The sequence below is a fragment of the Papio anubis genome, chromosome 4, assembly GCF_008728515.1.
Source record: "Papio anubis isolate 15944 chromosome 4, Panubis1.0, whole genome shotgun sequence".
Classification (NCBI taxonomy): Eukaryota; Metazoa; Chordata; class Mammalia; order Primates; family Cercopithecidae; genus Papio; species Papio anubis.
This window is the reverse complement of record NC_044979.1, coordinates 65040598-65112686: the sequence shown is the minus strand read 5'-3', so window position 1 is coordinate 65112686 and position 72089 is coordinate 65040598. Positions and strand designations below refer to the sequence as shown.

Sequence of the window (72089 nt, the reverse complement as noted above, 5' to 3'; positions counted from 1 at the left end):
GGAATTTATCCATTTCTTCTAGATTTTCCAGTTCATTTGCATGGAGGTGTTTATAGTATTCTATGATGGTAGTTTGTATTTCTGTGGAGTCAGTGGTGATATCCCCTTTATCACTGTTTATTGTGTCTGTTTGATGCTTCTTTCTTTTCTTCTTTATTAGTCTAGCTAGCGGCCTATGTATTTCATTAACTGTTTCAAAAAACCAGCTCTTCGATTTGTTGATTTTTATTTATTTATTTATTTATTTTTTATTATTATTATACTTTAAGTTCTAGGGTACATGTCCTTTTTCATGTCTCTATCTCCTTCAGTTCCACTCTGTTCTTAGTTATTGCTTGTTTTCTGCTTGTTTTTGGATTAATTTGTTCTTGCTTCTCTGCCCCTTTTAATTGAGATGTTATGGTGTCTATTTGAGATCTTTCTAGCTTTTTGATGTGGACATTTAGTGCTATACATTTCCCACTTAACACTGCTTTAGCTGTGGCCCAGAGATTATGGTACATTGTCTCTTTGTTCTCATTGGTTTCAAATAACTTCTTTCATTATTTACCCATGAGTCATTCAGGAGCAAGTTGTTCAATTTCCATGTAATTCTGTGATTTTGAGTGAGTTTCTTAATCCTGAGTTCTAATTTGATTGCACTGTGGTCTGAGAGACTGTTATGATTTCAGTTTGTTTTGCATTTTTGGATATGTGCATTTCTGTAGATATCTATTAGGTCCACTTGATCCAGAGCTGAGTTCAAGTCCTGAATATCATTGTTAATTTTCTGTCTTGTTGCTATGTCTAATATTGACAGTGGGGTATTAAAGTCTCCCACTATTATTGTGTGGGAAGCTAAGTCTGCTTGAAAGTCTCTAAGAACTTGTTTTATGAATCAAGGTGCTCCCATATTGGGTGTATATATATTTAGGATAGTTCTTTTTTTTTAATTGATCCCTTTACCATTAGGAAATACCCTTCTTTTCTTTTTTGATCTTTGCTGGTTTAAAGTCTGTTTTGTCAGAGACTAGGATTGCAAACCCTGATTTTTTTTTTTTCTTTTTCTTTCCATTTGCTTGGTCCCTTTCTTTTTAGCCTAGGGGTGTCTTTGCACATGAGGTGGGTCTCCTGAATGCAGCACACCAATGGATCTTGATTCTTTATGTAATTTGCCAGTCTGTGTCTTTTAATTGGGGCATTTAGGTCATTTATATTTAAGGTTAGTATTGTTATGTGTGAATTTGATCCCTCCATCATGATGCTATCTGGTTATTTCGTACACTAGTTGATGCAGTTTCTTCATGGTTTCATTGGTCTTTATATTTTGGTGTGTTTATGCAGTGGCTGATACTGGTTTTTCATTTCTATCTGCAGTGCTTCCTTCAGGAGCTCTTGCAAGGCATGTCTGTTGGTGACAAAATCCCTCAGCATTTGCTTGTTTGGAAAAGATTTTATTTCTCCTTCATTTATGAAGCTTGGTTTGGCTGGATGTGAAATTCTGGACTGAAAATTATTTTCTTTAAGAATGTTGAATATTGGCCCCCAATCTTTTCTGGCTTGTAGGGTTTCTGCTGAGACATCCACTGATGGACTTCCCTTTGTAGGTGAATTGACCTTTCTCTCTGGCTGCCCTTAGTATTTTTTCTTCATTTTGACCTTGGAGAATCTGATGATTATGTTTCTTGGTGTTGATCTTCTCATTGAGTGTCTTAGTGGTGTTCTCGTTCCCTGTATTTCCTGAATTTGCATGTTGACCTGTCTTGGTAGGTTAGGGAAGTTCTGGATAATATCCAAAAATGTGTTTTCCAGCTTGTTTCCATTTTCCCTATCTCTTTCAGGTAGTCTAATCATAATCATAGGTTTGGTCTTTTTACATAGTCCCATATTTCTCAAAGGCTTTGTTGGTTCCATTGCATTCTTTCTCTCTCTCTCTCTCTCTCTCTCTCTCTCTCTCTCTCTAATCTTGTCTGCATGACTTATTTCAGCCTTGTGGTCTTCAGACTCTGATATCATTTATTCCACTTGGCTATTGATACTTCTGTATGCCTCACAAAGTTCTCGTGCTATGGTTTTTAGCTCCATCAGGCCATTTATGTTCCTCTCCAAACTATTTATTCCAGTTATCAGCTCTTCTAACCTTTTATTGAGGTTCTTAGCTTCTTTGCATTGGATTAGAACATGCTCCTTTAGCTCAGCAGAGTTTTTTATTACCCATCTTCTAAAGCTTACTTCTGTCAATTCGTTCATCTCATCCTTCATCCAGTTCTGCTCCCTTGCTTGAGAGGCGTCATGGTCATTTCTAGGAGAAGAGGCACTCTGGACTTTTGGGTTTTCAGAGGTTTTGTTTGTTCATTCTCATCTTTGTGAGTTTGTCTCGTTTCGGTCTTTGAGACTTCCGACACTTGGAAGGGATTTTTGTTGGGATGTTTTTTATTGTTGATGCTGTTGTTGTTTTCTGTTTGTTTGTTTTTCTTTCAATGGTCAGGTCTCTCTCCTGTAGGGCTGCTGCAGTTTGCTGGGGATTCAGTTGAGACCTTATTCATCTGGTTCACTCCTGTGCCTGAAGATGTCTTTCAAGGAGCCTGGAGAACAGCAAAGATGGGGACTGCTCCTTCTTCTGGGATCTCTGAACTTGAGGGGCACCAACCTCATGCCAATAGGATTACTTCTGTATAGGGTGTCTGACAACCCCAGTTGGAGGGTCTCACCCAGTTGAGGGTCATGGGGAACAGAGCCCATTTAACAAAGCACTTTGACTCTCCCTTGGTGGAGGGAGTGTGCTTTGCTGGGAGGATACCCACTTGTCTGGGCTGCCTGAATTCCTCAGAACTACCAGGAGAAAAAGCTAAGTCTGCTGGTCTACAGAAGCTCTGGCCACCCCTTCCTGTATGAACTCAGGCCCAGGGTTCGGTCCCTGAGCCTCTGGATGGAGTTGTTGGGGTTCCTGTGGGGGGACCCATCCAGTGAATAAGGATGGGTCAGAGTTAGGCCTGAAGACGTGCTCTGGCCTCAGTCTTCCACAGCCGGTATGTTGGGTTGTGGGGGTCACCCCTGGGACTAAGCCGTTCAACCTCCCTGGCTCCAGTGGGAGAAAAATGTGTCCTGGAGCTGTAACAATGGATGCCATCCTTCCCCCACCCAGGGAGTTTAGCATGTTAGGCATTTATGAGTCCCAGTGCTGGCTGCTGCTTCTCACCCTCCCCACCGCCCCAAGGAGCTCAAAAGGCTTAGACAGCAGGCAGCCACAGCTGTGGTACTGGTTGCCCCTCCCCCTAGGAACTCACAGGCTTAAGCAGATTCTAGCTGAGGTGATTTTGAGAATCTGTGCAGCTCCAGGGTTGGGACCCTAGGCCCTGGTGGCATGAGTTCCGAGTGGGGTCTTCCGACCTGTGGGCTGCATAATTCTGTGGAAAAAGCATGGTTTTCCTAGCTGGGTAACATGCTCACTCACTACCTCACCTCCCTTGACTGGGGTTGGGGGCTCCCCTGCCCCATGTAGGTCTCAGGTGGGCTGCCGCACCACATTCTAGCCAGCGTCTTAATATGTTATACATAACTTTTTACTGTAATTCAGTTTTACCCTGGTGCAATGAAAATATATATCCACAAAAAGCTTTGTATAATAGTAATCATAGCAGGTTTATTTATAATGGCCAATTTAGAAACAGTCCAGGTGTCTATCAACAGGGTGATGGATGGCCAGGCATGGTGGCTTACACCTGTAATCCCAGAACTTTCAAAGGCTGAGGTGAAAGAACCACTTGATTTCAGGAATTTGAGACCAGCTTGGGCAACATAGCAAGATCTTGCTTCTACAAAACATTTAGAAAAAAAATTAGGCTAATTGTGAAGCTGATTTGGGAGATGGCTTAAGTCCATGAGTTCGAGGTTACAGTGAGTTGTGATTGCATCACTGGACTTGAGCCTAGGTGACAGTGTAGGACCCTGTCTCTAACTGAAAATAAAGAAAAAATGGCAATGGAAAAATTAGGTGATATTCACGTAATTCATACAATTAAAAAATTCTCAGCAATAAAAAAATCCCAATGATATATGCAAATGCATAGATAAGTATAATAATACAATTTTCATTAAAAATAACACATAAAAATAAGCTAAGAAAAAAGTTGTCGCATAAGAATACGTATTCTTATTATTTCCTTTTACAAATTCTACAGTAGATTAAAAAATTAAAAATGTTAATCAATTAACAAATAGTGATTCAAATCAGGTTAGATTACTCCTTGGAGTAAGCAGGAATTAACTGGGAAAGGATATGAGGAAACTTTCTTGGGTAAAGACAATGTTCTGTTTTGAAAGTTATATGGGTTGCGTTGAATGAATCCATTGTTAAAGTGGATCAAACTATACACCTAAGACCTGTGCGATTCACTACATGCATATTAGAACTCATTAATAAGACTTTAAGTAGCTTTAACAAACAAAGAAGAACCAAACTTACATTTAAAAGATGAGATATTAAGAAGATTGGGTAACAATAACCAATGATGTAAGAAAAATAATTTAAGATTCTTATCCTCATTTTTTCCTGCTCATATATATATATATATATATAATATTTGGCAGTATTTTCTTAAATTTTCCAAAATTAAATGTGCTAGCTGATCTCAGATTTCAGTGTGCCTCCTTTAGTAACAGGAAACTATGGTGGAAATGCGATGGTTTCAAATTCATCTATAACTATTTATTCCTCAGAACTTTCAAAATAGTTGAAGATAGATAATTTCAGATTCCTGGCTTGAAACAAAGATAACTATAGAAATAGTTTCTAATGCACTTATAAAACAATGTATGATGTACTCTTCTTAATAGAATGGTTTAAGAAATCAAATGTTATAGCTAAAAGTGTATAATGTTTGAAGAGAGAAAATAAAACAATTTAACTTGAAATATAGTCAATGTTTGAACATATTATATAGATAGATTTATATATTACAGCTTTATATTGGCCAATCAGATGGTTATGGGCAACACACAAATACGAAGGTTTTCTTATGTGAAATTAGTAGCATCTTCTTTTATGCATATAAAGCAAATGATTTCTGAACTCTGTTATATCATTACTACCATTAATACAATGAATAATTAATCTTTTGTTTCCCTGCCTCTTCCCCTTGTTATTATTTTCTCTAATCTCAACAGCAATTCTTATAAAGCACTGCTGGCCTACTCATCATCATAGCTGAGCACAATTCCTAGCTCAATATACGGATTTTTAATATAATAAAATTGAACGGAAACATAAAGTTAGTCATTTTTAAATTCTAACTACAGTAGAACAAGATTTTTTAGGATCAAATAAACATGGATTCTTTTAGGATCAAAACAAACATAGAAAAACTCAATATGAAAGGAAGATTTGGAGATCTGAGTGGTTTAGATAAATTTGGAGAACTTTGTAGGTGCCAAGGAAAAGGAATTTTTTCAGCAGAATTGAGTATAATTTTTATTGTTAAACAGTAATGTTGAACTTGAAGATAAAAACCTGTTTTATACACACAATTCCATTATACATTTTAGAGAAAATTTCAGAATAAAATCATTACCTTGAATATCTATACTGATATCTAATCCTGCTGTTGAAAGCATGAGCATTTACAGAACTTCATTAAGTAAACTGTCAGAGGACCCAATAATCTTCACGTGAATTATCAAATTGTAGAATACAGAGAATCGTGACAGATTGACTGCTCCTAGAGTGATGCCATAGTACAGTAATCTGTAAATGCACTTAACTAGCCATGAGGCAACATTGAAAATTTTATGCACATATTTCACTAAAGATAAACACTTCATGAGAAAAATAGATAATAACACTGCCTCTTCAATTTTACCAAGTCTTACGATCTTGTTATTCTTAGCTGAAAATATCAGTTTTCACGGCATAGACCGCACATTTTCAAAATTTGACATTAATTAGGCTGAAGACATTTCTTCATTGATGATTTTGAACTTTTTGGTTAACCATGAAATTCAATTTCATGAATATGAAGCAGAGTAAAAATTGTTTTCTTTTTCTAGAGTTAATGAATTTTAACATTCCTTTTAATCATTTTATAAATAGTAACTATCCATACATCAGTCTTTTGAAATTTCAGTCTATAATAAGAACTCTGAGGTAAGGAAACATTTTTATATTGCTTCAGCAACTGTTGATATTTAACAGATTATACACATATATCTAAAATAATAATAAATAAAAATCATAAATAATTCATATATTATTTAATCCTTGAAAAAGTCACTATGGAACACAAGAACTATTTATTTACATTTTCTTAATTAGAGGAAAATATGCATTAATAAAGTTAAATATAATTGAAGATTAGCTTTTATGTAGATTAATACCATTCTACAAACAAAAATTGATTTTGACAACAAAGGTGAAAATTATGTTCATGTGTTTATTGATTAAATAAAAACAATTAAATACCTAACAATTGTTCTTACAGCCCTGATGGACTTAGTAATAGTAAAAAAATCGAGTTTTTGTCCTCAAGGAGATGTTAATCTATATAAGGACACCAGATGAAATGTACATCTTGGAGATTTTGGAGATGAAAACTAATGAAAATAAAATCAGGTGTTAGATTGTGTGGTACAGAGCAGATGGAAATGCTATTACTTTCTTTCTATCTAAAATATCACTTATGACACAAATCAGGAAGTCAGATGCAGCCAATATTTTATTAGAATCAATATGATAGATGTGATTTTTACGACCACAGGTAGTTTGGTTCCTGAATGATTTAGTGCCTTCTCAAACCAAGAAAGAATATGCTAATAATGCCTATATCTCTTTGAAGAGTTTCTTTTCAAAAACATTTATTGCTTTGCCATTTAAATTACTAGTATAAATATAAACCAGAGATCATTAACATAGTACATGCTTAATACATCTTCAAACAAGTTAGTACAATATAAAATACCAGCACTGGAATTGAAACACCTAGGTCCTCACTTTATCTTTCTCAAGACTAGAAAATTATTTAACCTATAAAAATCTCAGTTTTCTAGACTGTAAAAACCTATAGCACAGAGACTATGTATTTGGTCTAACTATCAGCATTGATAAAGGACCTGATGCCACAAATATTAAAGCATTTTTGTGTGTGTGTGTTAAGAGCTACGTACTATAAACTATTGGGAGATTAAAACATTTGTATAAAAATAATAGATTTAATAATTCATTTCCCATCCTGTACTATGCAACATTTTTTTTCTGCAGCAAAACTACAAAATTTTAGACATTAAAAACATATGCTTAATTCATCCTATGTGAAGCCAGCTGGATTGTAGTAACTTATATAGTTGGTTTCAGTTCTTTTGGGTTCTTCTGGGTTTGACTGGTGCCTGTTGTCATGCTGCTATAAGAACATACCAGAGACTGGGTAATTTATAAAGGAAAAATGTTTAAGTGACTCACAGTTCCCCTGGATGGAGAGGCCTCAGGAAACTTACAATCATGGCAGAAGGGAAAACAAACTCATCCTTCACAAGGCAACAAAATAGAGAATGAGAGCCAAGCAAAGGGGGAACCCCTTATAAAACCATCAGATTCTGTGAGAACTTACTTTCACAAGAATAGCATTGAGGAAACTACCCCCATGATTCAGTTACCTCCCACCTGATCCCTTCCACCACATACGGGGATTATGAGAATTACAATTCAAGATGAGTCTTGCATGTGGACACCACCAAACCATATCATTTTGCCCATGCCCCCTCCCAAATCTCATGGCCTCACATTTCAAAACACAATTATTCCTTTCAAATAGTCTCCCAAATTAGCTCATTCCAGCATTAATCCAGAATTCCAAGTCCAAAGTCTTGTCTGAGACAATGCCTTTCTGCCTATGAGCCTGTAAAATCAAAAGCAAGTTAATTACTTCCTATATACAATGGAGGTTTAGGCATTGGGTAAATATACCCAATCCAAATGGGAGAAATTGACCCAAACAAAGGGGCTACAGGCGTATACAAGTCCAAAATCCAATAAGGCAGTCATTAAACTTTTAAATTTCAAAATAATCTTCTTTGCATATCTCATATCTGGGTTATGCTGATACAAGAGGTGGTCTCCCACAGCCTTGGGAAGCTCTGCCTCTGTGGCTTTGCAGGATACAGGCCCCCTCCCAGTTGCTTTCATGGGTTGTCACTGAATACCTGTGACTATTCCAGGTGCACAATGTAAGGTCTTGGTGGATCTGTCATTCTGGGGTCTGGAGGACAGTGGTCTGCTTCTCATAGCTCCACTAGGCAGTACCCCATGGAGACTCTGTGTGGGGGCTCCCACTCCACATTTCCCTCCTGCACTGCCCTAGAAGAGGTTCTCCATGAGGGCTCTGCCCCCTTAGCAGACTTCTGCCTAGACATCCAGGCATTACCATACATCCAGTGAAATCTAGGTAGAGGTTCCCAAACCTTAATTCTTCTGTGCACCTGCAGGAAAACACCACATGGAAGCTGCCAAGGCTTGGGACTTGCACTTTCTGAAGCCATGGCCTGAGCTGTACCTTGGCCCCTTTTAGCCATGGTTGGAGCCACTGGGATGCAGGGCACCAAGTCCCTAGTCTGCACACAGCAGGAGGGCCCTAGACCCAGACCACAAAACAAATTTTCCCTACTAGGCCCTGGGCCTGTGATGAGAGGAGCTGCTGTGAAGTTCTCTGACATACCCTGGAGACATTTTCCTCATTGTCTTGATGGTTAACATTTTGCTCCTCATTATTTATGCATATTTCTTCAGCCAGCTAGAATCTCTTACCAGAAAATGGATTTTTCTTTTCTTTTGCATCATCAGGCTACAAACTTGCCAAAATTTTATGCTCTGTTTCCTCTTGAATGCTTTGCTGCTTAGAAATTTCTCCCACAAGATACCTTAAATCATCTCTTTCAGGTTCAACTTTCCACAGATCTCCAGAGAGGGGCAAAACGCAGCCAATTTCTTTGCTGAAGCGTAGCAAGAGTCATGTTTATTCCAGTTCCCAACAAGTTCCTCATCTCCCTCTGAGACCACCTTAGTCTGGACCTTATTGTCAATAGCACTATCAGCATTTTGGTCAAAACCATTCAACACATCTCTAAGAAGTTCCAAACTTTTCCACATCTTCCTGTCCTCTCATCCGTCCAAATCTCTAGGAAGTCCCAAACTTTCCCACATTTTCCCATCTTCTTCTGAGCCCTTCAAACTTTTCCAACCTCTGCCTCTTACCCAGTTCCAAAGTTGCTTTCACATTTTCAGGTGTTTTTACAGTAGCACCCCATTCCCAGTACCAATTTAAAGTATTAGTTTGTTATCATGCTGCTATAAGGACATCCCCAAGACTGGATAATTTATAAAGGAAAGAGATTTAATTGGTTCATATAGTTCTGCACGACTGCAGAGGTCTCAGGAGACTTACAATCATGGAAGAAGGGGAAGCAAACTTGTCCTTCACATGGTGGCGGGAGAGAGAAGAACGAGAGCTGAGCGAAGGGGGGAAGCCCCTTATAAAACCATCAGATCTTGTGAGAACTTACTATTATGAGAATAGCATGTGAAAAACCACCTTCAGGATTCAATTAGCTCCCACTGTGTCCCTCTCACCACACATGGGAATATTGGGAACTACAATTCAAGATGAGATTTGGGTGGGAACACAGTCAAACCGTATCAACTGGTTTACAGGAAATTTTTATTGAAATGTCAAATTGAAAATATTCCCTGTGAGCAACATTAATTTATTCAGATTTCTTTTTCAGTAATTTTTAGCAGGCTTCCTGCAATTTTTTTGCCTTCAAAGAGTATCTTAATTAATCACATGTTTCTCATGCCACTTCTCAAACTTATCTATTATGGTTTCATAAAAGAGGTAGCATCAAGTAACCACCTAGAAAGTTCTAGACTGTCTATTTTATTGTATTTTATTGAATATGTATTTTATTTCTTCCAATGCATTCCTGATTGTAAAGTTCAACGCTTTTTTTGTTTGTTTTTTGAGATAGTGACCCACTCTGTCACCCAAACTGGAGTACAATGGTGATATCTTGGCTCACTGCAACATCCACCTCCTATATCCAAGAAATCCTCCTGCCTCAGCCTCCTAAGTAGCTGGGACTACAGGCATGTGCCACTACACCTGGCTAATTTTTGTATTTTTAATAGAGATGGGATTTCATTATATCTCCCAGGCTGGTCTCAAACTGCTGGCCTCAAGCAGCATGTCTGCCTTGGCCTCCAGAAGTTCTGGGATTTCAGGCATAAGCCACCACATCTGGCTTCAACTATTTTTTTTGAGTTTAATTTCGTATAATCATTAGTGATATGAAGGTAATAACGAACACCGTGCAGTAGTAACATTTTGCCTCAAAACCTCTTCTCCAAAACAAAGTGTGTTCGGTATTTTTTTCTATCTTTCACGTTAACTCAGGTGACAGTTTTATTTTGCCAAAGAAAAATATGGGTCACCAGGCTTTTAGCCTCTATAATATTAAAATTGGTAAGCCCCAGCCAGAATCACACAGAAAAAATTACAACAGAAGCATTACAAATATCAGAAGTTAAAAAATGGCCATCACTTTTGACCCAATGCACATTAAAAGGTCAATAAAAGAATATAATAAACAGCTGCAAGCCAAAAATTAGATAACTTTGATGAAAAAGAGCATTCCGTAGAAGACACAATCTACAGAAAAGCTTGCAAGAAGATACAGATAATCCAAATATGACTTTACACACTAAAATAATTGAATCAATAATTAATAACCTTCCAAAACAAAGAGAAGACCCAGTCTCAGTTTCACTGGTGAACTTTACCAAATATTTCAAGAGAAATAATACCAATTCTCTACAAATTGTTTCAAAAATTAGAAGCACACAGAAGAATTCTGTGTCATGTTACAAGGTCAACATTACCCTAATAACAAAAGTAGATAATAACATTACCAAAAAAGGAAAACTACACACCATTTTCGCTCATGAAAGTGGATGCAAAAACTCTCAACAAAATATTAGCAAATCAAGTCGAACCATGCATACAAAGATGTATAGACAATGAACAAGAAAAGTTGTTTTTTTGTTAAATATAAATTCTTTCTAATTTGGCCTTGAGGTCTCCCTCTTGAGAGTAGCTATAAATTATAGCCCTGATCAGGAAAGAATTTAGGTTCAGGTGTGTCAGTCAGTGAGAAACAGAAGAGGCAGCACAAACACTTGAAATGACAGAAGCAATTTTATTACTTACAGATCCAGAAGGAAGAGGGCAGCACACTTTGCACAGCCAATGGGAAGAGGGGAGCTGTCCAGGACAAAAGTGTTCAAGCAGCGGGTGAAGAACAAGAGAAAAAGACAGTGAGGAACCCCTTAGGCCAAAACTTTTATTAAGGTCTAGAGCATTACCCAAGCATGCTTTCCTCAGGCACTTCTAACTATTGGGTTTAAGGCAACCAGGCATGAGGTTTGTGGGGTTACTCTGTGACTGAGAGATGGTTACTGGAACATATTTGTGCAGTCCTTGTGGGGTGTGGGGAATGAGAAACTGATGAGTCAAATAGACTGAATTTAGCTGTCCTATAGAGAGGCGGTCACTAGGATAGAGTTGTATAAGATAGACTCTGGATCAGCCACACTGAAGAACTAAAAGGAGGTAAAGAACGGGATACTGTGTCAAGGGTGACTGAGAAAGTTAAACTTACATTCAGAATAGATGCACAGACAACATAAATTATAAGAATTTGCCATAAGGATCTATTTTAAGTATGCAAGGCTGTTTCAACATGCAAAAATAAATTAATGTAATTCATCACATCTACTGGCTAAACAAGAAAATAATGTTTTCATAGCAATAGATGCAGAAAAGTTATTTGACAAAATACAGTACCATTTAATGATAAAAACAAACAAGCAAACAAAACTTTCATTGGACGAGGAATACAGGGGAACCCCCTCAACTTGACAAAAAACAACAAATCTAAAAATAATAATCCAGTAGCTAATCTAAAATTCAATGGTGAGAAAATAGGTGATTTTCCTGTGAGGTCAGGAACAAGGCAAGGATGTCCCCTTCTGCCACTCCTGTTGTACATTATACTGGAAGTCCTCTCTCATGCAGAAAGACAAGTACATAAAATGACAAACATGACTGTTAAAAACATATGAGAAGCTGCCCAACATCATATATTGTCATGGAATTAAAATAAGATGCCACTACACATCTAGAATGACTAAAGTTTAATACACAAACACCACCAAATCCTGAAGAGAATATGGACCAACAGGAACTTTCGTACAATGCTTACAGGAATGCAAAATGAAAGATGGTTTGGCAGTTTATTACATGCAAAGCTAAGCCTAGTCTTACCATACCATCCATCAATCATATTTTTAGTATTTACCAAAGTGAGTTGCAAACTTGTCTATACAAAAACTTGCATATGAATGTTTTATAGCTATATTCATAGTTGTTTAAAATTGGAAGAAATCAAGATGTCCTTCAATTAATTAGTTGATAAATTATGGTACCTCCATACAAAACAATATTATTTAGCAGTTAAAATGAATGAGCCATCAAGTCATTAAAAGACATGAAGGAATCTAAAATAAATATTGCTAAGTGAAGTAAACATAACTGGTAAGTGGGAGTAGTCTGGGCAACATAGGAAGATGTCATCTTAACAAGAACGAAAACAAAAAATTGTGGGGAATGACAGTGCATGCCTGTAGTTCAAGCTACTTAGGAGGCTGGGGTGTGAAGATTGCTTGCACCCAGAAGGTCAAGGCTGCAGTGAGCCATGACTATGCCACTGCACTCAAGTCCAGGCCACAGAGTAAGACCTTGCCTCAAAAAAAAAAAAAAAAAAAAGTCTATGGAAGTACTGAACTCAAAGAGTGAATCCTACTATAAACTATGTACTTCAGTTAATAATAATGTATTAATAACGGTTTGACAATATATGGCAATTAAAACGCTTTTATTAATATACCACATCAATGCTTTCTTCTTCCAGTCTCTTTCAGCATCATTGGATTTAAGTTTATTTAACTTAGGATAAATGGAGAAGGATTTTTAAAACCTTTGAAGTGAGATAGCTACCAAAGCTAGGATACATCTAATGTAATATCATCCTTGATCTGGTGATATTGGATGAATAGGTATTTTGTAACAGTATCATTAACTTCCTCATTTTGATTTTCATTTTGCTCTTTATCACCCACACGCAGATTTCGACTCAACTAAACCATTATTTTTTCCCAATTTATCTTATTTTTATTTTGCCTATCTTCCTTCTTATGAATGGTTAAAACCTTTTTCATTATTAAATCAAATAAATGCATGGCAGATATGATAGCAGGGGGGTTATTTCCTATATGGTCTATAACCCTTTGAATATAGGGTTGAAATAAAGGGGCCCAGTCAAAAGGCACTGCCCATATCAGAATTGTTTACATCACAGTCACATACTATTTTGGTTGAGTTGTTGCTTGTCATCATAAACCCAATCAATTTGCTTGTATGTGAAATATTTCAAGAGTTTCAGGGGATAGTCCATTGTTTTAGAAAAGTGAGAAAGCCAAACAGAAACCTTTTCCGGCACAAACTTGCTGTATTTATGTTCTGTTTATGTCTTTATTCCAAATGAATCAATTCAATTACATTTAAATTCTAGAAAATTGTTTGTATGCTGAACGCTGCTGGAACTCAACTTATATAGTCCATTTTGTTCACATATGTCTGCCATAGAATTGTTAGTCTCCTGTTCATTAGTCAAAGAATCTGAGAGAGCAAAGATTCATCAGGTGGTTCCTAGTATTATCAAGCAAAGAGTCACATGCCTTTGAACTGTATTCTATACATAAATTTCCGTGGTCACCTCTCCACTACATTATGTACCTAGGAGTGTGTCTAGTGAACAGTAGTCATACCTAGAGAATAATAACTGAACTGTATTTCCCAAATCCCCAATGGAATCATTGGTGTATAACAAGACCTTGTTTGATGGTCTCTCTTACCAAGTATGATTGACTCTTTTCTTTCCTTCAGTTTCTAACAATTTTACTAACACTAAAATTAGCTAAGCAACAACCACATCGGAGTACTACTCACTAATTTTTTTGTCTGTCTGCTTTATCTTATGAATGCATTTTGCCAAATCTTCAGAATTCAAACCTTTTTACTTATAAACAAATAAACAAGCAAACAAAAATAAATAAAATACATGAAATTTATGCCTGATATTCTGACACAGAATTTTTGTGACTTCATACTGATAGTGAGCCAGCAACTAGTTGGATGTCAAAATCTTCACTCTTTTGTCTTTCTTTCCTCTTCTTTCCTTTTATTCTTATGTCTGTCTTTCCTCTTATTTGCTTCACCATAAAGCACCCTTGCCATATAGAGTTGTAGGTCTAAAAATCAGCTCCGTTAATGATACCAATCTGCAATAGCTGGAAATGGTTAAGTAGTAGCACTGCTCCTGAGTTCTGATTGATAATCAAAATTAGAAGGCACAATAGGCTTAACACAGCAACACATTTAGTAGATTTAATAGAAGACAAAGAACAGAGAACACAACAAACACAGTGACAGCAGAGAACTATTTCTTGACTCCCAGGAATGGCTTTCAAATACTCCAGAGCCTCCACATTAATTAGAATAATGACTGAAAATTAATATTGTACTTAGTAAGAATGAGGTGATTGGTTACTTTGGCAAAAGAGTTATACTGGCATGTTAGGGTGAAAGTCTGAGTATGCAGGGTTGAAGGGAAATAGAAGAGGCATCATAGAAACTACAAATAACACATTCTCTCAATGAGTTTTTCTGTGAAGGAGAATAAAAAAAATAGGCAAAACATTGAGGTGAAGGTCAAGTCAGAAACAGTTTTTGAAATGGGAATATTTTTAGATGGTAATGAACAAGTTTAAAAAGAAAAATTAAGTATGCAGAAAAAAGCGAGAAGCATTGCTAGAGTGATATATTTGTGCAGGCAAGAAAGAATGGGTCCTGAACCCCGCTGATATACTTGGAACATTTCCAAATTGTTTTTATGTATTATTAAGTGGCTTATCATTATCTCTGGCTTAAGAATTAAATATATGCTATCAACTCTTTGTTTACTTGCTTGTATTTTGGTTCCTTTTGAATTTTGGGGATTATAATTTCTTGCTGAATTGCTTCAGAGTGAATTTAACTCGGAGAAATAGGGAAACCGACTAATTGTTTCCCTGTTCCACTATTATTATGAAGAAATATTATCCAGGATTTTAATGTCTCAGAGAAAACTGATCAAATCAAAACAAGTAAAGAATTTGTATATAGCTGATATTTTCCAGACTTTTATCCAGGAAATAAAATCAATTGTAGCTCACACAACAATGAAAATATAATCAATATTCTTTAGCTAAACTCTTAGCAGAGTAATCACTGAAATTCCAAATGCATTTATTATGCAATAGATAGAAGCAATAATGTGAAGAAAGGGTTGGGTTTAACAAATTGGAAGAGTGCCATTCCATGTCATGGTTTATTGTCCTTACTGTACTAATTCTTTTGATAGAGTTTTATCTAACTCATTTGTTCTTGTGCTTGCTCTTGATGCAATTAATGTTTTCAGGAATCATGTATCCAGAGCTAACCAAAAGATATAGCCCTGTCACTAATCACTAGGATGCCAGTAGAGGTAGTATTAGCTGAAAATATGTTTTCTCAGTATAGGGACAAGTAAACCTCAGGGAGAACAATATGGAAGCCTGCTTCTCCATTTCTATTACCTACCCTCCAGGAGTCTTGGTCTTCCCCCAGTCATATTCCTAAAATCTAAAGCTATTTAAAACATAGCAGTTTTCTTTTGCCGTGTTCTCAAATTTAGCTTGTTTTAATGTCCTTATAATAATATTTGAATAAATAAATTACTAAGAATTATGTTAATAGATTAAAGCAAGAACAATCTGGCCAAAATTATCAGCATCTATTATTTAAGGGAAGCTTTTCACTCCAGCATTATTTTATTTTGGTTTCCCATCACATAGCACAGATTTGATTGCAGATGGCTGCATCAGAGTGCATTTGATCCAATTTGAAATATGACTTTCAAGCAACTTTAACTTTTGCACATTGTCATATGGTAATCTTACTAGTAATTTAAGAATAATATTTTCCAACATATTATGTTTCTCTCATATTATTAGCAAAATCTCTAATCTAATTTCAGTATATAGTTACCTTCTTAATATTAAATTCTTGTTTTACTAAATAAAAAATAAGTAAATGATGGTTTGAAATTTATCTGTCAGAATAAAATTTTCTCAAAATAGAATGTTCTGTAATTTACATTATCAGCATGGTTTTGTCATTTCTTTTCTACTTGGTTCATTTTACAGATGATACCATGAGGACCAGGGAAGCTAATTAAACTAGGTCACACAAGGTTAGATAGCTTGCTGTCATATTAGTGTTGCTACACAGCTACAGGGAAAAGGCAGAATGACAAAAATGCCATGGAGCATGAGGTCTTCTAAATAACCCCACTGTCATTTTAAAAATTGCTGCCAAATGCCTTCCTCAGAGCAGCAGCAAATGCCAATGAAATCTGAGGTATTTGAAAGGGACACGTTTCAATAGCAAGAGGAAAATAGATGGCATGGTGTTTCGTGTTGAAGAGAGAGAAGTGCCACTGGTTATAACTATTATGTAGATACAAGATAAAATAATGTGGCATTGGCTGTGCCCAAATGAAGCTATTAGTGTGATGACAGAGTTAAACAGTATGCAAGATTCTTAGCTTATTATCAGTAAAGTACCAACCATCACTATCTTGCTACCATATGAGCCAAACACCCGGAGCATCAGCTTTTACTGTTGATGACAGTCACTTTACCCTAGCAATATTGTAACACTTCATGAAAATCAAAATGTAAGAACAGAAATTGGATGTCTGCCTGTCTTATTTACATATTTGCCTATGAAATATTTTATAGAAATAGTCAAACCTACATCTTGGAGAATCCATTGTTTCTGAGGTAGGCACTCAGAACATATTTATTACAAGAATTAATCAAAAGCTTAAATAAATTCTGCTCTAATTGTTGTATAATTTACAGAAAAGAGTGCATGATGTTGGTGAAAGGTTGTTTTGGGGCATGTGTAGGCAGAAGACACGGTACTAATCCAGAGAAGAAGATTCTTTTGTTTAACTTCTTCAAACGCTTCCCCTACTAAACAATGATGGAGATGTATTTTGTAATTAATGCAAACAAACATTAGTATCTCTTTGTAAGTTTTGTTAAAACTTCTGGAGACTAGGGTGAAAATTGTTTTTCTTGAAACTGTGGTTTAATCAGGAAGAGAGACAAGAAAGCAATAAAGCTATACCTCTCTATCAACTCCCGGAACCTTTTCCCACTTACCCAGAATGGCGATTATCATCTGACACTTTGCATAGTGATATGGTTTGGCTGTGTCCCCTCCCAAATCTCATCTTGAATTGTAGCTCCCATAATTCCCACATGTTATGGTAGGGACCTGGTGGGAGGTAATCAAATCATGGGACGGGTCTTTCTGGGCTGTTCATGTGATAGTGATTAAGTCTCTTGAGATCTGATGGTTTTATAAAGGGGAGTTGCCCTGCACATGTTTTCTTTGCCTACCACCATGAACTATGCGATTTTGCTTCTCCTTTGCCTTCTGCCATGATGGTGAGGCCTCCCCAGTCATGTGGAACTGTGAATCTATTAAACCCATTTCCTTTATAAATTACCCAGACTCAGGTATGTCTTCATTAGCAGCATGAGAACAGACTAATACACATGCTAATTTCTCTCTTGTCTCTCTTTCTTTTAGAGAATGTGTGTGCGAAGAGGAGAGGAACATTGCTTTGTTCACTGTCATATCTCCAGTAAAACTAGCATACAATAAACCCTTAATAAATATCAGATGGGTTAATGAATAAAGACAAAAGAGGTTATTGGATGCCTAAGCTAGGACTCATATAGAAAACAGGGAAAATAATATAACAATGAGAAAGAAGGCTACTTTCTTTTGGATTAAATTTCTACCCAACTATTTTGCTTTTATAGACACTATGTTCTATTAATTATCTCCTTAACTCCTGTTGGTCAAGATCCTTACCTTTCTTTCTGAATCCTGGTCACTATAATCATTGTGGTCCCCTGGCTTCCAGCAATTTAAAACTCCCACCTCTCCTTTACTGCTTTGGGGTCTATTTAGGGAATATTGAGGTCCCATCTTTTCTAATGCTATCAAATATATTTCTGTGACCACCTGCCTACCATCACCTTGGCTTACAGAAGAAGGCCGTGACTGAAGTTACTGGGGCCAATGCTCCTTTTACCAGTGTATTGCTGATGACTTTTGTAAATGAGTATAATGTCCTTTGCACATTCGTACAGAATGTAATCCCCTGGTGGTTGTTGGGTCACACATTGGATATTCTTTACTGCAAGGGCACTTTTCTGAGCCATTTTTACTCCTTCTTGTACTGTGTGCCAGAAAAACTCAGGCATTTCTACTTTGCTCAGTGTGGACAACTGTTTTCTCCAGGCTTCTAAGAGCCATTTTGCAGTGAGCCAGTATGTTAAATTTCATGTGTGAGAGTCTATGACCTCTTGTTTAAACCCTGTTTGTTTCCTTGTTCAAGCGCCATCAAAATTCAATCCCAGGAATGCCACATTGGTTCCTGCTGGGACATGTTAGGCAATTCTGTGCCTCTTTTGCAGTACACATGCCCAGCTGACAAAGTTGTTAGTTTCAAACCCTTCTCATTCTTGTATTTACAATCTCTGTTTTCTGCTTATCTTTACACTCTTCCCACTCCATTCTGGACTTGGTCTGATTGTAGCAGCTTCGTAAAGCAAAACAGAAGGGTGGAAGAAATCAATATAAATGCTCTATTTTTAATAACTAGGTGATATATAAGACTGAGATACCTTCAGGCTTTCAAACAGAAACATATTGCATGCATTAATTTAGGGAGATGACTTGCTTAAAGTTAATACAGTTACTATTTGTTTTATCTTAAAAGGCAGACTGCCTTAAATTAAAATATAGAGAGCTGATAAGACTTTTTGTTTTTGAGTGTTCAGTTCAACTATATTCATTTATCTAAAAAATTAAGTCTAAACTTTTAAATGTAAGGTAGAAATGAAGTGTCATCTTTAAGAAGAAACAAACAGAGGTGAAGTAGCTATGAAAAAGAAATGCCTAGTAAATGGGAATTGTCGTTGGTAGTATTTCAATAGAAATACAGGTGACTATATAACATAAATGTGCATGTGTGTGTGTCTGTGTGTGTAATACAATAATAAAGCAGTTTTCCACCTAAGAAAGTGATATTTTCAGAAATTTATTTAAGGTATATATTACAGGTAGTTTATTTAAAGACAAATTCAGGCACTGACCTCTAAATTTATCTTTAGTATTGTTTTGAATTTGAGTTGCAAACACCCATTACAATTAATTAGAATTTCATTAGAAACCTACATAGATTTTGAAAAATTAAAAGGGAAATCTGGGCCTACTAAAACTGTAGTGATTTATTTTCTCATTTAGAAACATTAGCAATATTACATTGTAAAACGCATTGAAGCAGCTAGTTTTCTTCAGAGTATAAAATCAGCAACCGTTTTTGTTTGTTTTTGCTTTGCTAAGGAGCAACTTTAAATCTGTCCCCTAATAATAATGGTTTGATTTTTTCTGTTCTGACAGATGCTCTCATTAACATCACTCATACCCTTATGTAGCAAACACAAGACCATTGCCCAAAAGACAAAATGAAGATTAGAAAGAAGATAAGCATCATGAGGTTTATGAAATACATGTGTAATATATAAGCATCTTATCAGCCAGCCCTGATAGCATCAATTACCCAACACAAATAAAATGCATTCATGCTTCCTTAATTTTTTAGAGTGATCTTGTCAAAATTAATTTGTCATTCTATGAAAATTATGTTTTTTATATATATGTGTGCTGCTTTTTAATGTTAGTCATCTACTGGTCTTATATATATAGGTTTAACATATATTAAATATTTATAGGCTTCTATAGAACTATCGAAAAAAATTGATGGGTTGAATTTTTAAAAACAATTTATTGTAATCACCATGTTACATAAATGATAGGAATTTATTATAATATTTAAATCACGCTCCATGAAATTATTCTCTGAAGGTTTTCTAAGTTTTGTAAATGGGGAGAAAGAGTTGGAAGGGTTTTTTAGATTTGTTTTTCAGATTATTTATTGTTGTTTTAATAAGTTGTAAGCCTGTTATAATAGGTTGTGAACCTATTATTTTAAGATAATAGGTTTATAGCAATTGTGATTCATTTATATAATGCCATACTTTTTTCTTTCAAAAATGATAATCAAAGTTTTCTATGTCACACCTTAAAGAAAAGGTCATACCATAAGCTTTGGAAATCTTGGGAATATTGATGACACATTTAAAAATATTTTTAATTAATATAATTAATGGTTCCTCCAAAAAACTTGGAAGCCCTGTCCATTTTTCTAGATTCTTATATATTCCAGAATTTATTAAATATGAGGTAACATGGAAAACCATGATTTTATCCATTACTAAGTATAAAAGAAGCTAAGTCCATGATTGTTTTTCTATTATGTAAAATATGTGGAAGAAATAGCATGAACCAATTTAATCAACAGTATGTGTGAATAATCTACTTGTATGTGCACAGAAATATTTTATATATCTAATTTATTATACTTTGATGACATGTTAAGTACAATAGCTGACTCTCCTCCAAAGAATAAGAAAAAGAAGGTCTTCAATAGCCTTCATTTCAACATTTACAATTCTGTTTTTTGATACTCTAAAATAGAAATCTGTATTCTAAAATCACATATACATTTTTTCATCAAATGATTTTGTCATTTATTTTTGAAAGCAGGACGTTTCAAGAATAAAAGGGTCACTATTCATTATAATAATAGGGCATGAGGAATAACCCAGAATTGTCTCAGGCAAAGATGGATTTGTAGTCACTCTAGTAATTAAGTATTGTATGATAGTTTATTAGTATAACTTTTTCTAAATTAGGCAGCCAGCATTGGTGTTCTATTTGCGTTTAGGGTCCCTACTCCAGGGTCTAATTTATGCTGTGTAGAATGGTGTTGAAGAAAACAGACAAGGTGGTCAGACTGCATACGTTCAAATCTCAATTCTGCCACTTTCTAGCTGTGTTGCCATAGGCCATTTGTTTAAACTTGCCGTGATTTATTTCTCTTATATGTAAAATGGAACAAAAAAATTTCAGTATTTCATTATTTGTGAAGTTTGGGTTATTATGTATAAAATATTTAGAACAGTAGCTAGCATAGAGTAAATGAATAGTAAGTATTGCATATAGTAAATGATTCATGAGCATTAACTACCATTATTTTCTGAAATATTTTTATTGTAAATTTTGAATATAAAGAAGGAAGGAATTTAAAAATCCACTACAGAATCTCTTTTTCTTATTAGTTTATCTTATTTGTTCTTGACAAAAATAATAGTGAGTTGCATAGATACAATGAAGAATGAAGCTTGACTGACTTGATGTGAGATAGAGTATTAATTTTCTTTAAGCTCGCATCCCTAAAGATGTGTCTAACAACATCTGACTCACTCGCAACTCTCTCTCCCCAAAGACCTTAGATGCTACATTCTAACTTGCCTACAGCTTGCAGATTGTAAAGCTGTGTGACTCATTAACTTGCATAATTTGAATTTATTCTAATTTAAAGTGGAGACATCACCAAATCGCCTGCTGGTGCTAGTGGAGTAAGTGTTATGCCTTTGAACATGCTATTATGACCCCCATACTTTGAAGCCAGATGATTTGGTATACCGTGGACACAGTTATGTTACCTACCATCTGGAAACCACATTCACTAAACTGAATCAGAAATTAGTGACAAAAGTTCAGACCCAATGTCAAATCCATGCCAGTGACATGCAGCTTCCAAAAGCAGACACTGAAGAAGTGAGGATGCTGGCATCCACTGCCCCTTATCTGTAGATTCTGAGCCCATTGAGAGGAGCAGCAGTGTTTCCTCCAACCAACTCTACCCTATGTCATGGCGCATGGTCCCCAATTGTGTGGCCTTCAAGCCTTGTTTCTGGCCCACCTAGAGATTATGTAAACTGTGCTATTTGCAACCAAATATGCTATTTGTAACTAAGATCCCTGATTAATACTGTAAATTTTAATTGTATGTTTTTGTTTTCCTCAAAGAACCTCATGAGGAAGCAGACAAGAAAAAGCAAGTGACTAATATATTTTCAAACTCAACCATTGATTTTTATGAGTAGAGATTATTTGAACCTTTATTAAAAATATGATTTTTGCTTCTGAGAAAAAGTACACAATTATTTTTACATTCATTATTTCATACAATCAATCACGAATAGTCCTCAGGAAATGCATATAAACTCAAATTATAGGTTCCAATGAATAGCTGTTTCCTAGGATGTATTTTAGGTTTTAACCTACATGCATTTATAAAATCAAGAACATACATATTTTTCAGAAATTCTCTGAAAGTTAGTCTGTTCTTTAACCTTTGTTGAAGCCAATTTTTGATGACTTTAGATTTAAAAGTCTCTGTGATTTAACAATAAAAAACAATTATTTAAATTTTGTGCCATTGATTGTACCATGTCTAGAGCAGTAAGATTTATAGTAAAAATCTTTATGGAAATGAAAAGTAAAGACAACTGAGGGAGTTTATTTAAAATTACCCAAAAAGAAATATATTTGATCCCTTTAATTTCTCTCAATTTTCAGTCTCAGTTACCAGTCTATAGACTTGTCTCTTTCATACATACCAGTGTGTTCTGGTGAATTGTTCAGCCTTAAGTATCAGTTTCTATGTTAAATATTTTATATGTTAAAGTAAGCTTCTGTTGTGCATCTTCTTCTTCTCAAATGAGGCTGAAGTCACAGTTATAGGTAATTCATTCTACAATATCCTTTCATTTTTTTCCCCCTGATTTCTGGCATAGATATATTCCACATTCAGGGCTGCTGTGTTCATCCTTTACTTCTGAAAAAAAAGCTTCTGGAAGAAAGTGACTTGAGTTAGTAAATGCCTTATGAACTAAACATGAGTTAAATTTGAACTGGACCTCTGATTTCCTGGATTCAGATTCTTTTTAGTAGCTCAAGAAAATTCAATTAACCCAACACTCGGAATTTAATTATATTCATTGTTTCAAATAGGCAGTCACTTTTATCCTTTCATTCATTAAACATTTGTTAAGTTCCTATAATTGAATGTCTTCAGAAATTCAAAGAAAAATATTATAGGAAATGCTTTGTCTTCCTTATAACTTTCAAATTCATACAGCTCAATGTTTTTCTAATCTCCTTTTATTGGCTTATTGTCTCTCCTTAAGTTCATTACAATTGATGAAAGCAGATATCATTCTGGATCACATTTAAAGCTGTTATATATCCCAACTTCCCTATCAAAGTTTGTTAGCCCTCAGTTTGTAAGGAATTGAATTTGACAACACCTTCACTCTAAATCTCAATGTCCAGATAGTAGATTCAGCATATTAGAGTTGGAAAGAGATGGAGGGGTCAAGCCAATCATCTCATTTAAAAAAGGCATAAAAGGGTGTTTTTTTTTTTTTTTTTTTTTTTTAAAAAAAGAACTTGACCAAGAGTACATTACTAAATACTGACAGCAGAATAGACTAGAATATAGGCTTTGTGGTGTTTGTTCAATGTTCTCTCTATCTAAACTACTACTATGCTATTATGTGGTCACTCATGCTAATTCTGCTACACTTATTATTGCTACTTTTGCCAACATTATAATTTGTAACTGTACTTTAAATATAAAAGAAATATTTTGTTATATTTTTGGTTTCTTCTAAGTACTACAAGTAATCATTTTTTAATCAGAAAAAATATTTCTTGTTATGGTAAGATATTTCATGGAGAAAAACAGACAATTAAAATTAGAAGCCAGATATCAGGAAAACATTTAATCTCAGTTGGAAAATATTCTGATTGGAGGCTTAAGAAATGCTGAAAGTCAGCACATCATCAAACAGGCTCAAAAAGATAGATAATTCTTATTTTTTGATATCTGATTCTAATTTTTCTAAAAAATAAGGAAAATGCTAAACAACTTCTTATGTGAATAATATTTATCATTTTTGATATTCCAAATATTCTACTTTTACTTTCAGTTTTTTTTTTTCTGTTATAGCACTGAACTCTAGGGGTGTGATCATTTCTTTTTCAGGTTATCAATGTGGTGGGCATTTCCAAAATGAAAGAGAAGAAATCAAATATTATTATTATGGTAACATATGTTTCAGGAGAAAATGTTTGATTTTTTGAAATCATAGGCCTGAATTTTGGGTCTGTTTCAACAAAGATCTGCGGATCACGAGGTCAGGAGATCGAGACCATCCTGGCTGACACGGTGAAACCCCGTCTCTACTAAAAAATACGAAAACTTAGCCGGGCGAGGTGGCGGGCGCCTGTAGTCCCAGCTACTCGGGAGGCTGAGGCAGGAGAATGGCGTAAACCCGGGAGGTGGAGCTTGCAGTGAGCTGAGATCCGGCCACTGCATTCCAGCCTGGGCGACAGAGCGAGACTCCGAAAAAAAAAAAAAAAAAAAAAAAAAAAAGTGCTAATGTGTAAATTTTGAAAAATATAGCATCTCTGCCTAAATCACAACGTTGTCTGAAGGGTAAATTGAAGTAATAACAGCACCCATAACCACAACAGATATTTACTAGCCATTATTTGTCAGACTTAAATATTATACTTGCAAGCAAAGGCAGTAAATACATCCTCTCACCTCCCCAGAATGTTTAATCAATTAAACAAACCAGGATTTAATGAAATGGAGAATAATGCACTGATATGAGATAAAAAAGAAGAAATTTGAATTAAACCGTGGCTCTGCCATAATAGCTGGATAATTTCTAAAAATATATTTTATGTCTTCAAATTTTAGTCTATTTACAAAACAGCAGTATTTACTGAGATTATAGTTTGGGCCACACTTCTGTCAGAGCTAAAACATGAATCAATGCTAAGTGCTATATGAAAGAAAGAAGAGGTGTTCAAACATTTTGTGAAGTCTTTGACAACTTTATTCCTGTGTGGTTCAAGCTAAAGGAAGAAACTTTAAGAACATAATAACATAAAATTCTAATGGCGTGAATTTCTTGTTTGAATTAAGATTCATTATATATATGTATGTGTATATATACACATACATATATATACTTGATTTTACAATATACTTTTAAGAGTTTCAAGTATGATAAACCTTCATTTTTTTCATTTCAAAACAATAGGTTTACATTAGTTAAAAAATTAGTGATTATTATGAGTATGAAAGGAAAATTTTCAAGACCAACTAAAATATAAGTGCTAAAAATGAAAAAAGAAAAGCTTTGTGTGGCTTTAAGGTAGAATACAGAAAAGAGAATGTGCTTCAAAATCAGGTATATGAAAGTGTAAAAGTTTTTTCAGTCTCCTTTTCAGTGTCGGCCACAAATACAGAACACCATCAGTTGAAAATATGTGTTTTAACATTATTGACTTTCAGATAATTAAGGACAGCACAAATGGCATTCAAAATAGCAAACAAGAGACTGTATTTAATAAATTAATATATACTCAAATGATCATCATAAGAGTTACAAATTTATGCAGGGGCATATTTAGTAGTTCAAGAAATGTTCATATATTAGGATAACTTTATTGTGTTGTTATTAAGAGATTGATGGAATAACAGATGTGAATTCAGATTATATTCATTTACTTTAAAAAAAAATTGTGTCATGATCAAGAACTTACCTGGACTAACCATTTCAGAGTTAGAAGACTCTGAGTTACCCTCAACTGCTGAGCTAATCTTTAACCAACTTTCTAAGGAATAAGAGGGTTCTCTACAATTTTCCAATCAGTATGGATATGACACTTACATAAATCCAAGTGTCTTTTATCTTTTCTCTTCATCCAGGTTAAACACAGGTGTTTTTTTTTTTTTTTTTAGTTGGACATGTGTTTTTAAATGTTTTATGCGTCCTAGTGATACATGTTAATATTAAAATTATCAAGATGCAGTATATTGAAATGACTATGTTGTATCTACATTTGAAAATTCTTTCCCTGCTCTTTTTCTAATGCCATTAAATAGAAACATATGTTATAGAAAACTAACTATAAAACATATTTCTTAAATCTGTAAAGATCAATGCTATTGCTCTATACATTAAAAAATAACATTGAAGCCTGGAAAGTTAAAATTCTTGGCTCTTGTGAAATAACTTGATCTAATTGACATTTACTGAATACTCCATCCAACTATAGCAGAATACACATTCTTCTTAAGCACAAATGAAACTTTCACCAAGACAGGTCACATTCTGGGCCATAAAATAAACCTCAATATACTTAAATTATAAGCATCTTGTAAAGTAAGTTCAGGACCACATTGTAATTAAAATAGAAGTAAATCATGGAAATGAGGAAGAAAAATCCTATCCCGAAAAAACTGGAATTTAAGTAGCACACTTCTAAATAACACATTGGTCTAAAAGTGACCCTCAAGAAACTTTAAGAACAAATGCAGAGATATCTCCTGTTCATAGATTGAAATAATCATCAATATTATGATGTAAAGTATTCCCAGATTGATTTATAGATTCAAGGCAATCTCAATGTAAAGCTCCACAAGTGGCTTTATAAATATTGATAAACTGATTTTAGTTTATATAGAGAGCCACAAGTCCTAGAATTTCCAACATAATACTGATGAAAAACAGAGTTGGAGGATTGATATTACCAGATTTCAAGAGCCTACAGTATTAAAGAGTGTGGTATTAGCAAAAGAATAGACATACAGATAAACAGAACTAGCAGTGCACATCTTAAGATTTACTGTAAACCTACAAGAAACAAGAGAGCATAGGGTTGTAAAAAATGGGAATATTAATAAATGAAACAAAATACAGAGCCCAGAAGAAGACTCAAACACATGTGGACACCTGATTTTTGACAGAGGAGCAAAGGTTTCCGTGGAGAAAAAAAATAGAGTTTTCCAGAAATGATGCTGGAAAAATCAGATTTCCACAATAGACATTGTTAGAAGATTGACAAGCCACAATGGGGAGAAAATATTTGCAAAACACATATCTGATAAAAGACCTGTATCCAAAAATATACAAAGAAAATGTAAAGCTCAGCAATAAGAAAGCAACCATTTAAAATGATGAGTAAGCTATTGGAAAAGACACCTCACTAAGGAAGATATACAGAGGGCAAGTAAGCATACAAGAAGATGCTCTGCCTCATTTATTATTAGGGAATAGCCTATTTTTAAAAAATGAGAAACTACTGCAAATCTATTGAAAGGGTACAACAATGGCTAAACAATTGCAATTACTAACACCACAAAACCTTACAAAACCAAATTCTGGTGAGGATGAAGACCAACAAAGACATTCGAGACATTCGTTCATTGCTAGCGAGGATGTACAGTCACTTTGGAAAACAGTTTGGCAATTTCTTTTTTTTTTAATTTATTTTTTAATTGACAGAAAAGATTGTATGTATATGCTGTATACAGCATATTGGTTGAAAATATATATACATTGTGAAATGACTAAATCTACCTAATAGTTATATGCATTAACTCACATAGTAATTTTTTACAAAACTAAATATAATCTTACCATACAATTCAATAATCACATTCCTATTTATTTAACTGGTTTTAAAATGTATGTCAATTCAGGAATCCACACACACATATTTATAGCAGTTTTATTTATCCTTGTCCCCAAACTAGAAGCAACAAGGGTGTCCTTTGATAGGTACGTGGATAATCTAACTACAAAAATCACATAACATTATTCAGAGATTGTAAAATGAAGTGTCAATCTGTGAAAAAATATGAAGAAACTTTAATGCATATTTCTGAATAAAATACAATCTGAAAAGGCTACATACCATATGATACATGTTATGTAACATTTGGGAAAATGGAAATATATAGAGAAAAAATAGATCAGCGGTTGTCAGGAGTTGGGTAGTGGGGTAGAGTTTGAAGGTTGTGTCTGTGAAGCACAGAGGACACTTAGTGAGATGAAACGATTTAATTCCAGTATACATGTATACATGTATAGTAGCACAATTACTAACCAAAAGCCACATAACCCGTTGAAACATTTTCTAAATTAGACTACACTGTGTAATTCATTGGCAATGAAATCCCCCGAATTTACCATCCATCAATTCGTTCATGCAACCTCATTTTTCCTTGATGCTGGACAAGAGCTTAGGTGCCACAAATGTGGATACAAAAGACTGTCACACTGGCCCTGCGCCCTCGCTGGTGGAAGGCAGATGCCTCACGTGAAAAGGCAAAGTGCCCATTGAGCTGTTAACACGTAAGCCATCCGTGGATGGCAGAGCTAAAAGAGCACTTTAACATGCCCTCTGGGGCTTTGGGGGTCACAGACACCCCTGCCTGGATGCTGCCTTGGGACCTGCATGGAGTTTGCTCCTGTGGCGGCTAAAAAATCTGACCGTTCCTGCACCCACTCACCTGTGCACTCCCTCCTGCAAAGGGTAGAACTCAGCAGGTCCTAGTGAGTGGAGTTTGATCCCTCCCGCACAAACGCTGTCAGGCAGTTCCAGTGCTTCTTCATTCCAGTTCCCGCACTTGTTCGCTCACCTGTTTCCTCTTGCGAGGAGTTTAGAGCGGTGGGCTGAGTGAACGAGGCACCCGTGTCACAAGTTCCGCAAAGGGGTCAGGGAAATATCCTGTATCAGTAGTTATAAAATGACGCATTTGTTAAAACCTTCAGAACATTAAAGCAAAAAGAGTAAATCTTAGTTTACGCAAATTTTCAGATTGGAAGGTTGGGGCATCTCAGAAAGGAATCCTGACTGTGATAAGAAATCTATCACTATTATACAATGTTTGAAACAATTTCACTTAAGGAGTTAGAAGGAAACTGTGCTGACCTAAATCATTTGGAAAATTAGTAGAATTTGTAAGATGTAAGATGAAAGGAACTGCACAAACACAGTATAGTCTAATTTAGAAAATGTTTCAATGGGTTATGTGGCTTTGGGTTAGTAATTGTGCTGCTATACATGTATACTTGAATTAAAAATATATATATATATGTGGATTGTGAGAACCGGTTCTCTTCTCTCGAGGGTTATACATAAGCAAGAAAATGAGACTATAATGATCTATGTCAGTGGATTGAAGCTGAAGACATGATTATGTATTCATATTTAACGTTATGTAGTTACAGGGTCACACATAATGAAATATTATAAATATGTGTGATGTATACATTGTTTCGTATACACATATATTTTCTTGCTCTGTCATGGGGCCTAAAAGAAATGACAGCCCAGGAACAATATCTACCTAACACTCAGATCTTGCCTTTGAATACGATTCTACAGTAAAAAAAAGAGAATCAAGGCTCCTTCAAAAACTATACGATATGAGCCTGGAAGGTATTATAATAACAGAAAGTGGGGAAATGCTAAGAAGAACAAAGCAAAACAAACAAACAAACATGAAAACAGAGGTCACATAGATGGGGCTATATTAAAGGGAAACAGAAATCAACTGGAAGAGCTCCCAAATGCAAAAGCTGGAACTGTTCAAGTACGGTATTGGAAGGGGCAAAAAATAGAGTAGCTTTACAGTGGAGAAACCTCATAAACATTACCTCAAAGAGGTGATCAAGATCAACACCAAAAGTGATAAATTATTGTCAATATTTACTCTTGATATTATGCAAGAAAAATTGCATTTTTACCTCTGTGGTCTTCCTAAAATCTATAACCCCAGTTAATTAGGAGAAAAATATCAAACACATTTCAATAGAAGGGCAACCTACAAGGTACCTGGCTAGTACTCCTCACAACTTCCATTGCCACAAAAAATAAGAAAGGCTGCAGGTCCGTCCATGCTGTCACAAATGACAGATTTTATTATTTTTTATGGCTGAAATGTATTCCATTGTGTATACATACCTCACTTTCTTATCCATTCATCCATTGATGAGCATTGAAGTCAATTCCATATATTGGCTATCAGTAATAGTGCTGCAATAAACAGGGGAGAACAGATATCCCTTTGACATACTTATTGATTTCCTTTGGATATGTACCTAGTCATGTTAACTGAGTAAGGCAGACACAGATAGACAGATTTTGCATGATCTCCCCCATTTTGTGAAATCATAGAAGTAGAGAGTAGAATAATAGTTACCAGAGGCTGGCATGGGGCAGGGATTGGAAGGGGTGGGATGGGGAGAGGTTGGTCAAAAGACACATAATTACAGTTTGATAGGAGGAATAAACTCAAGAGATCTGTTGTGCAGTGGGGTAACTATAGGTAATTATGAATTTTGTTTTCTGGAAAAATGCAGAAAGAGTGGATGTTGAGTGCTGGCACTACAAAAATGATAACTGTGTGAAGTAATGCATTTGTTATTAACTAGAGGTAACCATTCCACAATGTATCTGTACCTCAATACATCAAAGTTGTACATGTTAAATACATATAATATTATCTGTTGAATTAAAAAAAAAATAAAGTCACAACCAAAAATAGCCTAAGGACATATGACAATGAAATGTAATGTTGTAGCCTGTAAATGTTGCAACAGAAAAGCATGTTACATAAAAACTAAAGGAATATAATTTAATTATCAACTTACTTACCAATAATGTGTAGATATTAATTCATTAATTATAACAAACGTACCATATGAATGCAAGATGTTAATAACAGGGGATACTGAGTGCCAGATACATGAGAATTTTCTGTACTATGTTCTCAATTTTTCTGTAAATCTAAAACTGCTCTATAAATTATGTTTTTTAAAAATAACTAATATAAACACATATATTTTGGTCAAAATATGGAAAATCTTTTAATATTGCATAATAATAAGACAACCTAAAATATATACAAAACTTTGATTAATACTTTACAAAATAACATAAACACCTAACCCATAGGATATAAAAATTTGCCAAGATTGTTACACATCAGAAAAGTGAAAATTAAAGCCACAAAAAAAATCATTCTACAACTAATACTATGACTAAAAAGTGAAAGTAAATATACTGATTAAGGCGTACAGTGACTAGAACTGTTAAAAAATGCAGGCAAGTGTTTAAAGTTGTGTAGATACTTATGGAAAACTGCCAGTTTCTTATAAAATTAAATATAAAGCTATTCTTTGACCAAGAAATTCAATTCTTGTGTACTTGTCCAAGAGAAATAAGCACATAGTCCCACAAAATGACTCATATAAAAATATTCATTGAAGTTTTAATCATAGTTGCATAAAACTAAAAATATCTAAATATCCACTGGTGAATGGATAAACAAATTGTGATGTATCTATAAAATAAAATTTAATGAGCTACCAATCTATGCAACAGCAGGGACAAATCTTAGAGACTCTCTTATTGAGCTACAGAAGCCAAACACACAAAAAAATTACACAACGTGAGATCTCATGTATACATAGTTCAAAATAGACCAAATGCTCTATAATAATAAACATAAGAATTGTATATGCTTCTGAGGATAAATTTTGACTAGAAAGAGGCATTAAGGAACTGTCTGGGTGTTAGGGATATCTGTATCTTGTTTGGGATGTTGATTACATGGGTACAAATATTTGTCAATATTCATCAAACATTACACATAAATAAGTTTATTCTATCGTACCTAAATTAAATCACAATAAAAAGTGTACAATACCAAAATAGGCAGGGTGTGGTGGCTCACGCCTTTAATCTCAGCACTTTCAGAGGCCGAGGTGGGTGGATCACAAGGTCAGGAGTTCAAGACCAGCATGGCCAATATGGTGAAACCCCGTCTTTACTAAAAATACAAAAGTTAGCTGGACGTGATGGTGGGCTCCTATAGTCCCAGCTACTCGAGAGGCCAGGCAGGAGAATCACTTGAACCTGGGAGGCAGAAGTTGCAGTGAGCCAAGATCGCGCCACTGCACTCCAGCGTGGGTGACAGAGCAAGACTCCATCTCAAAAATAAGCAAACAAACAAACAATGCCAAAATAATTTTGTAATGTATATGAAATTTCATCTATAATCTGTGGTGTTTTTATCAAAAGCAAAACCTCAACATAATTACTACAGTAGTCTCCTGTGAAGGAGATAAATACATAGAATAAAATTACAGCCTAAAATATTAAAGTTAGTTAAAAGAATGTTTGTGTGTGTATGTGTTTCTTTGTTTCTTTTTTTGATTTGGTTGGTTTTGGGTTTTGATTTTCTGAAAGACCAGAATAAGCAAGAATAGAAGTTGCACTTAAGTGATCACTTCTGAAATACAAAGCCAATTCCCTCATCATCCTGTTCGAACAGAGTAATACTAAAACCTAAAAAATACAACAATTGCTACTACTTGGAAGGCTTAAATAATATCCTAAGCACATCCTGGGCACACATTTGTTTCAAGTCCCCATTGAATATGTTTAACCTTCAATATGTTTCTGCCACTTCAGTACCAACTGTGAAATCACTTTTACCTAATATCAAGAACCACATAAAAAACATGTAGTTGTTTTGTTTTGTTCCATATTAAACTTTTACCTAGGTACATTACTTTAATTTCACTTCATTTTCGTATTCTGCTTGGAAAGGTATATGTAATAGCCCATAGTGTGTTTTTTATTCCCTTTTGATATTATTTGCCATGATACAGAATTAATACCTGATCCTTTTGTTCCAGCTGTACAGATAAGTCCATTCTCTCTGGTCAGTCCAGTAGCTAAGCACAAAATTCATGCATCATCATAAGTGAATTGAAAAATAATAAGGATAATTGAAAAGATAATAATAAGGACACATTATTCCCTTTAATAGGATTTTTTTTGTGGGACATGGATAATAACATTGGCCAAATATTTCATGCACTTCTTTGCATCTCTCAGCTTTAGGTAACCAATATTAGGTTTTTAATGAAGGTTTTGTGCACTCACACTTTTTCTATATGCAAGGAATTTTTAAGGGAATTTGAAGAATTTGTTTCCCTGAAAGCAACCAGAGAAACAGCACAACACAAACATGAGTCAGCTATGACTTTATTGATTCAGTATTCCATAGATGTATGATCCATAGAATTTGTAGAATTCGATAAAAATTACATTATACCAAAGGAAGAGGAAGAAGTAGGAAAACAAAACACTTAAAAACAACAACAACAACAAACAAAAACAATAGAAACAGACTCGGAGAAAAACAATTTAAGGTGTAATTGGAACTCCAGAAGGAAGACAATAGAGAATTTACAAATTTTAAAGTGTGGAAATTAAAAACAAAACAATTAAAGAAGTTAAATGACATATCCAAAAAGCAGAGTGAAACCAAAACGGAAAACAAAAAAATCACATGCACACATGTAAAAACACAGAGATTCAAACACATACACCCAGATATATCAAAGACAAACTGATCCAGCCAAACATAAAAAGAAAATGTCTAAGAAAAGCATATTAAAAAGCTGCATTATCTATAGAAGCATAAAGTTGTGCTGTACAGAAGATTCATTACGAGAGAGAATGCAAGCCAGAAGTCATTGGACTGTCATCCGTCAAATAATGAAGGAAAAATCATTAAATGCTGAATATTATACCCAGGGAAAACATCTTTCAAAACTGAAAGTGAAGTACAGATTCTTCAGAGAGACAAAAGCTAGAGAATCTATTACTTACAGACTTGTACTAAAAATAATGTGAAAGAAAACTTCATAGACTAAAGGAACATAATGCCAGACAGAATCTTGGATTTGGACAAAGATTGTGACACTCTAGAAATGCTAAAAATGAAATTATATTTTTCTAATATTTAACTGTTTGAAAGGATAATTTGCTTCCTAAAATTAAGTTGTAGCAGTATATCATAGACTTACATGTAAAATATCTGCTTTCTGTCACAAAAGTTTACTTAACACAGTCTCATTTTATGCAAATAGAATTATTCAGTATGTTTTTTTGCCTAGTTTCTTTCACTCAGCAACATTATTTTAAGACTCATTTACATATATATCAATATTACATGTTTTTATTGCTGAGTAATATTTCATTGCGTGAATATACCACAGTTTGTTTATCCATTTACCTACTAATAAATAGTTGGGTTGTTTCCAATCTCTCGTTCCTAGCAAGTTTACAAATAAAGTCACTAAGAACATTTATGTAGAGGTCTTTGTATGAACAGATACATAAGATTGATAAGATTGTATTTCTCCTAGACAAATAAATACCTAGGAGTACAATATCTTCATCATATGGAAAGTTGACACCTAACATTTTTAGAAAATTACCAAATGGTTTTCCAAAATGGATGTACCATTTTACATTGTTTACATAGAAATTCCATCAGTTCTTCCACATCCTTGCCAACACTTGGTATAATCAGTTAATTTTTCTTTTTCCTTTTTGATTTATTTTATTTCGAGACAGGGACTTACTTTGTTGCCCAGGCTGGAGTGCAGTGGTGTAATCATAGCTCACTAAAACCTTGAACTCCTGGGCTCAAGAAATCCCTCTGCCTTAGTCTCTTGAATGGCTGGGACTACAGGTACCTGCCACCATGCGCAGCTATTTTTTAAATTTTTTTTTGTAATAATGGGGTTTCTCTATGTTACCCATGCTGGTCTTAAACTCCTGGACTCAAGTGATCCTCTTGTCTTAACTTCCCAAAAATCTAGGATTATAGGTGTGAGTCACCATGCCTGTCCTCGGTTTCATTTTTGTTTCAGCCATTTCAGTAAGAATACAGTGGTATCTTTTTGGGGTTGTGATTTATGTTTCCTTACTGATTAATGAATTTGAGCATCTTTTCATATATTTAATTGAAATCTTCTTTGAAATGTCTGTTCAAGCCTTTTTTACAAAAATCCTTTATCAGCTATGTGATTTGCCAAAAATGTTATTTTTTATATTAATATTCTTGATAGTGTCTTCTAAAGAGCATAAACTTTTTATTTTAATGATGTCTAATTTATCAAAATATTTTGTATGCAAAATGCTTTTGTTATTATATCTAAGAAACTTTTGCCTAATCCTGTGTCACAAATATTATCTCCTATTATTTCTTCTAGAAGTTTCATAATTTTAGGATTTACACTTATATGTCTGATCCAATTTGAATTATTTTCATATATGATTCAATATATTTATCCAAGTTAATTTTTAATATAAGGGTATATTTTTTTCAGTCCCATCTGTTGAAAAGACTATTTGTTCCCTCCTGAGTATACTTTGCACGTCTGCCTAAAATCAGTTATCAATATACATGTCTAATCCTAGATTCTTTATTTTGTCTTATCAATCTGTTCATCTGTCTTGTCTCCAGTTCCACACTTTCTTGATAATTGTAGCTTTATAATGAGTCATAAAACTAAGTTGTGTTTATCATGGTTTTGCAGATTTTTGGTCAGTCTGACTCCTTTACATTTCTATTTTAATTTTAAAACAGTCCTGTTAAACTCTATGGGAGAAAAATCTGCTTGGACTTTAAGATTATATGACACGTAGTGTTGAATTTGTAGAAAACTGACTTCTTAAATATATATATATTTTCAACCCATATACAGAGTATATCTCTCCTTTCATTAAGGTTGTTTTAACGATATTACCCAACTTTTACTATACGATTTTACATATATTTTGTCAGATTTATTCATATGTTATATTTTATGCTATAATAAATCACTATTATTATTTCAACTTTTGGTTAGTCATTGATAAGTATGTGGAATACAAAAAATTTTTGTAAATTATTCTGTAAACTACATGCTCCCTAAACTCATTAATAATTCTAGTGTCTTATTTTATATTCCATTAAATTGTCTACATAGATGACCATATGATTTTCTCATGTCAAATAAGTTTTATTTCTTCCTTACAATCTGGATGCCTTTTTCCCCTCACCTTATTGCACTGGCTAGAATCCCTGCTGGAATATTGAATATAAGTAGTTAAGAGCAAATATCCTTGCCTTGCTCCTTATCATATTCTTTCAAAATAAAGTATGATATCAGCTGTAGGTTTTATATAGAGGATCTTTATCAGGGTGAAAAAGTTTTCTTCAGTTTCTATTTGATGAATTTTTTTCAGTGATAAATATTGATTTTTATTATCTTTTCCACTCCTATTAAGACAATTACAATTTTTCTCTTTAAATTTTCTAATGTGGTAAATTATACTACTTCTTTTTTAATGTTTAGGCTATAACACATTGAATAATTTGTTCTTAACAGCAATGATAAAAAAAAATGTATTACTCTCACTGAGAAAGAAGATTTCTTTCTGTATAACATTAGGAGTTATACAGGGTTTGATTGTTAAAGAAGACTTATAGCACCCAAAATGTCAGTGCTCACTAATCTGTGGTTTATTTTAGGCAAATGATACAATATAGCAACAGCATTAAAATAAAAGTATGTGCCTTAGTCAATGTTCCCATCACAGACACAAACTCAAATTTTTCTCCCTTTGTAAGAGTCAAAATGGACACTATTTCTCTTTATTGTTTCTCTTTTTTTGTTGTTAATTTCCTACATTACTTTATTTATTTATTTTTGCTTTTAAGTCTTGTTTTCTTTCTTTTTTTTTTTTTTTCCTTCAACTTTTAAGTTCCAGGGTACATGCACAGGATGTGCAAGTTTGTTACAAGGTAAACCTGTGCCATGGTAGTTTGCTGCACAGATAAACCCACCACCTAGGTATTAAGACCAGCATCCATTAGCTATTCTTCCTGATGCTCTCCCTCCCTGACCGCCAACCAGCAGGCCCAGTATGTGTTATTTCTGCAGTGTGTCCATGTGTTCTCATCATTCAGCTCCCACGTTTAAGTGACAACATGCAGTTTGCTTTTCTGTTCCTGGGTTAGTTTGCTGAGGTTGATGGCTCCCAGCTCCATCCATGTTCCTGCAAATGACATGACCTTGTTCTATTTTATGGCTGCATAGTATTCCATGGTGTATATGTACCACATTTTCTTTATCCAGTCTATCACTGATGGGCCTTTCGGTTTATTAAATGTCTTTGCAATTGTGAATAGTGCTGTAATGAACATATGCATGCATGTATCTTTATACTAGAATGATATATATCCCTTTGGGTATATACCCAGTGATGGGATTGCTGCATCAGATGGTATTTATGGTTCTAGATCTTTGAGAAATTGCCACACTGTCTTCCACAATCATTGAACTAATTTATGTTCATACCAACAGTGTAAAAGTGTTTCTTTTTCTCCACATCCTCATAGCATCTGCTGTTTCTTCACTTTTTCATATTTGTCATTCTGACTGGCATGAGATGGCATTTCATTGTAGTTTTGATTTGCACTTCTCTAATGATCAGTGGTGTTGAGCTTTTAATCATATTTGTTGGCCAAATGAATGTCTTCTTTTGAGAAGTGTCTGTTCATGTCCTTTGCCCACTTTTTCATGGGGTTGTTTTTTCTTGTAAACTTGTTTACATTACTTTAAATTAACTATAAAATTATATTATTTACCTACTTGGGATTTATGGGAATTTTCTGTGTAGATAGCATATCCATTTCTCCCTCTAAGGAAATTCCTAACTGTAGGAAAGAACTGCAGTAATTTTCTGCCTTTTTTCCATCCCAATACACTAATGGGAGATGTCATACTACCACTGATAGACAAAGTTCATGCATCAGTCCAGTGACTCTCCGTGTTTCTGAATAGCGGCTTTCGATACACCCTTCTTGTACCCACTTTCTATTAAGAATCCCTAACCTATAATTGAGAAATTTGCCTGAGCATGAGGAGTTTTGCAGATCAACTTTTCAGTGAAACTGGTAACAATTATTTTTGAAAACAAAAATTTAAAGTCTCTGGAAAAAGCCTTTCCAGTATAGAGCAAATGAAGAAACATTCATGGAAATATACTAAAACTCAAAAATACATATGTTAGCAATATTTGAACCAAAATCTACATACTTCCTCCCCTCTCCCAGCTCAGTAAGGTGGAGACTCACTCCAGACTGCTGCAGCTGAAAACACAGGGTTTCTTCTTCCTCTCGCTACCAGTCTGAGGGCTATTTTCCTGGGAGGAGTAGGGCATTGACATTTCTCATCTTTACCTCAGCTACCTGGTGCTAGGCTAAGTGTTGGGTGAGTATCATCAAAAGGTATGGAAATAAAAAAATAAATTAAAAAATATTAAAAATAAAAAAATTAAAAAGCTGATAGAAGGAAGAAAAAAATAGTATGTATCTGTAACTTAGTTATTTGTCTTCTTATTCATCATTTCTCTTTCTCTTCATTTGTTGGTGTGGATTTCAGTTACTATTTGGAGTCATTTCCTTTGCCCAATGAGCTTTTTTTCTCATCCACTTTCTTTGTGCTGTTGTTGGTAAATACATTACTTTTTTGCATGTTTTAGGCCCGACAATACATTATGTACGTATTATTTTATACAATTGTGTTTTAAGTCAGTTAAAGAAGAAAGAACCAGAACTATGCCTCTCTCGTGTCTTTTATAATGACATAATTACTTTTCTCAGTGCTCTTTATTTCCAGTGTGGATTTGACTTACTGTCTGAGGTCACTTGCTTTCAGCCTAAGATACTTCCTTTAATATTCCTTATAATGCAGGTAGGCTAGCAACATATTTTCTCAGGTTTTGCTTATTTTTCATTTTGCCTTCATTTTTAAAAGTCAGTCTTGCAAATGTAGGATTTTTGGTTATTTGAACACTTTGAATGTTATCCCACTGCCTTCAGAACTCCATAGATTCTGATAAGAATACAGCTGTTAACCTAACATCGGTTCCCTTATAATTAACCTTTTTTTTTTTTTTTTTTTTTTTTTTTTTTACTGCTTTCAAGATTTTTCCTTGTCTTCAGCTTTCAGTATTTTTACTGTTTGTGGGTCTCTCTGTATTTATCCTACTTGGAGATCATTGAGTTTTCTGAATGTGTATATTAACATTTTTTAGCCATTATTATTATTATTATCATTATTTTGAGACAGGATCTCACTCTGTCACCCAAGCTGGAGTGCAGTGGTGCAATTACAGCTCACTGCAGTCTCGACCTCCAGGGCTCAAGCAATCCTCCCACCTCAGCCTCCTAAGTAGCTGGGATTACAGGCACATGCCACCATGCCCAGCTTATTTTTTTTTTTTTTTTTTATTTTAAATTTTATTTTTATTTTATTTTATTTTTTTTTTGAGACGGAGTCTCGCTCTGCCACCCAGGCTGGAGTGCAGTGGCCGGATCTCAGCTCACTGCAAGCTCCACCTCCCGGGTTCACGCCATTCTCCTGCCTCAGCCTCCTGAGTAGCTGGGACTACAGGCGCCCGCCACCGCGCCCGGCTAGTTTTTTGTATTTTTTAGTAGAGACGGGGTTTCACGGTGTTCGCCAGGATGGTCTCGATCTCCTTACCTCGTAATCTGCCCGTTTCGGCCTCCCAAAGTGCTGGGATTACAGGCTTGAGCCACCGCGCCCGGCCTCAAATGCTTTCTTTGCCTTGCTTCGGTGTGCACCTTATACAAGCTTTCCCCTTGGGCTCCAAACCACCCGCCGTCTGGCACTGCCTGATTCTTGAATCAAACTCCTAAAATTTTAAGTGCTTAGGTTTATCTTTTTTCTTTTTTTGAAATGGAATTTCGCTCTTTTCTCCCAGGCTGGAGTGCAATGGCGCGACCTTGGCTCACTGAAACCTTCGCCTCCTGGGTTTAAGCCATTCTCCTGCCTCAGCCTCCCAAGCAGCTGGGACTATAGGCGCCCGCCACCTCTCCCGGCTAGTTTTTTGTGTTTTTTAGTAGAGACGGGGTTTCACCGTGTTAGCCAGGATGGTCTCGATCTCCTGACCTCGTGATCCACCCGTCTCGGCCTCCCAAAGTGCTGGGATTACAGGCTTGAGCCACCGCGCCCGGCCAATTTTTATTTTTATTATACTTTACGTTCTAGGGTACATGTGGGTCTTGTTATGTTGCTCAGGATGGTCTTGAACACCTGGCCTCAAGTAATCCTCCTGCTTTGGCCTCCTAAAGTGGTGTGATAACAGGTGTGAGCCATAGAACCTGGCTTTTATTTTTCAAATATCTTTTCTACATTTTCTTTCGTTTCCTTCTTGTAGTCCCATTATACATATTTAGTATGATTAACGGCATTCCATATTTCTGTGATGTTCAATTCATTTTCTTTTTTTTCCCCGCCATTTGTCAGATTGCACAAATTCTATCAATACAGCTTTAAGCTTGCTATTTCTTCTGCCAGTTTAAATCTACTGGTGAGTTCCTCTAAGGAAATGTTACTTTCAGTTGTTGTACTTACCAACTCCAGAATTTCCAATTTTTTTTTAAGAAATATAATTTATATCTTTTAATTGATATTCACTATGATGCAAAATTGTCATCATTTCTTTCTCTGTTTTTGGTTGTCTATTTGTTTGTTTGTTTTTTGAGATGGAGTCTCACTCTGTCACCCAGACTGCAGTGCAGTGCAGTGCTCACTGCAACCTCTGCTTCCCAGGTTCAAGCGATTCTTCTGCCTCAGACTCCTGACCAGCTGGGACTACAGGCGCATGCCACCAGGCCTGGCTAATTTTTGTGTTTTTAGTAGAGATGGGGTTTCACTATGTTGGCCAGGCTGGTCTCAAACTCCTGACCTCGTGATCGGCCCACCTTGGACTCCTAAAGTGCTGGGATTACAGGCGTGAGCTGCCGCACCCAGCCTCTTTCTCTGTTTATTTTAGAGACAGAGTCTAATTCTGTCACGTAGGCTGGAGTGTTGTGGCACAAAAATACAATCATAGCTCACAGCAATCTTGAACTCCTATGCTGAAGCAATCTTCCCACCTCAGCCTCCTGAGAAGATAGGACTACAAGTGCATGCCACTAAGCCCAGAACATTTTTGATACTTTTTTTGACACAAGGTCTTGTTATGTTGCCCAGGCTGGTCTATAACTCCTTGCCTCATGCAATCCTTCTTCCTCAGCCTACCAAAGTGTTATGATTAAAGGCATGAGCACCTGAACCAAGCACCAACTTGTATTTATTTAAATGACGGGTTGATGGCTGCAGCAAACTGCCAGGGCACATGTATACCTACGTAAGAAACCTGCACTTTCTGCACGTGTATGCCAGAACTTAAATTATTATACTAAAACAAAACAAAACAAAAATGGTTTCCTTTAGTTTTATAAGCATATTTATAATTGCTATTTTGAAATTTGTTTCTCTTAAATCTGACATTTGATCTCATAGTCAATTTTTGTGGCCTGCTTCCCCCCGCCCCATATATAGGTCATATTTTGTTGTGTCTTTGCATGTATCTTTCTTCTTGTTGTTGTTAGAAACTTTGTATTTTGGATAATATACTGTAGCAGCTTTAAGTGTTAGCCTCTCTAAAGATTGTTATTATTATTTGTTTGTTTACTTATTTAATGACTGATTGAATTACTTTAGTAAAATCTATTTCTCTTCCTCATCTCATCCCTCTGACAGTGTGAAGTCTCTGTTGGTGCTCCTCGGGGTGTAATGTTAGATACGCCCATAGTCACCTACAATGATAGTGGTTTTGACTGGGGTTTCTTTGGCTGCTTTTCTTTTTCCTTGACCAGACACAATTTTCAGCTTAATTAATTGCCAGCTGATTGCTCTGTTTTCAACAATGTCTCAGGCATAAATTGCTTCACAGCCAAATCCAGTAAGATTTGGGAAATTTTGAAGGAGAAATTCTGAGGCCAGATATTTGCAATTTAAGATATCTCTTTTCCCATTTCTTTCCAGCAAACTAGCTGTCCTACAGCTTAGTCTATATGTCCAATGACCCCCACTCATCTTCAAATTGCTTTATATAACAACTTCCACTGTTTTTGAGAGCACTTTTAAGCTTGTACTCTTTCACATTCTGTTGTAAAGGAAGTCAGTTTCTTTGGAGAGAGATTTGGAGTTTTATTCTATGACCTGCTTTTGTCCTAAGGCAAAATCTGGGATCCAGGTTCTGGTTTTGGGGGCAGGGACAATGGTGTGTTTTCCCTGAGTGACATTCTTACTTTAAAAGTCGTGCTTAGTAGCTGAGGAGGGTGGTAGTACCAGGTTGTCTCTTTTGGCATGGAATCCCAGTGTTACAAGCCAAGATAAACACAATTGTGGCCCCAGTATTCTCACAGCAGCATCCCCAAGATGGGGCCTCTCTCGCATCAGTGGGGGCTGCTGGGAAGAAGGGAACCATCCCCTTTCTCTTTCTGATCACAACCAAACATGGGCCGAGAACACAGAGGAACCAGGATCCCGAAATGGAAGTCTCAGCTGGAGCTTCTTATATACTGCTAGTTAAATGGGCATATTTCTAGCTATGTGGAGTGTATCAGTGGCAGAACTCCCCAGGATTCTTACAAAGTATAAATCATTAACTTCACTGATATCAATAAACACCACTAAGAAGCTTGTACAAACCATCACAAACTTGTCACAGATTCATTACATCGGTTAATACAATGGGCCTCTAACAAGTTTTGAGGGAAAAAAAAGATCCAAAATTGTTCCTCCGTTGCAAAACTCTCTTCATTATTAGTCATCAAAGGTAATCTGATTCATAATCATATATTTATTTAATACATATATATTTTTAGTTGTGATCCTTCAGAAGAACCTGAGACAAGGATATGAGTGTAGATATTTTTGGGAGAATTTAAGCCAGCAAGGAGATGTGATGGAACAAAGTGAGTGATTCATTAAATAAAGAAAATTCTATTTCAGGTTTTAGTACCTCTTTTACATTTGTGAACTATGGAGGCTCAATTTTACTAGCAGCTCTTGGAAAAACGGCTCCAATAATTGTTTGCCTGATCTATGAAAGGCTGAGCCATTTATCTACCAGCTGCTTTCTTCTACTGTCTGAGAGTTGCCTATAGGGGCCTCAATCTCCCCAAATTTTTGGTAAGCATGTTGACAGAGGCCAATGTAGTTATAATCGTACTGAAGAAGGCACTGGGGAAGAAGAGTGACAAGAAGCTCAGTATATAAATTGAGACAGTGTCAGCACCAGCTGAGTCTGGTCTCACTAGAACTGTCTACTGCAGCACAGGCTACTGTCTGTGGTAAGGTAAGGAGATGTATCATAAAATACAAGAGATATCTGTTATTTCCTTCCAAGACCAGCTCAGTCGGGGAGACCCTAACCCAGTGGCACTAGAGGAATTAAAGACACACACACAGAAATATAGAGGTGTGAGTTGGGAAATCAGGGGTCTCACAGCCTTCAGAGCTGAGAGCCCCGAACAGAGATTTACCCATGTGTTTATTAACAGCAAGCCAGTCATTAGTGTTGTTTCTGTAGATATTGAATTAACTAAAAGTATCCCTTATGGGAAATGATGGGACGAGCAGAATTAAAGGAATAGATTGGGCTAGTTAACTGCAGCAGGAGCATGTCCTTAAGGCACAGATGGCTCATGCTATTATTTGTGCCTTAAGAATGCCTTTAAGCGGTTTTCCGCCCTGGGTAGGCCAGGTGTTCCTTGCCCTCATTCCTGTAAACCCATAACCTTCCAGCATGGGCGTTATGGCCATCATGAGTATGTCACAGTGCTGTAGAGATTTTGTTTATGACCAGTTTGGGGGCCAGTTTATGGCCAGATTTTGGGGGACTTGTTCCCAACAATTTCCTGTCTCTCTTATCTTCTGGATTATGAGCCACACAGCCTGTGTGTGACTTAGAGCTCTGACTATTTTATTTTCAATGCCATAAGGAATGCCTAATATTTCACAGATGGATGGAAAAAAAGATGGAAGAAAGGGAGAAGGGGAGAAGAGGGAGAAGAGAAAGCGCAAGTCAAATGTCTACACGAAGTAATACATGAGTATCACAGGACTGCAGAGGTGACAACAGTAGGTACAAAGATTCCAGGACCATAAAGCATGACAGAGACCAAAAAGAAAGTAGAATAATTGCCATTAATATTCTCAAATTTAAAAGCCATCTACTTTAAAGTTTTAATTCAACTCTGCTCTAGAGAATTAGTTACTATGATTAGAATATCAATTAGTAGCATCTTTCAAAATGAAATCTTTCATTTCTATTCACTTTTCTGGGACATTTTAGAGCTGAGATAACTTGGAGAGAGATAAAAACAAATTTATTTTTCTTTTTATTTATTGAAACCTTTTAAAATTTTTTTCTGACAACTGTCAGGTTTTTTGCTGCTTTGTCAAGCAAAGCGATAGTAGTCTTACAGCCCTTGGGAATACAAATTTCAAGTCAGAAATTAACTTTTGTAGCAATACAGAGTACACAAGATAAACAGATGATTCTGTATTCTCAAAGAAGTATTTTCATATATTTATTAATGATGCTTACACACACTAGATTAGTGACTGAAAGCTTCATTAAAGGAGACTGGCATGGTATGAAATTAACTGAATGAAAAGATTTTGCTGTTATGTCTGCATTAGGTCTAATTTTATTTAGTAGAGAAAAAACAGTAGTAGTATTTTACTTTTAATAGCCTCGTTGTAGATTTTGGGTTCACGTTTAGAAAAGATACTTTTCTTTTGGAAATGTTTGTAACTAAACACAAATAGAAGGGCCAAGAGAGTATTTCTTTTTAGTCACTCTATTGAAGAGTTCCTTTGCTTATTTGAGTTTTTATTTTGGAGCATTTTGTGAAAAATAAGAAAAGGAAATAATGATTTAATAATTACCTTAATAAAGGTTTGGTAGATTAGCAATAATGAAATTAATAACAAACAGAAGTAAAGACAAGAATTAAACTAATAGGTAAATGTTAATGTTAATTTTCTATATAGTCCTTATTTAAAAGAGAAATATATTATGTAATATAATAGTCTATACGACTATAAAGTGATAAAAACTGTGTTAAATATTACATTGAAATACCAGTTAAAGTTTCTAAAAATAAGATGATCTACATTGTTTACATTTATTTGTATGTGGCAAAACTGAGGTAATTCAGTGAAAATTTAATATTGAAATATTCTTAAATGAATTGAGTGATGAACAAATGAATGAATGAATGAAGAACCAATGAGTATGTATCTACTAGACAAATACTATTTGGTTAACTTCAAGTATCTAAAATAATCCACAAAACAGAGACAGGAAAATCGTTGCCCTGAAAATGCCCTATCTTAAATAATGGATGAAATTCATTTTTAAAAACCTTTTGTACTTTAAAAGAATTTAGACTCAACAGAAGAGTTGCAAAAATAACATTTAAAGTTCCCTCATACTTCACGTAGCTTATCCTAAAGTTAATATCCTACATTCCCACAGCCTAATACTCCAAACTAAAAAATTAACTACATAATTTATTCATATTTCACTATTATTTTCACTAATATCCTTTTTCAGTTTCAGAATCCAATTTGGTTTCCCACATTGCACTTCATTATCACTAATCTTTTTATCTCCCAGTCTAAGACAGATCCTGTCTTTCCTTGTCTTTCTTGATCTTGACAAGTTTGAAAAGTACTGGTTAAGCATTTGGTAGACCATCTTTTAATTTGTGGTGTTTTTCTATTCATAGTATAGTCATAGAGTATAGTATTTTGGGGGAGAATGCCACAGAGATGATGTGCCTTACTCAGTGCATCAGATCAGGTGTAACACAATATTTACATTATTACAGAGGGAAAAAATTGGTAATTTTGCAATGTCTGCCAGGGTTCTCCAAGATAATGCTATTTTGTTTCCATTTGTAATTATAAAATTTATCAAGGGACATATTTTGAGAATGTGAAAATATTGTTTGTCCTTAAACTTTTGCTCATGAATATTACCATAAATCTCTGGATCTTGCCTCCAGCAATTATTACTATGTTGTACTAATGGTGTTTTTCTATTTCATTATTTCTATATTTGTTAATAGGGGTTATTCTGCAAGGAGGAATTGTTTCTCTCTTCTCCATTTTATGTATTTATTCAATCATTTATTTATATCTGTATGGACTCATATGTATTATATTTGAGTTATAATCAAATGCTGTTATTGACTTTGATACAGAAATTGTTCCTACTTTCACTATTGGGAATGTTTTCAGCTAGGATCTTACATCTTTTTGGCATTCTTTTTTGTTTTCTTTTTAATTCTGTTAGCACATCATTACTTTCTGTTAGGGTAAGATGCTCTGGATTCCTCTTGTATTTTCCTAATCTCACCCTTAGAAACAGCCATTTGTTAATGAGTTTGATATATATTTGAAAAAAGCTTATTTTTATTATGTAAAATACATATAGCATAACATTTAGCATTTAACCATTTTAGATTAATATTTTAGTAGCATTAAGTACATGTACATTATTGTGCAACCATCACTACTATTCATTTTTAGAATTTTTCACTTAAACTGAAATTCTGTACCCATTTAATAATTCTCCCATGGAAACCACTATTCTATTTTTGGTCTCTCTGAATTTGACTTCTATAGGTACCTCATATAAGTGAAATCATACAAAAGTGTCTTTTGTTTCTAACTTATGTAATCTAAAATGTCTTCAAGTTTTATCCAAGTTGTAGCATGTGGCAGAATTTTATTCAGGAAAGAGCCATTTTTAATATTTTTACATAATTAGTGTTTTTATAAAATTTTACTTTCTTATGATATTAAACTATCATGTATTCATGATCATGAGATCACCATATTTTACATTAAAATATTATATTATCTTAAGTTTTTAGTGAAAGAAATATTCTAATATTTATAAATCTATAATTTGCAAAGTATGATAACTCCTTTAAAAAGTATGTTTGAAATGTCCACTTCCATTAGTGTACAGAAGTATGGAGGGAAATATTACCCCCAACATTAAAAATGACAACATTTGAGAGATCTACAAACAGAATTATTTTAAACCTATCAGAACTTAGGCTACAAATAAACTAATTACCTGAAATCCAAAATATGGATTTCTTTAAGAAAATATGTAATTGTATTTTTTCATCTTCATAGTCAACTAAATATAGGAGAAATCATCATATACAGATGTAAATAAAGCAGATTTTAAAAAGCTGACACAGATTTTGTATATGTACTGGTTATAATGTGATGTTTTGATCTGTGCATACAATGTAGAAAGATTAAGTCAAGCTAATTAACATATCCATGACCTCACAAACTTATTATTTCTGGCAAAAGCACTAAAATCTATTCTTTTTGCAACTGCAAAACATAACAATACATTGTTGTTATTGTGATCATCAAACAGTGCAATAAACCATTAAAATGTATACCTCCAATCAAACTAAAACTTAGTTTTACCCTTAGATCAACATGTCTCCATTCCCAATCCCTTCCTCCACCTGTGTTTAGAATTATATGATCCAGCAATTCCCCTACTGGTTATATATCCAAAGGAACTGAAATCAGTGTATCAAAGAGATATCTGCATTCCCATGTTCATTTCAGTATTATTCACCATGATGGCTACAGTATGAAAGCAGCCTAAGTATCCATCAATGAGTGAATGGAAAAAAAAATGTAGTATAAACACACACACACACACACACACACACACACACCAGAATACTATACAACCTTCATAAACAAGAAAATCTTATCATTTTCAATGACATGAATGTTTCTGGAGGACATTATATCAAGAAAAATAAGCTGGGCACAGGAAGATAAATTCTACATATTTTCACTTATATGTGGAATCTAAATAAGCTTACCTCATAGAAGCAGAGTGTAGAAAGGTGATCAGCAGCCTGACTTTTAACACTTTTTTTTCAAGTTTAATTATGGGCTGGGGTAGCAACTTACATTCTCTAGGAGTCCCAAACATATGGTAAAGAGTAAGTACGCATCCAACTGCTAACTTTTCCAAGGGCCATTGCTGAATGCTCACAAAGAAAAAAAAAAGATGAGAAACGGGCTATAAAAACTCATAAACAGAGCATGATGCCTTCTGAAACACAGGCGTATCAGACACTCTGTATTCCAGGAGTAGAGTGGAAGAATAAAGAATACAGTTAATCTTTCCTGCTTTCCAGGCACTATAATGAGTGTAAGGAAGTAAACGTCTACTTTTGGGGGAAAGAAAAAAAATATCTCAGATTGGTTTACAGTAACTGATCTATTTTTTTATTATAGTTTAATGATGTGGGGGTTTTTTTGAGACCTTATGTTCTAATACAATTCTAATGTCTTAATCTCAGTTAACATGCCTATAGAAAAGCCTAGTTGCTAGGAAACTAAGAACTAAGGCAAGGTATGATTGTACTCAGTTATTGTGATGTATGCTAACTATTAACAATTAGAAATAGCCTGTTTAGTATAGGTCTTGCTAAAGAATTTTACTTTGGCTCCTAAAATCATATGGAGGATGTTCATTCCTGCAACTTCTGTTCCCTCAGTTTGATGAGATTTGGACCCAGCTCTGTAATGACAGGAAATCTTTTTTACATACTGTTCCTGTAAGAAAAAAAATAAAATTGTCCATAAGCACAGCTCTCTTCCCAGGTGCGTAACACAAAAGTAATATTTATTCTGCTATGTACCTCAATTACCTGGGCATGCAAATATTAATGTACAGTCAGTTAAGAATTAACTACACTACATCATAAAAGGAGAGTGTGAAGAGAAAAGATTTAAGGGAGTAACACATGTAGTTTTCATAAGGATAGTTTAGCCTTTGTGCTACACAATATAACTGCATTCAAAACTCCAAAAATGTTCAGTAAATCTATTATAAATAAATGTTTTCTGTGAAGAGTTTTTGACTGAGAGCAAAAAGGAGGCAATTTAAAAAACATGTGAGCCTCAGCATGAAACAGAAGAATGATGACACTTTAAAAATTCACCACCCAAGAAGAGGACAGCCAAAGAATGAAAGTGCTGAAGAAATTAGCCAAAATTTTGAGGGGAGGTATGAGCTTTTATAGGCCAAGAAATTGGTTGGGGAGTCCAAGGAGACTTTACCTGGATCTTGTGCACAGAAAAGCCACCCCTTGTTTTCTAAGTTCTGTTCGTTATTGAACTAAACTGGGGTCCATTTGCTCAGTGCATTAAGACCAGATATCCACACCAACGTTTGCAGCAGGAGAAAGGAAACTGCTTATTGTCAGGATGCCAGGCAAGAAGGATCAGGCAGCTAAAGCTTAAGTCCTAACCTCCTCCAATGACTTACAGGGACGGATTTTAAAAGGCAGGTGTAAATTTCAGGAAAACAGAAGTTACAGGCAAAATTGTATTTCAATACATGGAGGTTATACATTGGTTTTGGCCTAAAAGGGTGAAATAACTTGGGCAAGGGCCTAAAGGTCATAGAAAGATTCAAAACTTTTCTGATTTGCAATTGATTAAGGAAGAGAAACTTTAAAAAAGAATTGGGGTCAGCAGAAAAGAATGTTAGCTCTGGCTCATGGTTGCAACTTCCCAGGACCATAGGAAGGAAATTAGAACAATGAATGGTGGTAAAAGTTCAGTTCCCATTTCTCAGTTCCCCTTTGCTGGGGTCTATATGCCCACCAGTCCATTTTGTTGGAGTCCAGTTTTCTGAAGAACACTCAGAGACATATGTTAAGATGTTATATTTAGTTTATCTAGGGAACCAAATGTGATTTTAGCTACCTTGTCTATTTTTAAGCTACTATTGCCTTCTTGCTTATCAAGTAGATTATTTTCTTCTCAGGACTAGTGAGGTGCCTGGAATTTCTTTTGAAGGAACCTAAGATTTTTCTTTGGGCTAGTGAAGTGCCTGGAATTTATTTGAAGGAAATAATTCCTTTATTGCATTTATTTCCAGGGTGGGGTAGGTGCATACAGGCTCCTAAGAGGGGGATCCTTATCTATCACGTGTTTGCTTTCAGAATCTCTCTTCCTTAAGCTAAAGAAAGTTGAGAATCCCACACTGCCCTCCAACATTACCCTACTCCAACCACACAGTATTCTATTTCATCATATAAGTTTGTTTAAATGTCAATATGTAAAGTTTGGGTAATCAGCAAGATCACTGACCATGGACGCAGGCCAAATTTGCTAATAAAATAGCACCAATATTGGAATGAGGTATAAGTGCAATGTATAAGTGAAGGCCAAAATGTGAAGATTTTGTATTTAATAGTTTAGAGCCACAGATGTATTCTGGAAATAAGTGTTTGAATTTAAAGATTTAGAGGATTAGATTTCAAGGGCCATTTACTTGACATGTAACTGGAGCCTGAATATTTGGTGGCAGTAATTTATCTCAGAAGAAAAAATAGATATGGGCTTGAGATAATTAAACTAATGATTAAAAGGAAAATATAGAAGCAATAAAAATCTTTATTTTAATAATCTGAGTCAGAACAGAGCCAATCTGATCAGTACACATAAAGTTTCTTCTTTTTTTAATTGATGAATGTTTTATGGCTTGATTGATATGCCTTTAGTGCGCATTCTCTTAAGCATTGCAGAAAAAAATAAATAGAATTGATAAGTTAAACTAAGAACACATTTTTTTCTCACACAGCCAAAACACAAAAGTTTTACCATTCTATTGACAAGTGATACTATAGAAGAATAAAAAAGCAAAATAATCATACCACCCTAAAAACCAGGCTTCTCTGTTTTGTTTTCTTACAGACCCACTCTCACCAACATTTCTTTATTTGAAAACTTAAAACCTGCTTACAAAAGAATAATCAAATATGAAAGAATATTAATGATCATTTAGTTCAGCAATCTCATTTTGTGACTATAGAAACTGACACTGGAGATTAAAAAGGTATTCTAGTTAGTGATCCATAGTATAAGTTTGCCTATTCCCAATATGTTAGCCACTAATGCTGCTCAGATCAACCTCAGCAAAAACACCTTAATACTCTGATTGTTTCCTGTTAGAGTGTCAAAAATAATACGTATTCTGAAGTATATGTACGTTAAATGTTTTGGTGATGGAATTGAGCAATATATTACTAAATTTAATTTTTAACTTTTTGATTGTTTTATTAGTTCGTTCTCAGGCTGCTATTAAGAAATAACCAAGACTGGATAATTTATAAAGAAAAGGGGTTTAATTGACTCACGGTTCCACATGGCTAGACAGGCCTCAGGAAACTACCATCATGGTTGAAGGCACCTCTTCATAGGGCAGAGGGAGAGAGAATGAGTGCTGAGCAAATGGGGAAGTCTGTTATAAAACCAACAGATCTCATGAGAACTCACTATCATGAGAACAGCATGGGGGGACCTCCCCCATGATTCAGATATCTCTACGTGGTCCTGACCTTGAGACATGGGTATTATAATTACAATTCAGGGTGAGATTTGGGGATGGACATAGAGACGAACCATATCATTCAATCCCTGGCCCCTCCCAAATCTCATGTCCTCACATTTCAAAACACAATCATGCCTTCCCAATAGTCCTCTAAGACTTAACTCATTCCAGCATTAACCCAAAAGCCATGTCCAAATTCTCATCTGAGACAAGCAAGTCCCTTATGCCTGTGAGCCTGCAAAATCAAAAGCAAGTTAGTTACTTCCTAGATAATGGGGGTACAGGCATTGGGTAAATGCTCCCATTCCAAATGGGAGAAATTGGCCAAAACAAAGGGGCTACAGGTCCCATGCAAGTCCAAAATCCAATAGGGCAGTCATTAAAGCTTAAATTTCCAAAATGATCTCCTTTGACTTCATGTCTTACATCCAGAGCATGCTGATTCACAAGGTGGTCTCCCATGGCCTTGGACAGTTTTGGCCCTTTGACTTTGCAAGGTACAGCCCCATTCCCAGCTACTTTTGCAGGCTGGAGTTGAGTGCCTGTGTCTTTTCCAGGTGCACAATGCAAGCTGTTGGTGGAGCTATTCTGGGCTCTGGAGGATGGTAGCCTTTTTGTCACAGCTCCACTAGGCAGTGCCCCGGAGGGATTCTGTGTGGGTACTCCAAACCCACATTTTTCTTCTGCCCTTTCTTAGCAGAGGTTCTCCATAAGGGCTCCATCCTTGCAGCAAACTTATTCCTGGACATCTGTGCATTTGCATACATCCTCTGAAATTTAGGGAGAGGTTCCCAAACCTCAATTCATGACTTCTGTGCACCAATAAGCTGAAGACCACATGGAGGCTCACAAGGTTTAGGGCATTCAACCTCTGAAGAAATGGCCTGCACTGTACTTTGGCCCATTTTAGCCATTGCTAGAGCAGCTGTGATGCAGGGCACCAAGTCCCAGGCTGGACACAGCAGCAGGGCCCTGGACCTGGCCCACAAAACTAGTTTTTCCTCCTAGGCTTCCAGGCCTTGGATAAGAAGGGTTGCCACAAAGGTCTTTGACATGCCATGGAGACATTTTCTCCATTGTCTTGGTGATTAACATTTGTTTCCTTGTTACTTATGCAAATTTCTAAAGTGAGCTTGAATTTCACCCCAAAAAATTGGTTGTTCTTTTTTACTGCATTGTCACAAGCTGCAAATCTTCCAAAAGTTATGTTCTGCTTCCTCTCGAACATTTTGTTGCTTAAAAATTTCTTGCCAGAAAAAAAAAAAAAGTGATGATACCCTAAATCATCCCTCTTAAGTTCAAAGTTCCACAGATCTCTAGTATAGGGGCAAAATGCCACCAGTCTCTTTGCTAAAGCATAGCAAGAATCACCTTTATCCCAGTACCCAAGAAATTCTTTATCTTTATCTGAGACAACCTCAGCCTGTACTTGATTGTGCATATCACTATCAGCATTTTGGTAAAAGCCAAGTCTCCAGGAAGTCTCCAGGAAGTTCCAAACTTTCACACATCTTCCTGTTTTCTGAGGCCTCCAAGTCCTTAGGAAGTTCCAAAGTTTTACACATATTTCAGTCTTCTTCTGATCTCTACAAACTGTTCGAACCTCTGCTTGATACCTAGTTCCAAAGTCGCTTCCAAATTTTTGGGTATCTTTATAGCAGTGCCTCACTCCTGGTACCAATTTACTGTATTAGTCTGTTCTCACACTGCTATGAAGAAGTACCCAAGACTGGGTAACTTATTAAGAAAATAGGTTTAATTTAGTCACAGTTCCACATGGCTGAAGGGGCCTCAGGAAATTTACAATTACTGCACAAGACACCTCTTTATAAGGCAGCAGGAAAGAGAATGAGTGCCAAGTGAAAGGGGAAACTCCTTATAAAACTATCAAATCTCAGCCGGATGTTGTGGCTCACACCTGTATTCTCAGCACTTTGGGAGGCTGAGGCAGGTGAATCACAAGGTCAGGAGTTCAAGACCAGCCTGACCAACATGGTGAAACACTGTCTCTACTAAAAGTACAAAAATTAGCAGGACGTGGTGGTGCACACATGTAATCCCAGCTACTCAGGAGGCTGAGGCAGGAGAATCACTTGAACCCAGGAGGTGGAAGTTGCAGTGAACTGATATCATGCCATTGCACTCCAGCCTGGGTGACAGAGTGAGACTCTGTCTCAAAAAAAAAAAAAAAAAAAAAAAAAAGAAAACAACAACAACAAAGAACTATCGAATCTCATGAGAACTCACTCACTATCGTAAGAACGGCATGTGGAAAACTGCCCCAATGATTCATTTATCTTCAGCTGGTCCTGCCTTTGACATATGGAGATTATTACAAATCAAGTTGATATTCTGGTGAGCACACAGAGCCAAATGATAACACTTGCCATAAATGTAAACCTGACAAATTGTGAGGATTCCGTTTCAGATTTCTATTTATGAGGAATTTGGGAACATTTATACTTGCATTTTATCCTTACCAATAGCTGATTTCCCACTGTCCAAGAATTGATTTATTAAAGATGAAGAGAAAAAAAAAAGAGTTCACTATATTATTCTTATATTTTTATTTTATCTCTTACTAGATTACTAAAACAGTGGTCTGTTTAGTAAAACATCCATACCGTTTTTGACTTTGAAGCAATGCAATGGCCAATCTCCTTCCATCTTCCCTGCTACAAAAACAAAAGCCAAACATATATATATATATATAATATATATATGAAGTAATATAAAGAAAATAATAATCTCCTGTAGCCTACTAGTATGTTTTTTTTCTTCCTCTGACTTTGCTACATAGAGATGGGTAGATCAACAAATGGGGAGAGATACACATTGCTCTCTTAAGATAGAAATTTCATAATACATTGCTAATTTAGCAAGGCAGGAGATGTGACACATAATCAAAAGGAGGATATGCATAATTATCTTTGTCATGATTACAATTACAATGATGTTTAGTTGGGAATACCTAATTTATCAATATGTCTAATGCTACACCTGAAAGTATATCAGTAGTTTGTGATTTTTCTGGATATTCCCTGAAATCTGAAGCAACATGCCTTGGCAAGCTAAATAATTGCCTAATTTCTTAGTCATAATTCATTTTTGCTTGAAATATAGTCCTAGTTTACAAAACATAGCAAATTGAAATTAAAATGGGCAGCCCCAAAATATGTATTCTTTTTTGTTTTCTTTTGAGACAGAGTCTCGCTCTGTTGCCCGGGCTGGAGTGCAATGGCATGATCTCCGCTCACTGCAAGCTCTGCCTCCCGGGTTCAGGGCATTCTCCTGCCTCAGCCTCCCAAGTAGCTGGGGCTACAGTCGCCTGCCACCACACCCGGCTAACTTTTTGTACATTTAGTAGAGGCAAGATTTCACCATGTTAGCCAGGATGGTCTTCACAAATGAAAATATTTTATAAATATTAAGATTAGTTATTAACCTAAGCTCTTTATATGTTATGTGCTATAAGTAAAATATATACATACATGGACATATATATACATATGTCATTGTTATATATGTGTATATAGTATGTAATACATATGTATATGTATATATGCGCTATAATATGTAGGTATTTGGTTTCTTTCATTATATATTATTTTGTATACTATAAATCTATTTTTTTTCCAGCTGGGTAAAGAGATATGTGGAACTGTAAATAAACCAACATGTTGGGGTGAGATTGGATATAAACCTGTACTTTGTAGGCGAGATGTAGCAAAATGATGAATTAGCCAAATGAACCATGATAGATATGAAATATACAGAATTAGCCTCTCACCTTCTGGGAGATGAAACTTCTTAATGAACAGTCTGATGCTAAGTAAGCATCATGATAAAATAGTAAACTGGGCCAAACACTCTTTATATTAACTTAATAAACTTGGAAGGGAAGTGGATTGGTTGTTCCAGAACAGAGTAAGTGCATTGTCTTGGGAAGTGTTGGTGATATTGCAAATAGGGACATTATAAAAGAATAAGTCCCTTTATTATTTAAGGACAAAAAGTCTCATGAGCCAAAATTTTGAATTAATATGGAACACTCTACCAACTATTTTTTTCACCATAAAATTAAGTTGAAAATCACTCGGACTTTCCCAGCTCAGAATCCCTTGAGTTAGTGTTCCTATTTCTTGAGGCCGACATAGAAACCTAAGTATTTCTACATGTCAGTAAGATTTAAATGACTATAGGATAATGAACAAATAAATCAACAGGATGTAATAACAGTAGCAGCTGTAGTAACTTTAATCAAACTTTTATAATTAGTTTTTTTTTTCAGGTGTTTTAAATAGCCAAGAGTTTAAATATATTGTAATCATTATTTTGGATAAATTTAATTAAGTTTTAAATAATGTTTGCCTAAGAATTCTTGATTGAAGAAATTTATTGATTTTGGTTTATTTGTTATGAAATGTATAATTAAATATTGAAAACAATATTTTATTAATTTAGCACTGAGCATTAGACAAACTGTAAATTATAAATTTCTCTATATACACAAAGCCCTTTGAGCATTAAAGTACTGAATGTTCACCTGCACATGGGTGAGAGGAGTTTATCTAAGGCTGGGGAAAAACCACACAGGAAGTAGTAGGATAAGCAATGCCTGGAACTCATAAAATGCTGGGAAAGGTCTTATTCCTACTGGACAAATGGTAAAGGCCCCAGAAGCATCTTTCCTCAGTAGTTTGGCCAAATTAGTACTTGACTTCTGGTGTCTCTTAAAATTCCCTAAGAAAACAAACAAAATTATCAGAAGCTTTAAACTGACTCCAAGTAAAAGCACTGAAATTCAGAACAAAGGCCATCACTGTTTCAAAGAATAAAACAAAATTCAGCACCTCACAAGTTAAAATTCATTGGCATTTAATAAAATTTTTCTGATAAAGAAACAGAGAAATACAGCTCTTACCAGAATAAAAATCAATAAAAAACATCAATAATTGACAGAGATAGTAAATTTAGCAAATAAGGACATTGGAACAGCTATTATAAATATCCTCTATTTGTTGAAGATGGAAGAGGGAAACATCAACATGATTGGGATAGAATTAGAAGATATGTGAAAGACTTAAATAGAATTTATATCAGTAAAAAAGAAAATATCTGCAATAGAAATGCATTAGATTATGTTAAAATAAAATAAGTGAACTATCTAAAACGAGGAAAAAGAGGAAAAAAACAACTGAAAACAATAAGAAGAGAGTATTAGTATGCATATAATTGGAATCACAGAAGGGGAAACAGAAAAAAATTATTGAAAAATAAAGGCTGAATATTTTATAATTCAATGAGAATTATAGATTCATTTATCTAAGTAGTTCAACAAACCTCAGCAGGAGATCAAATGAAGCACTTCACCAAGAAAAAAATAAGGATGGGAAATAAACAAATGGCATGTTCAGCGTAATTATAAATTTAAAAAATACAAGTTAAAATCACAAGGAAATACAACTACTATACATTCATTAGAATGATTAATTGGCTAAATTTTAATAGTCTGACAATGCCAAGTGTTGACAAGAATGTGAACTACTGGATTTCAGATATTTTTGGTGGTAGTGCAAAATGACTCAGTTACCTTGTAAAACAGTTTACAGTTTTAGTAATATACATTTAGACACTCACTTTCCATTTGTTGCAGGAATCTCACTCCTAGGTATTTTCCAAGAGAAATAAAGTTGTATGTCTGTACAACAGTTTGTACTCTAATGCTTATGGAAGATTTACTCATAGTAGCTAGGAACATGAAACAACCCAAATGCCTATGAACTGTAAAAGGTTAAACACATTGTCATATATCAATGCAATGGATACTATTCATCAGTAAAAAACAAAATTGTTGCTATACTCCACAACATGGCTGATGCTTAAATTAGTTATTCTAAGTGAAATCACCCAAACACAAACTAATACATATTGTAATTTTATAACACACAGAAATACAGTGACAGAAACAGATCAGCATTTCCCAAGGATTGAGCATGGAGTTCAGCAGTTGACTGCAATAAGGCAAGGGAAAATATAGGGTTAATGAAAATGTTTTAACATGATTGTAGTGGTATTTACATAACTCAATAAATATGTCAAATCTCATCAAATTACATATTTAAAATTAGTTATATCATTGTATATAAGTTCATATTAATAAACTTGATTTTTACAATTATAAAATATTAAATATACCATTTATGTCAAGTGATCACACAGTTCTAAGCAAGTGTGCAGTAACAGGTGCTAGGTTGGTTTGTCACGATTCCATAGATTTGTAGAATAAAGAGACAAGCAGACCAAATGGATTTAAACAGTTTGCTACTTACAGAGATTGTAACATTCTGACACTTGCTTCTTCATTGCCAATCTCACAAGGCGACATAATGAGAGTCAGGTAAAGCCTGCCTACATTGGAAATCATCTCTAATCTTATGTAGGGGTGGTTGGTAAACTTGTTCATTCTCCCCTTCACAAAGAGACATTATCTTTATCACCTTGGATCATAAGTAAATCTCTCTGAGGAGGCAGGGAAGTTGTCTCTATCTTGATGACCCTGGAATGTCTCTGAAAAGAGACATATAGTATTCTGCAATGGAAATACATCTGGGAAAATTTGCTGCTAAAGTTTTGATATGAAGAGATTCAAGAAAAATTGTCTTCCAAATATTTCTTTTTTGTCATTTGTGTCTTGTTTTATATCATTCTATAATTACGTTATTGATATTGCATTGTTGATATTTATGCCCTCACACTAGTGGCATTCTTTGGTTTAATAGAAGATACGAAAAAAACAGGGATTTAGTAGATTTCTAGGTAGCCAGTATGTGTCTTTTTTAAATTAGATATTCCACTGCAAAATTAACACAGGCACTGCCTACCTCTGTGGGACGTGTTGACCGGTAGGTTTGTACTACATTTCTATAAAGAGAAGTGTCTAATACATATGGTAATTTTATAACACACAGAAATACAGTTCTCTTCTATAAAGAGAAGTGTCATTTAGGCCGGCAACCAACCACTCCAAAGTCCTAGAACATTAAAAAAGAGCTTTATTCACAGACATTATTACTGAATTGTGTAGCTTTAGTTTTTTTGATCGAATGACCAATACAATTATGAACATTGTATCATCCAAAATTTTGCTAATAATGCCCTCTGTTTCATCTGAACATTTATTGAGGAAAACCATTTAACATTTAACATGACAGTGATTAGTTAACAAACCATTAACCAAACTAATTGGATAGATAGGAAACCAAGATGTAGCTATGATCCAGTTCATGGTTGTTTTACTTTTTATTTTTGTCTATAGGCTTTTGTTTCCTAGTTGTTTGCTGAAATATAGTTTCTCTGGTACAGTGATGATATAGCAATCTTTTGATCTACTTAAAATGGACAATTGTTTAGTTTACTGATTCCTTAATATTAAATGTGCCAACATATTTGTCTCCACATTTTTGATACTTTCTTTTTCTTTGTGATGCTGTAAAAGTGTAAAATTAACTTAATTAGATAAAGACAATGAAACCTGTATTGAGTTAACACGTCACACATATCTGCTGTAACTACTGCTGTTAAATTCTGAATCTGAACCCCAGTTGTCTGAATTTTATTCTTGAAAATTTTATGCTGAACAGGTCAATATTAATTATTTGTACTATTTTACTTAAGGTATTTCTACAGTGAGATTAATGAGTGTTTTAATTTTATAATGTTATATTTATATTTTCAATCTCAGTGACATTAAGGGAGCTCATTGCTTTTAATGATGTGAACAAAATTAATTAAACAATTTCTATTAATCTTACAGAGACTGTAACCTCATTATGAAAATGCCACGATGTAAATATGGCAAAATGTGAAGTGAAGAGATTCAAAGGATGGACATGTTTATTAACCCACCTTTCAAGGTTGATTTTAGGCTAAGCAAGGCATGACTGTACTAAGGTCAAGAAGAATACGTATCATATTTAAAAATTGTATTGAAGCTAACTTACAAAGTTATACTCTGATGTATCATTTTGGACAGTTAAAAGAACTTTCAGATTATCACAAAATTTAGAGAACCTCATAGCTTCCTATGACAGTATTCTACAGTCTGTTTCTTAAGTTTCAGGCATAGTTAATGTTACGAGTTCTATTAAGATGAATAAGAGGAGACACTTGTTACTGACACTTAGCTAAAGATATTGATGAATTTCTAAGAAAAAAAGATAAGAAATATCATGCTGGTAATATGACTTCATAAAGTACAATAAGAAAGACTTAGGTCACAATATTGGGCACTATTTGAAAATTGTTGTACATTTGTCATTGCATATTATGTCTTTTATAGAATTATCTAGGCTCACTTCTATCCCAGAAAAATTAAATATTTTATTTCATCAACCTTAAGCAATATGTAGGTCAATATGCTTATGTGTTATTTTTCACCTCTCAGTAGGCATGTACATCCATTTAGTTGACATAGTACTTCGAAATACACTTAAAATGCTTCTTTAGTCTAGGATATAATTATCATGACGACAATAATGACAATGCTTTTACTGTTTTGACATCCATCTTACACATGGACTGTTTTTTATCTTTGGCATGTTTGTCAAAAATGAAGTCCAATTAATATTATTCTTTTAACATCTTTTAATCATTCAATTAATCTATGTGATTCTGTGTTAACTCTGTATAGTAATATAATAACAATAATGATGGTAACAGATATCAGTGCTTATTATGTACTAAAGTTTAAGATCTTCATATATATTTACTCATTTATTATTCACCATAGCTTAGTGCAGTAGGTACTATTATGTTTATTCTTATTTTAGAGATGAGGAAGTTAAAGTCCATATAAGCCAATTAATTTGCCTAAAGCATAATAGCTTTCAATTGGTGCTGTTAGGGTTTGAAACAATGAAGACTTGCACAATCACTATTATATGTACACACATATTATCCAGAAGCACTCACATTATGAGAGATACTAGAACTGATATTAGCAGAAAGAAAAAGTGATTTGCATTTCTCATCAGATGTTTACTCTGAGACATACGCTCATTAAAGACAATGGCATGAATTGCTCTCTGTCTGTTGTGTGAGTGCAGTTATATTGCAGTTAAATTCATGCATTCCCAGTGTGCAAAGTACTATGTGTACTAACTGCATTAAGTACTTTGCATCTATTATATTTAAGCCTCATAATAACTCCAGTGTCATAGGGAAAATATTGCAAAATAACATACAAATAATAAAATAACACAATGTTTTATTTTATAAAACAAATGAGGTCAAGGAATGCTCAATAACATTTTCTATGTCTTACCTAGAGCTACTTCTCCAGATATACATGAGAATGTACACAACGAACAACTACATCTGATTACATTACATATGGTCACATAGGTCATGTCATATATATCATTCCTTATCCTAAGAGTAATAAAAAGTATTAAGAATTTAAGCTAGATGAATGACATAATCGGGATACATTTTCAAAACAACACTTAAGCCCTTTCATGGAGAACAGACTGGAAGGACATCAGTGTGCATGTGCAGGACATCAGCGTGCATGTGAGGAGCCTTATATATTGACAATCTCAGTGATACAGGGAGAGGTAGTGGTAACACAAGGGAGGAGGCAACTGTGAAAAAATGAAGGAATTGAAGATACTTCGGACCTACTGATCGATGGTATATATGTGTGTCTTTGTACTTGCACAATTTGTAAAAAAAAAATTCGAAAATGATGTCACAATATCTTCTTTATACAACTGATTGGATATGGGAAATATATATTTAAATATAACACCTGAAAGGATACTGAGATTGAAGTGGTCAGTTAAAACTTAAACATGTTGATTCTCAATTATCTTTGAGACATCTACTTGGAAATATAAAGTAGCTGTTGAATATCGGGAACATGGATCTCAAGGGATGTAAGATTAGGTGTGGCAAGCATATTTATATAAATACTAACCTAAACTACAAAAATTAATAGTATCACCCAGAGAGAGGGTGTGAAAATAGAGAACCCAAGGTCAAGCTATGAGGCGCATCACCATCTGTAACAAAATCGAGTATTAAGTTGAACCGGAAAAGGATAATGAGGAGAGGACAGAATCAGAGAACAACCAGGATTGCTCACTTTTGTTAAAATCTAAGAAAGAGAGAGAATGAATGCAGGGAAGAAATGGTCAAATAGCTAATTTAAAGCTTAAAAACATGATATTTTATTTTGAATAATGAGAGCTCTTTTTCTGGAATAATGTTACCATAATCTAATTTTTTGGATAGAAAAGTAACTGAGATAAGAGCCACCTCCAGAAACATAAAAACCAATGAAAGAACTCTATCCTTAATATTCTGTTCCTCTGGAAACACTGCTGGTACCAAAATCTGTGTTAGGGTTATCTAGATGGACAGAAATAATAGGATAGACATATATATAAAGTGTACAGGGAAGATTATTAAGAAGCATTAACTTACACAATCACAAGGTCCCACAATAGGCAGCCTACAGGGTGAGAAGCAAGGAAGCCAGTCCAATTCCCAAAGCTGAAGAGCCTGAAGTCCAATGTTCGGGGACAGGAAGCATCCAGCATGGGAGAAAGATGTAGGCGGTGAGGCTAAGCCAGTCTAATCTCTCCACGTTCCTCTGCCTGCTTTTTATTCTGGCCATTTTGGCAGCTGATTAGATGGTGCCCAATTGGAGTGTGGGGGAGTCTGCCTCCCACAGTCCACTGATCCAAATGTTAATCTCGTTTGGCAACAACCTCACAGACACACCCAAGAACAATACTTTGCATCTTTCAATCCAATCAAGCTGGCACTCAGGATTAACCATCACAGATGCCTAGTTCACAAAAATTTTCTCGCATTCTGTTGACTGTCCCCTCAATCACTCAATAGCTTATTTTGTGATGCAGTTGTTCTTTTTTTTTTTTAATTAAACTATCCTATTAAAAGTCAAACACCTGCACAATGGATTTTTTAAATGATCCAACTATATTTTGTCTATAGAAGACTGGCTCAAATCCAAAGTCACTAATATGTTGAGAATGAACAGATGGAGAAAGACATTCCATGCAGGTAGCAACCAAAATTCGGTGGGCATACTAGTATCAGACAAAAGAGATTTTAAGTCAAAAACTGTTATGTGAGGCAAAGAGTAATATTACATGTTGATAAATGTGTCAATTCTTCATGAAGACAGAAAAGTTACAAGTATATATACACACAATAAGAGAGCCACTAGACATATAAAGTATAATTGACAGACTAAAAAGGAAAAATAGACTTTTCTCTAATAATAGTTGGATTCTGCAATATTCTTCAGGATAGGTCATATATTATGCTACAAATAATTCTCAGTAAATTTAAGAAGGTAGAAATCATATAAAGTATCTTCTCTGACAATAGTAGAATAAAACTATAATTAATGCCAAAGGCACCACAGGAAAACTACAGACAAATATCAGTGATACATACAGATAGGACAATTCTCAACAATATAGTAACAAACCAATCCAGTTGCATTTTAAAAGGATTACATATCATGACCAAGTTGGATTTATACTTGGAAAGTAAGGGTGGTTCAACACACAAAAATCAATACTTATAACACACCACATTAATAGAATGAAGAAAAAACCCACATGATCATTCCAATTATTGCAGAAAATATAATTTGACAAAATTCAACATGCATTTGCAAAAATAAATTCAAACTAGTAATGGGAAGGAACTCCAGCAACCTGCTGAAGGACATTTATGGAAAGCCTGCATTTAGGATTACTCAATGTTGGAAGACAGAAAGCCTTCCGAGGATCAGAAAAAAATAAGGATGCTCATGTTTGCCACTTCTGTACATCATCGTACTGATGGTGCTCTCCTAGTCAAAGAAGTTAAGAGAGAAAAAAGACATAAGAGGCATCCATTTTAAACAGGAGAAAGTAAACCTTTTGCAGATGATATTTTCTCATATATTGAAAAACCTCAAGAATCCACAGAAAAACTACTAGAGCCAATAGACTTTTCACAAAGTACAGCAAACATAGTCAACATACAAAAATCAGTTGTCTATCTGTACACTAACAATAGAAAATCCCAAAACAATTTAATAAAACAAGCCCATTTACAATAGCATCTAAAAACCAAAATACCCAGGGTTAAATTTAACCAGGCTGATGGAACACCTGTACACTATTAACTTGAAAATATTGATTAAGGAAATTAAGAAGATCTAAATAAATTGAGAACAATCTGTGTTCATGTACTGGAAATTTTAATATTGGTAATACTACCCAGAGTGGTCTACAAATTCAATATAATCCTTATTAAAATTTCAACAAACTGTTTTTGTGAAAATGGAAAAGCTGAATGCCAAATTCATATGGAATGATAGTAAGTCCTTTCAACAAATCTGCTTGGTAAAAAAAAAAAAAAAAAGAGCAGGGAAACGATACACAGCTCCATATTTCAAAATTTATGACAAAGCTACAATGATCAAACAAGTATATTACTAGCATAAGAATAGACATACAAACCAATGGAATAGAGTTGAGAGTCCAGAAGTAAAACCATTCATCTCTGGCCAATTCAATAAAGGTGCCGAAACCATTACACAGGTAAAGAATAGTCTCTTCAACAAATGCTCCTGGTGTAATGAGATATCTGTATATAAGATCTTACCTCATGTATCCAAATTAACACAAAATAAATTATAGATGTAAATACAACAGCCAAAACTGAAACTTAGAAGAAAACATAAGGGTAAATCTTTGTAATCTTGGATTTGGCAATGGATTCTTAGATATGATATTAAATGCATGAGCTTAACATATGAGGTTTTCTGGGGGATGATGAAATAATTATTCTGGATGTTGATACAGGTGATGGCTGCATAGCACTGTGAAAGTAGGAAATGTCACTAATTGTACATATTAAAATAATTAATTATATGTTAATTGTACCTCAATATTTCAAAACAGTGTTCTATCCAGTCTGAGATATAAAGATAGGGTGGGAAAGTACTCATTTAGTAGGTATCTTTTGAGCTGGGCCCTGAAAAATGAGATGTGTAATAATGTAAAGGAGATGGGGAAGAAAGTGTAAGTACACAGGAGAAAAGTGTTATATAAAAGATTCCAAGTAAAGAGATCATGAGAAAATGCAGACAAGTCGGTTAATAAGTCTTGGTGCAGGGCAATTGTGATAGGGCCAACAGGACATCAGTGCATACTTCCTATGTAGAGGAGTCTGGATTTAACCTTAAATCTTTAGAAATCACTGAGTATTCGGTGCCAGGAAAATATGTTCAAATTTGCCTTTCAATAAGATTACTCTGGAAACTGTGTAGATAGTAATATAAGAAGAGACTAAAATGGGGTATCTGGAGAATAATTTCATTGGTTCTTTTGTGAAACACAATGATGAAAGCCTAAACTATATGTCTTCTTTTAAGAAATGTCTGTTCATATCCTTTGCCCAGTTTTTGATGGGGTTGTTTGTTTTTTTCTTGTAAATTTGTTTGAGTTCTTTGTAGGTTCTGGATATTAGCCCTTTTTCAGATGAGTAGATTGCAAAAATTTTCTTCCATTCTGTAGGTTGCCTTTTCACTCTGATGGTAGTTTCTTTTGCTGTGCAGAAGCTTTTTAGTTTAATTAGATCCCATTTGTCAATTTTGGCTTTTGCTGCCGTTGCTTTTGGTGTTTTAGTCATGAAGTCTTTGCCCATGCCTATGTCCTGAATGGTACTACCTAGGTTTTCCTCTAGGATTTTTATGGTATTAGGTCTAACATTTAAGTCTCTAATCCATCTTGAATTAATTTTTGTATAAGGAGTAAGGAAAGGATCCAGTTTCAGCTTTCTACTTATGGCTAGCCAATTTTCCCAGCACCATTTATTAAATAGGGAATCCTTTCCCCATTTCTTGTTTTTCTGAGGTTTGTCAAAAATCAGATGGCTGTAGATGTGTGGTATTATTTCTGAGGACTCTGTTCTGTTCCACTGGTCTATATCTCTGTTTTGGTACCAGTACCATGCTGTTTTGGTTACTGTAGCCTTGTAGTATAGTTTGAAGTCAGGTAGCGTGATGCCTCCAGCTTTGTTCGTTTGACTTAGGATTGTCTTGGAGATGCGGGCTCTTTTTTGGTTCCATATGAACTTTAAAGCAGTTTTTTTCCAATTCTGTGAAGAAACTTATTGGTAGCTTGATGGGGATGGCATTGAATCTATAAATAACCTTGGGCAGTATGGCCATTTTCACGATATTGATTCTTCCTGTCCATGAGCATGGAATGTTCTTCCATTTGTTTGTGTCCTCTTTTATTTCAGTGAGCAGTGGTTTGTAGTTCTCCTTGAAGAGGTCCTTTACATCCCTTGTCAGTTGGATTCCTAGGTATTTTATTCTCTTTGAATCAATTGTGAATGGAAGTTCATTCCTGATTTGGCTCTCTGTTTGTCTGTTACTGGTGTATAAGAATGCTTGTGATTTTTGCACATTAATTTTGTATCCTGAGACTGCTGAAGTTGCTTATCAGCTTAAGGAGACATTCAAACAGCCAACAGACACATGAAAAAATGCTCATCATCACTGACCATCAGAGAAATGCAAATCAAAACCACAATGAGATACCATCTCACACCAGTTAGAATGGCAATCATTCAAAAGTCAGGAAACAACAGGTGCTGGAGAGGATGTGGAGAAATAGGAACACTTTTACACTGTTGGTGGGATTGTAAACTAGTTCAACCATTATGGAAAACAGTATGGTGATTCCTCAAGGATCTAGAACTAGATGTAACATATGACCCAGCCATCCCATTACTGGGTATATACCCAAAGGATTATAAATCATACTGCTATAAAGACACATGCACACTTATGTTTATTGCGGCACTATTCACAATAGCAAAGACTTGGAATCAACCCAAATGTCCACCAATGACAGACTGGATTAAGAAAATGTGGCACATATACACCATGGAATACTATGCAGCCATAAAAAAGGATGAGTTTGTGTCCTTTGTAGGGACATGGATGCAGCTGGAAACCATCATTCTCAGCAAACTATCACAAGAACAGAAAACCAAACACTGCATGTTCTCACTCATAGGTGGGAACTGAACAATGAGATCACTTGGACTCGGGAAGGGGAACATCACACACCGGGGCCTATTATGGGGAGGGGGGAGGGGGGAGAGATTGCATTGGGAGTTATACCTGATGTAAATGACGAGTTGATGGGTGCTGATGAGTTGATGGGTGCAGCACAGCAACATGGCACAAGTATACATATGTAACAAGCCTGCATGTTATGCACATGTACCCTAGAACTTAAAGTATAATAATAATAATAATAATAATAAAAGAAAGCCTAAACTATATTATTAATCATGAAGATTTTGTAGATATTTAATCCTGGGAGGCCTCTGATGAATGTGATAATCTGGAATAATTTAGCTGACAGGGATACGTGTTTGAAGCTAGAGGCAAGGAGAGACTATTATGTTGTTGTGAGATTGGGATATGAATTAGTGTGGTAGAAATATATAGAAAAGGACACACTGAAGTGCTATTTCAAGGGAAGAAATAGCAGTGTTTTGTGATAGTGAATTTGAGGAATAAGGCAAATAAAATGTCAGAGTTCTTTAAAATTGTGGGCTTGTAAAAAAGGAAAAATTTTGATAAAGTATACATGGAGTTGAAGTAGTTTACTTCTTTAAGATAGAGGACATGCCTTTTTCCATTTTCTACTCTAATTTAAAAATAAAATATGATGTTGTGAAAAAGTATTGTGTTTAGATCCCAACTGGGTAATCTTGAACAAGTTACTTGTCCTCTGAGCCTCTGCTTCTTATCTACAAAGTGTTTTTAAAAGAAAAATTACTGGATTTCAGAGACAAAGGATGTGGGGTCATGTTGCAGGATATGCTTATCAAATAAAATGATAGTAAGTATAGGCTATAACTAGTGGTGTTATTATTGATGATGCTGAAATGGCCAGCATTTAGGATTTGGATTAAAAAATAATGCCAAAAAATTTTGATAGCAGGAAGAATTCATCATACATTTGCCCTTAAATCATTTAATTCTTTTTATTCTTTGGTACTTTCTCAGTTACCATATCTTTTAGCATCTGTATAATTTTCTCGAGTCTTAAGTGTTATATTCTTAATGAATCTTAACTAAGAATAGTTACACAATTTATACTAAGATGATCAAGTTTTCATATTTACTAATTATGTTAACATTGTTCTAAATCTCTTGAGTCAAGACAAGACCATAAGTTTGAGGTGTTATTCAAGCGTCCTTGTTCATATTTAAGCTATTAATAGTATGAAAATTCAACATCCTTATTCATATTTGGGGCTCCATCAAGAGTAGAAATAAAATTTTTCATGACTGAAGGGTATATGATTTAATAGGGAAGAATATTCCATATAACCAAACAAATAGTATTTTGAAATGACAGTATCAGTGTTTTACTGTCTATGTTAAATTTTAATCTATTGAAATTAAAAATAATTAAAAAGTAATTTGCTTTAATATAAAGGCCAGGAAGTATATGTTTTTACAGCCATATCTTCCAGAAATATTTAACAAAGATTTAATTATTATACTAAAATGTATTTCTTTATCCCAGAAAAATACACAAAAGTAGAAATGATAAGTAGAATACTTACTTTCAATTGCAAAATACTACCTTAGAATAAAATATTTGACTTTCTCTGGTATATTAGGCTCTGAACATTGCCAGATGATCCAAAAACAGAACGTTATTAGTGTGCTATGAATTTCTAATGTCATTGATCATGTATCTTATGTGGAAAGTATATAGTATCCTTTAGATAGAGCCAGATCCTAATATTGAGAGTAATTTATTTTCCACAATCAAGTAAAAAACTGTAAAATGTAAAACATGGTGTATCCATTACTGAAAAATTCATTAAATCAAGCTCATAATCAAATCAATTGTATTTTTTATATTTTATAGTTAAATTTCTTATCTACACTCTATAACTAGAAGATAAGAATAATGTAAATGAATTTTAGGCCAGTTCTATCTTCTGGTGTGTTTTATTATATTCTTCCAAAGTTAATGAATAATGCTGCTGTCAACTTAAAATCAAATTAACTGGATACACTGTGGCTACCTCATTAATTCTACATATAATTTTCTTTTGCTTTATATAAATCAGAGTGTTAGGACTAATTGCGATTTTACTGGTGCCTAACTGCTTCAAGATTACAATGTTAATACACTGTTTTAATTTTGTGGAAACCATTAATAATCAACAGTAATTTTGAGCATGCATTTTAAGTTTATCTCTCTTTATGCACATATCATACCCTGCTCAATATTTAGAAATATAAAAAGAAATTAGGGATGACCTTTTAGAAATATCAACTGCACAATAAGAATTTAAGATAACTATGATTTATATGTTAAGGACTCTAGTGGGAAAAAAATGGATAACATGCAAGATCAGATAGATAATTTCAGGAGAAACATGAAAATGATAAAAAAAAAATGGAAATACAGTAATTGTTTTAGAAAGAGGAAAGGATTATTTCAATGAACTCAAAACAGCCTAATATATGTTACTGAAATCTCAAGAGAAAGGAATGGAACCAAATAAATATTTGAAGAAAGATACTAAATTTAATAAAGAATAAATTTAATAACAGAAACTCACAAAACCAATACAATTAGGTAATTACAAACAGAATTGAAAAAAGTAAACAAAACAAATGAAAAACCCAGGCACATCTGGGCATATTGTACATAAACTGCTCACCATCCAAGAGAAAAAAAATATTTAAGACAATGACAGAAACAAAACACATTACATACAAAGGAACAACAATGAATACTACACCATACGTTTTATTTACAAAAAATAACATAATATTTTTTGCCAGCAGAATTAAAGATTGTTAAGAATTAAGAATGTTAGTAAATTTCTTTAGGCAGTAGAGACTGGATAAGAGACATAAATATGTATCCATATACACAAAATTAAAGAATGCTAGAAATGGAATAAGGATGTATCTGGATTTTTTTTCTTGAGTTTAATTACATGCAAAGATTATGAACTCTCTAAAGCAAATTAGTCATTGCTATAGTGTGTATTTATAGCATAAGTATAATTAAAGCACATAACCGGAATACCACAAAGGTTGTGAGAGAAGAGTTGAGGACATGCTTTCAACTACTTAAATTGTAAATAACAGGAATAGCACAAAGGTTATGAAGGAAGAGTTAAAGGCATATTGTCAACTACTTAAATTATAAATAAACGGGTACACTATTATTTAAAGTTAGAGTCTGATGAATTAAAAAAGTAAATACTAAGAAAACAACTAAAAAGAAGAATACATAATAAATATTATGATTATTGGAGACAAAATGAAATGTTACAGTAATTAATAGGAAGGTAGAACAAAGAATAAAAATCCAATAATGAAATGATAGAACAAATATAAAATAGCTAGCAAGACCGCAGATTATAATCTAATCATATCTACAATTACAACAAATATGCAGAAACCTATCAAACCACAAAATCGTCAGAGTAAATAAAAAAGTTATAACTACCTATATGTGTCTACGTGTGTCACACACACACACCACACATACTTCAAATATAAACACATGTTAAATGTAAAAGGATGGAAAAATATTTATTAGGCAAATAGTAATCAAGAGAAAGTGGGAATAGTTATGTTAACATCAGACTAAATAGACTTCAGCAGGGAAATATTACCAATGATAAGTAATGACAGATAATAACAAAGGTATCAAGTATCCAAGAAGCCATAACAATCCTAGATGTGTGTTAATAACACACTTTCATAAAAGCTGTGATATAGAAGACCTGAAAATCACTATCAACCAACTTGGTCTAATTAACATACATAGGGCTGGTCACAATGGCTCATGCCAGTAATTCCAGCATTTTTGGAGACTGAGGCAGGTGGATCATCTGAGGTCGGGAGTTCGAGACCAGCCTGACCAACATGGAGAAATCCTGTCTCTACTAAAAATATAAAATTAGATTAGTAAGTGTATTTTCTGTCATTTTAATATAGCTGTGAACTAATTATTAATATTTATCCTATAATAATTTCAGGAAGTCCACCAATCCATAGATTTCTTTTTAATGAGAAATACTATAATTATAAAATATCTTGGTTAATAAAAACTCTAGGTCCATTTTATCTCAATATAGGCATCCTCCTATCTCTAACAATCTGATAGGTGGTTATTCACAATCAGGTTTATTTCAGATTCCATTCTGTTCTGATTGTTAGAAAAGCACTTGCTCTTCTAATTTCTTATCATAACTTCAATGCATTGGATTTAGTTTGGTATTCGAGGTAACAGAATAAGTCTACCAATTTTTTTTTCAAAGTGATGAGTTTTTTATTTTCAGTGTTAGGCATTATTTATATTATACTTTTTTATATAAGAAATGAAATTGGTATAGAATTACAGTAAACAGGGATTAAAATATCTGGGGTACTTACTATTATAGTTTGATATTTGGGAATTGTACATGATATGCATCAAGGAATAGTAGCAATTAAACATTCAGCCATCAAAATGATGAACAAATAATATTTAAACATAGAGTTTATATAGTTTCCAGATTGCTAAAATGAAGGGAGCACTGAAATTTTACTGAAAGCAAATTGTGGTCCTTGAACATTGGTCAATAACAATTTTCGTGTTATATTATTAGAGTTTTGGAAAAGATCGTTCTTTAGAAAATCTGTAAATGGCACAACAATATGTCTATTGTAAACAAGAAAAATACATAATTGCATTCACTCTATGACTAATTGAAAACTTGTGTGATAAGTCTGTTTAATAAAACTTTACATAATCAGAAACAAGAAAAAAATATATATAAAATTAGTCGGGCATGGTGGTCCGTGCCTGTAATCCTTGCTACGCAGGAGGCTAAGGCAGGAGAATCGCTTGAACCCAGGAGTTGGAGGCTGTAGTGAGCCGAGATCGGGTCATTGCACTCCAGCCTGGGCAACAAGAGTGAAACTCCATCTAAAACAAAACAAAAAAAAAACAACAACAAAAACAACAACCAAAAAACCCATTTCTAGAACCTAGGAACATAGAGTACATATTCCTTCAAGTGCATATGGAACATCCACTGTTTGATCATATTCCGCTTTATTCAGAAAATATAACCTTAAAAATTTAAAATAATTGGGATTACTCAATGTATGTTCCAATAGCATAATGGAATTATATGAAAAAAAAGAAAAACAAACTAGCACAAAAACACCCCAAATATTTGGAAATTAAACAAAACATTTCTAAATAATTAATGAAAAAGGTGAAAACTATAAGAAAAATTAGAAAATGTTTTAGTTCACTAAAAAATGACAGTACATATTAACAATTTTGAATTTTGGCATGTAGATATAGCAGTATTCAGGAGGATATTTATGCCATTATATACTCATTCAAGAGAAGAATAAAGATTTCAAATCAATGGTTTAAGCCTCCAACTTAGGGAAATTTTTAAGAAGAGGAATACATTAATGTCAAAGTAAGCATAAGAAAGAAAAGAATAACAAACAGAAATCATAAAATTGACAACTGAAAAACAATAGAGAAAACAAATGAAACAAAACCTGTTTCTCTGAAAAATCAACAAAAGTGACTAATAAATAGAGAAGAAACAAATCGCAAGTATCCGGAAAGAAAGAGAGAATATTAACACAACCCCAAAGCTAAGAGTATGGTATTAAAACAACTCTATTCTAATAAATTACGAATG

The 72089-nt window shown here is 34.5% G+C and overlaps 1 long non-coding RNA gene across 1 annotated transcript; it reads right to left on the bottom strand.

The window, feature by feature from the left end:
• Positions 1-22994: 22994 nt before the first annotated feature.
• LOC108585100 lies at positions 22995-47818 on the bottom strand. Its single transcript, XR_004183445.1, has 3 exons — positions 47746-47818; positions 28723-28811; positions 22995-23067 (listed from the first exon to the last, which is right to left on the bottom strand). It is a non-coding gene; the product is annotated as an uncharacterized LOC108585100 (long non-coding RNA).
• Between the last annotated feature and the right edge of the window lie 24271 nt (positions 47819-72089).